Consider the following 72,089-nt stretch of genomic DNA (forward strand, 5'->3'; position numbering starts at 1 on the left):
TACTGGCGTGCTGCAGTCCATGGGGTCACAAAGAGTCGGGCACAACTGAGCGACTGAACAATAACAAACTCTTATACTCTATGTGTTGCTCTTAAGTTCTTGCCAAATAACTCTGATAATTATCTTTGTAAAAAAAAGAACAAACTATTTCCCAACTCTGGGGCCCCACCCCCTGCCTTGAGCATAGAGTTAAACGATAAATCGAGGCATATTTAAAATGATAGTTTTTTTGAGCAAAAAAAAATATTTGAAGCAGGCACTGACAAACCTGAAGAGGTTAGGAGCAGTCTATCATCAGGAGTTTAGGGAGAGGCTTTTATAGAGAAAATGCAGAAGCAAAGCAAGGCAATTACTGATTGGCTACAGCGTAAAGCCTAGTTCAGTTCAGTCACTTAGTCATGTCCAACTGTTTGTGACCCCATGGACTGCAGCATACCAGGCTTCCTGGTCCATTATCAATTCCCAGAGTTTGCTCAAACTAATGTCCATCGAATCGGTGATGCCATCCAACCATCTCATCCTCTGTTGTTCCCTTCTCCTCCTGCCTTCAATCTTTCCCAGCATCAGGGTCTTTTCTAATGAGTCAGGTGGCCAAAGTATTGGAGTTTCAGCTGTGTGTGATTGCTTGTCTCTAGGTTTTAGTTTAAGAATCTTTAAGCATTTACAAGCTTAGGTTTGGGTTTGTTTATGTAGGCCACACAGCACTAAAGCCACCTTGTTCCTAGTGGCCTCCTTCTGCTTTAGCCAAGTGACTTATCAACTTCTTGTATTCGCTACAGTATCAGAGGTGTTGATCCAGGTATAGCAGGAGGTGTTTGCCATGGCACAGACTCTTCCTGGTTTAGCCAACATGTAATTTAAAGCAATTCTACTGTCTCAAATCATCTTACCAAAAGCCTAGGGGCTTTTGTTGTATAGGTATGGCTTTAGCAAGATTCAGTGATAGTTGCCAGAGGAGCATTGTCTTCCCATGCATTAACAGAGAGAAAGAAAGTAGTGAAAAGGCAAAATGAATAATGGTTTCAAATAGGTGATGAAGATCTTGATCCATGATCTTGGGAGAGCTGTCTACCTCAAGATGCTATCTGCCTCTGGAGAGGAACTTTCGTAAGCCAATTTTAATTTTAGTCTCCAGTTAGTGCACAGTTCTTGGAGTCTGGAGGAGCCCTTTTTAATTGGGAGATATGGACCCAAGGTTTAAGGCTCTGAAGTTTTACTGCTGACTTGGTGTGGTCCCTTCTAAGGAGGTTCAAGGGCAATCTTTGTTCTTAGTGATTTCAAATCAGAAGGGTGGGAGAAAATTGGAAATCTTAGTCTGGAGAATAACTAGATATTTGAGAAAACTAGAACAATTCAGGATTCAGCTTAGTTTACAGGTATTTAACAAAAGCTCAAAAACAATAAATAGGACTAGAATGTGATACCCACATGATTCTATTATACTTTTCCATTGAAATTTAATTTTTTTGTAATCACCCCCATCATAGTAAGACTAACTTGTTTGCAAAATAATTCTAGTCTCATTAAACTTGGCCTGATTATTTACAGAGATGCAGTAAGAACAGTAATTGACCATACAGTTTCTATTAAAAATCTTTTATTCTAGAACTTTTTTTTTTTTTTTGCTAGAACTTTTAATAAGGAATCTTACATTGAACTTTTAAAGGCTCTCCAGATTAAGAAGCCAAATCAAGAGTTTGTCATTTCAGACTGTATCTGGAATACCTATAGATTTGTGTGAAATCCTCTCTTCTTGAGGTTCCCAAGATATCCTGAGGTTCCTGAGCCTGCCAGGAAGTGACCATTCTTACTTACCTGGTAAAGTTTCTAGGAACCCTGTAAACAAGATGCCAGGTCAGTTTTTCTTTAGGAACTTTATTGCATCCATAAAGTCAACCTCAGTTCCTTAAAACTGCCTGGTCATATCTGATTTTATGTATATTCTCAAATATGACATTCTAATCAAAGCCTTGGTAATATACAATGCTTTCAACTGTATCCTGTTATAAGAACATATTCTTATTACTGCTAAGTCACTTCAGTCGTGTACGACTCTGTGTGACCCCATAGACAGCAGCTCACCAGGCTCCCCCATCCCTGGGATTCTCCAGGCAAGAGTACTGGAGTGGGATGCCATTTCCTTCTCCAATTCATGAAAGTAAAAAGCAAAAGTGAAGTCGCTCAGTCGTGTCCAACGCTTAGCGACCCCGTGGACTGCAGCCTACCAGGCTCCTCTGTCCATGGGATTTTCCAGGCAAGAGTACTGGAGTGGGGTGCCATTGCCTTCTCCGCATATTCTTATTGGGCTTATGTAAATCACAGTATTGCCATGAAAATAAGACTATGTAACAAATTTCCAAATTCTGGAGGGATCAGATAGGGAAAAAAAGTGAATGTTTCACTTTTGTTTACCAAGGTACACTTTACTAAATTGCCTGAAGTCATAAGTAGTTTAAGAGAGAACAAGGTTTTGTTAAATCTGGAAAACAAAACATTAAGGAATTAGCAGTGTTTCAAAGAAAAAGTTGTTTAAAATTTTTCATCAGTTCATTTAATCATGTGTTATTAATTCTTATTGATCTTGAATCCTGTTTTTTTCCTTAGCTTTGAAAATTCTTACCCAGTTCACTTTTATGATCTTAAACTTATCAGAAACCTGTATTCTAGATCTTTCCATGAATCTCTCAAGACAAAGAGGGACTTCTGTGAAAGCATCAGTCAAGAAGTCTCTGTAAATGACAAAAAGACTTTTTAATAAAGTCCTTCCATACCTTTCCTTACCCTCCAGACACATTTTACCTTCCTTCTTACTTTATACACACAGTTGTTTCCTTTCACCCTTGTATTTCTAAGTGGTTTTTAATTACATATAATAATTAGCATTTATAACCCTTAGAATCCTTACTTTCTAGTAGAAATTAAAAAGAAGTAAGCAATTGTAGACTGACTGTTACACTAGCATTCCGTGGATTGGCACATTTATAAATACATTTCATAATTTCAAGAAATATATTTTTCCTCATAGTAAAATTTTCAACGTGGCATAAAACATGTTTACCAATAAACCCAAATATCTTTGAAATAAGGGTCTGGGGCTCAGTGGTAAAGAATCCACCTACCAATGCAGGAGACACCGGTAATCTTTAGTTCCTCTGTGATAAGAAGCCAAAGTAGATAAAAAATCAAAAGTAGGTAAAACTGTGTTCAATAATTAAGGTTTCAGTATTTTATCTTATTTGGAAATGATCTAGTCAACAAATATCCAAAATTTAACTTAGTATAACTTTTTCCTAGTTTCCAAATTGCCCTACACACACTTGTTTTTGTCCTTCTAATAAAAATCACCTTCCTGAGATCTACATTTCAAACAAATGTCTCTTGAGATCTAGAATACTTACATCTCCAAGCTCTAAGGCACAGAAAAAAGATATTAAGTTCCACCAAGAAGGACCCTGATTCCCTAAATCCAGATGTTTTATAACATCTGCAAGCCTTTTGAACTGAATGGGGAGCTTTCGAGATTGGTAAAAAGGATAGGTGAGCTTTTCATTATTTCTAGAGCTACATTTCTGTTCTTGTCAAGACTTGGTTTGTAAGAACGATTTGTAGTCATTCTTAATTCCTCAAAGAACTGGGTTGCAAGCTGAATGATATGAAGAGGCCTAAAGGACCCACCCATCCAACTATATTATCTTCAATTTGCTTCTTCATGTCAGGGAGATTCCCAACTAAAATAGAAATTAAAAGATTCCTCTGTTCCAGATTTAGGGCTGTGCCTCTTTTGAATGGTTTAGTAAATCCTTCCAGAGTGGCTTCATAATGTTTTTCTTTTTCTCTGGGTACACAGTTTCCCTTTAGCTTAGGGAAGAAGGCCTAAAAAATGTTCCTATCAGACTCTGAATATCAGCTTCCAAAGTGGCCAACTTCTAACCACAGAGCTCACTAAAAAATCCTTTGAAATATCTTACTAACACATTTTAGGTGGGGCAAACATTAAATACCAAACAAAACTTTCTTTTACTTTTAAACCAAAGGTATCCATATCAAATGAATCAAAACCAAAACCATGGCTTAATCATGGATGCAAGAGGCATTCCCAAAGAAGATGAAAAAGATATTACTCCCCCATCCACAATATCCAGAGCCACCCCCTAAGATGGCCAAAGAAAGACTTAGACAATATCCCTGAGAGTGGGTGACAGTGGATACTAGCAATAAACAGGGTGCCACCCACATTTCCGTCCAGCCATATTTTGGGGGCCCCCAACATGACAGCTGAGCTGCCTGCACAGATACAGAACTGCCAACCTGCATGCTCCGATGGGCAGAAAGCCAAGCCAAGGTCTTAACACAAAAGATAAATGAGAAAGAAATAGCAGTCTGTGGGTATAAGAAATAAAAACTAAATAAAAACTTAATAAAACTAATAAAACTTTAAAGTTAATAAAAACTTAAAAATGGACCATTTTCAAGAATAGCTAGCTTTGAGTGACAGCTTGCTGATATAATTAGACAAGAGCATCAGTCCTTCCAATAACTATTCAGGACTGATTTCCTTTAGGATTGACTGGTTTGTTCTCCTTGCAGTCCAAGGAACTCTGAAGAGTCTTCTCCAACACCACAGTTCAAAAGTGTCAATTCTTTGGTGCTCGGCTTTCCTTATTGTTCTGCTCTCACATCCATACATGTGAGAAGGAATAGGTGCTCAAGAAAGGAGGAAACAAGATGTCAAGGAGGGGCAGCCCATAAAGTGGAAGGAGATAAAGCTAGGTGATGTCTGGGAAGATTGTTTACTCCATAGTACTTAGCTAATGAGGAACTGGGGGAGGGACTTATGTGCTAGGGATAAATTGCTCATTGTAACGACTCTGGATGTGCCTACCCACCAGACACCCAATCTTGCAAGACCATCATTAAAGCTTTGCTTCCCACTCATCTTCTGTCTCCAAGTCTTTGAGTTTGGGTTGGTGAGTGTGTTTCTCACACTGGGGAAGGGAAGAATCCAATCATCAATGTGGATGTAAATGAAAATTCACAAGCCACCATTCAAAGATCTAATTTTTTTTATCCTGCCACTCTGAATCTAGAATGGAAGGAACTCTGTAAAACTGCACCATAGGTGGCAGTCCAGAACTGACTTTCATAAGAATTCTCACCCTTTTGGGGCTTCTGCCAGTTTTCCCAGGATCTCATCAGCAGGTTCTCAAGCAAGTGGGGTGTCCCAGCAGGTCTCATCCTGGCCACTAGAAACTTGGGGAACCACTGACTGAAACCGCCTGCCCTGTCCTGGCACCATAGTAATCACTTGCATGAGTTAGCTTAAATAGGAAATCTGGGTAAGGAACGTAGAACAAGCTACCAACAACCAGAAATATTTGAGAAAGGTCAAAAGGTGAGAGGAGACCCCAGTCCATATGTCCTACCAACCTCCCAGAATCCTTCTGGCTGGAATCCAGCTTGGCTGAACAATTCGAGTGCCACCAGGAAGGATCTTGAGTCAGAGGTGTTAGCCAGAGACAACCCAGGAACTAACCCCATCACCATAAAACCTGAGACTGTAAGCCATGTGGCAAAGCAACTCTCCTGGGTTTCCTTAACCTGCAGCTCTCTGCTCAAGTGCTCCTTCCCAATAAAGTCTCTTGCTTTGTCAGCATGTGTGTCTCCTTAGACAAATAATTTCTAAGTGTTAGACAAGAGTCCACTCTTGGGCCCTGGAAGGGGTACACTTCCAGCAACAAAATTGTAGGGGAGAAAAAATAATTTTCCTTCTACTCTTAAAGTGCTTGGCTGAGACCCCTTTTTCTCTAGAGCACCTCATAAGTGGATAAACTTATCCAGGTTAAAAGCTTTCCACTGTGGCCACTGTAATACAAGATTATCTTTGGTAAGTTTAGCCTATTTGTTCACCCTTAAAACAAAATTTTATTCACCTGAGGCCTCACACAGGACCAGCTCAATTTCAGTCCAACCCGACCCTGGACCCAGGGCAACTCCAGCCAGTTTCTGAATGCCATCTGGAAAAAGAAATGCTCAAATAAGGTCTGATGGTTCATAATGCAAAAGCTGCAGAGCTTGGATGGACGAAGGGCCAACCCCCACCTCCAGAGGCAATGAGAAAGCAGTGAGCCTAGTGGGCTCACTGGTATCGACCTTGGGCTCCTCAGGGTCTCCTTCCTTTGCTCCCTCTTCTGATACCAGAACTATTTATTTGAACAAAAATTGGTTCAAACTGGGCAGTAACAAACTAGATGTTAGGAGTGCACTGACTGGAGCTCAGGGAGAGGTTTTTACAGAGAGAAGGCAGAAGCAAAGTAAGGAAGTTATTGATGGGTCATAGCTTAATTCCGGAGAAGGCAATGGCACCCCACTCTAGTACTCTTGCCTGGAAAATCCCATGGATGGAGGAGCCTGGTAGGCTGCAGTCCACGGGGTCGCTAAGAGTCGGACACAACTGAGCGACTTCACTTTTACTTTTTCACTTTCATGTATTGGAGAAGGAAATGGCAACCCACTCCAGTGTTCTTGCCTGGAGAATCCCAGGGGCAGGAGAGCCTGGTGGGCTGACATCTAAGGGGTCACACAGAGTCAGACATGACTGAAGTGACTTAGCAGCAGTAGCAGCAGCTTAATTCCTGGCTGATTGTGACTGGTCATCTTTAGGTTTCTATTTTGTAGCCCTGTTTCAATTTCTGGTTTGTTTCCATAGGCTGGCTTGGCATTAGTACCACCTCAGTGTGGTGGCCTCCTAGTTTAACAATAGTTATCCAAAGGATTTTCTACTTGGTTTACTCTGGTGCTTGTTTTTGAGATCATGGTGTACAAGTCTATCTTCTGGGTCAGGGTGGGTGGAGGAAAGGGCCTAGTATAATGTCAAACCCCAGTCTCCCCTCCTCCCCTCAGGAAGTAAAGTCCATCAGCAGGAGTGCCTAAGTTGGCTCTAGCCCTGAGCTCTTACAATGCTTGCTTGTTTTCACAGGGCAGCTGAATGAAATGCTTTAGAAAAAGCACAACATTCTGGAAAACCGTATAACTTTTCTTCCCAGATTGCTTCAAGTCTGTGGAGGATTCCCTTGCTGAACGCCACATCAAAGGTAGGATGAAAATGGGGTTGTGTGTTGGGGTTTGTTCTTTATAATGTTTTGAATGACCAGCATCTCTCCCTGCACAGCCTGCTCACCAGACAGACTGTCGTGCCCCACACCCTGCCGGCAGATTCTCCTTTCCAGGAAGAAACAGACTGCCTGCCTATCTGCCAGTGGCAAATAAAGACTGCTACCCCCTCTCTCAGAATATTTACATTTTCCTTTTGCTATTTCTCTTTTTATGTATTTATTTTATTGAACCACTTGTGTGAAGGTAGAAGACATTTCACTCCTGAGCATTTTAGCACACATCTCCTAAGAATAAGCACATTCTCCGATAGAACCACGAGACCACAATCACCACCAAGAGATCTAACCTGGTCTACTATACAGTCCTCATTCAAATTTCCCCAACTCAGTTCCCAAAGTCCTTTCCAACGTTTTTCAGGCCTAGAATCCACTCAGGGAAGTCATTGCCCTTTGTTGTCATGTCTATTCAGTCCCTAAGAATATTTTCATTTCAGCAACTGCTGTAAAAGGGAATATCCAAACCTGAAGTTCCCCATTCCTTTTAAAATTTCTCTAATTTTAAGAGCTTATTACCCAGAGGACTAGAGGGTGGTACACAATTTGCCCTAGGATTTGACTTCAGACGTGGGGGGAGGACAGTGTGAGGAGTGACCACCCAGCAATCAATGAGGTCAGGCTTTGCAGTCAACTGCTTTGCAATTCCTGCCTGAAGTGAACTGGTCATCTTTTAGAGGCCATTCACACTGGTGTAAGAGAGATTTCTGTGGTGGCGTTTGATGTCCCTCATATCACAGCCTTTTGTTACCTTTTTCTATTTTCTCCCATGGTTCTGCCTGGATCGTGATTATGGAATAAACAAGGATTAAGGGGAGTCTAGTTGGGCAGACTTATGTTAAGTAAGGACATACTCCAGGAGAAGTCAGCACTGTGGAATTCCAGGGGAAGTCAGGCAGCAGACCTCCACAAATATTCCTCAAATGGTACAAAGCCTTGCTGTATTTTTGAGGTTGAGATCAGAGAGCCTATAAACAACTTTAGACATGAGAAGTGTCAACTAAAAAGATGTACAACTTGAGAGTTGCAAGTTTTATCTGGGGCAAAATGAGGACAGCAGCCTGGGAGACAGCACCTCAGCTAGCTCTGAGAGACTGATCCAAAGAGGCAGTCAGTGAAGGTCAATATATGATTTTGGTGAAGACGGGAGTTCAATGCAATCAAGTGATTACTTTATAAAAAGTCTTCTGCTAGTCACAAGAGGCTGAAGTCACCAAGATGGGATTCAGTGATTTTCTAGATCTGAAGAGATGTTAAGGATTGGGATCATGAAATCAGTTCCTAAAAATATCTATCTAAAGACCTGCTCCACCAGATTCTCTGGAGCACAGAGGCCTCATTCCACCTTGAATTCCTTCAGGGGGTGTTGAAGGCTAACAGCTGCAGTAGCACAGGGTTCAAGCTCCAGAGGCAGATGGCAAATGCCCTTGTTGCTGTTCAGTCGCTGGCAAAGGCTCTTGGAAAATGCCAATTTCTAGTTTACAGGCAAGTGCCAATTTGCTGACAAGAAATCATCTATTCTTAAAGGGGTGGGCTGAAAAAAATTACAAGTGGTTTAAAAATTTTTTTTATTTTTGGTGTGCTGGGTCTTCATTGCTGCATGCGGGCTTTCTCTAATTGCTCCAAGTGGGGCGTTACGCTCTAGTTGTGGCACATAAGCTTCTCTTTGCAGTGGCTTCTCCTGTTGTGGAGCATGGGCTCTAGGGTGGACAGGCTTCAGTAGTTGCAGGTTCCAGCTCTAGAGCACCAGCTCAGTAGTTGTGGTGCACGGACTTGGTTGCTCCATGGCATGCGGGATCCTCCCGAACCAGGAACCAAACCCATGTCTCCAGCATTGGCAGGCAGATTCTTTACCACTGAGCCACCAGGGAAGCCCGGCACAAGTAGTTTTATACCACAGAAATAAATAAAGTTTAAAGTTCAGATCAGTTTGTCAACTAAGCCAACGTCTGTCTTGGATTTGTCACAGGGATCTTCTGCATTTAAAACAAACGAATCATCATGCTGAAGAGGAAGGTTCAACCTTACAAGAAAACCCTGGATGGAGGTTGGGGATGGATGGTCATATTTCATTTCTTCCTGGTAATTTACTTTCTCCTTCCCCACTGCCTGAAAGAAAGTTTTCTGGGGAAAGGCTCAGAGCAGCCTAACAAGAAGATCATACATGAAACCCTTGACATTTGAATGGAAAGGGGATCCAAGTAAAGCCAGGAACTGCCAATGAACCTTCAAGTTGGAAATGTTCTCCTTGAGTGAAACCAGAAAGACTGCCATCCTGTCTCCTACTTCTCCTCAGCATTCCTTAAACCTACAGAATGCTCCAGCCACCATTAGCAGCTCTGCCCTGGCTGCATGGCAGTTAGGATTTGGGGACAATCACATTTAGCCATCCGAGAAATAGCGCAGGGAGGGGATTCCCCAACTCAGTCAAGCAAACATGTAACTGCTGCAAGCAACTTCCTTCTCTCCTAGGAGGCTGGGACTTTTCTTCTGTTCTGCCTGGTGTCCACTTCCCAACCCATCCCCACCAACCATAACTTATGCCAGAGTTAGGCCCAATGTATATTTCTGACATGTCTGGAAAGGAAGACAGGGTTGTGAATCCTGAAACTGGAGCCTGATTTTTTCCCTTCATTCATTAGCAAACCCAACTCCATTTTTTAATTAACTTCTTGCCCTCATCCTCCCAGAAGCTCTGGGGGTTGTTACGTGAGACTGTGGTGATCTGAATCGGCATGGTCATCCTGATGGGATTCATCAATCCCATCACTGCTGTACCTTAAACCCTGAGTGTGGCACCAGTTCCACGATTCCTCTTAAGTGTTCCCAAGTAAGTCAACTTTAAGATGTCCTCAACAGAGATATCCTTCCCTCCTGATCCTCCTCCTCAGCCCAGTCCTACAGTAAGAAGCTTCCAAGGAGGGGAGTGCAGGTCCTGGTGACTTCTAACTAACCTGCAGCCCATAGTATAGAAGGACCACACCTCCTCCATCATGACAGAGAATGGGAAAGGAGGGAGGCAGAGGCCCTCAGCCAGGATTTACATAATACAAAACTCACAACCTGAGGACTATTTGTTAAACATTAGCTTCATTACTAAAGAACATGGACTCTCTTTTCCTTCCTCCCAGAAGTGTTACTAAAAAGGACAACAAGGACACACTAAGTCTGAGAGCCTTCCTGTGGCTGGGCCACCTCCTCACATCACAGGCTTTGCAGAATCGGCATTATTGGCGAGGATCTTGAGTTCTCCCACTTTTTCCTGCATTAGGCTCTGAGGATAGGAAGTTATCTAATTTAGTGGCCGCTAAGAACAGTTGTCTAATAATGAGATTAGTAAACAATCTCTCACTTTTTATGGGCTTCTCAGGTGGCTCAGTGTATAAAGAATCTGCCTGCAATGCAGGAGACACAGGAGACGTGGGTTTGATCGCTGGGTTGGGAAGATCCCCGGAGGAGGGCATGACAATCCATTCCAGTGTTCTTGCCTGAAGAATCCCAGAGACAGAGCGTGGCAGGCTACAGTCCATAGGGTCACAAAGAGTTGGACATGACTGAAGTGACTGAGCATGCACACTTTTGGGGGTGTGGTGCTACTCTTAAGCACACACATAAAACATTTTGGGTCCTCAAAATGTTAATAATTAACTCAGGCCAATCAGCCACAGTAGTAATGTGGGTACCTGGATGATGATGATTTCATGTCTGTCTAAGTCTGCTTTTCTAGAATAGCTGATCTCCTGAAAAGGTGAGTGAAAAACCCAGGTAACAACATATCCTTCAGGAGCTCCTTACTTTTTTTTTTTAAAAAGGTCTCATTCTAACTTACCATACTTTATAACTGCATCATCTGCATGACTGTTTTCTGTATTCAGCCTGTCTCTCTGGACTGAACGTTCTACAAGCACAGGGCCATTTACTGGGTCTGTTTGCTCACCACTATAAGCGAAGTCCCCTAGTCAGCAACCAAAACACAGAACACACTCAATAAATACCTGCTGGCAGATGGGAGGATGGATGGACTGACGGATACATTTATGAATAAACAAGGTGATAAATATGAAGTTGGAGAGATGGGCAGGGACTTTGGAGGACTTAAAAAAAAAAAAAAAAAGCAGGGGAGTAATGGAATCAGTTTTGTATTTCAGGACAGTAGCTCAGGTAGTGGGCTGCTGATGGATAGGCCTGGAAGCAGGGAGGTCCACTGGAAGGATGCTGCAGTAATCCAGGTGAGAAAACAATATGACAGTAGCAAACGGGGTGGAGAAGAAATACAGATCTGAGCAATACTGAAGACATATTGTTAAGACTGTAGAGTAATTGAATGTCAGGGAGACAGGGAATCATGGGGTCCTAGGATGCTGGCTTGGACAACATGGAGGATAATATATGCCCTTCACTGAGTTGGACAACATGAGAAGGGGACAAAACCTAAAGAAGGCTTGAAGGGCTTATCTTTGGGCACTGAGTCTGGGGGACTTGTGACATAACCAGTCATGTATGTGTTCAGTAAAGTCTACATGTACCTGGAGCCCAGGATCTGCATACTGAGAATTGTGAGTTAGCAGCACACACAGGGGCTTGAACCATAAGTCAGTGTATTCAAGTCACCAGGGAGTTCAGTTCAGTTCAGTCGCTCAGTCGTGTCCGACTCATTGCGACCCCATGAACTGCAGCACGCCAGGCCTCCCTGTCCATCACCAACTCTGGAGTTCACTCAAACTCACGTCCATCGAGTTGGTGATACCATCCAGCCATCTCATCCTCTGTCATGCCCTTTTCCTTCTGCCCCCAATCCTTCGCAGCATCAGAGTCTTTTCCAATGAGTCAACTCTTTGCATCAGGTGGCCAAAGTATTGAAGTTTGAGCTTTAGCATCAGCCCTTCCAAAGAACATGCAGGACTGATCTCCTTTAGAATGGACTGGTTGGATCTCCTTGCAGTCCAAGGGACTCTCAACAGTCTTCTCCAATACCCCCCAGTTCAAAAGCATCAATTGTTCAGCACTCAGCTTTCTTCACACTCCAACTCTCACATCCATACATGACCACTGGAAAAACCATAGCCTTGACTAGACAGACCTTTGTTGGCAAAAGTAATGTCTCTGCTTTTGAATATGCTATATAGGTTGGTCAAAACTTTCCTTCCAAGGAGTAAGCATCTTTTAACTTCATGGCTGCAATCACAATCTGCAGTGGTTTTGGAGCCCCCCAAAATAAAAGTCTGACACTATTTCCACTGTTTCCCCATCTACTTGCCATGAAGTGATGAGATCAGATGCCATGATCTTAGTTTTCTGAATGTTGAGCTTTAAGCCAACTTTTTCACTCTTTCACTTTCATCAAGAAGCTTTTTAGTTTTTCACTTTCTGCCCTAAGAGTGGTGTCATCTGCATATCTGAGGTTATTGATATGTCTCCTGGCAATCTTGATTCCAGCTTGTGCTTCTTCCAGCCCAGCGTTTCTCATGATGTACTCTGCATATAAGTTAAATGAGCAGGGTGACAATATACAGCCTTGACGTACTCCTTTTCCTATTTGGAACCAGTCTGTTGTTCCATGTCCAGTTCTAACTGTTGCTTCCTGACCTGCACATAGGTTTCTCAAGAGGCAGGTCAGGTGGTCTGGTATTCCCATCTCTTTCAGAATTTTCCACAGTTTATTGTGACCCACACAGTCAAAAGCTTTGGCATAGTCAATAAAGCAAAAATAGATGTTTTTCTGGAACTCTCTTGCTTTTTCGATGATCCAGTGGATGTTGGCAATTTGATCTCTGGTTCCTCTGCCTTTTCTAAAACCAACTTGAACAGCTGGAAGTTCATGGTTCACATATTGCTGAAGCCTGGCTTGGAGAATTTTGAGCATTACTTTACTAGCGTGTGAGATGAGTGCAATTGTGCGGTAGTTTGAGCATTCTTTGGCATTGCCTTTCTTTGGGATTGGAATGAAAACTGACCTTTTCCAGTCCTGTGGCCACTGCTGAGTTTTCCAAATTTGCTGACATATTGAGTGCAGCACTTCAACAGCATCATCTTTCAGGATTTGAAATAGCTCCACTGGAATTCAACCACCTCCACTAGCTTTGTAGTGATGTTTTCTAAAGCCCACTTGACTTCACATTCCAGGATGTCTGGCTCTAGATGAGTGATCACACCATCGTGATTATCTGGGTCGTGAAGATATTTTCTGTACAGTTGTTCTGTGTATTCTTACCACCTCTTCTTAATATCTTCTCATACCATTTCTGTCCCTTATCGAGCCCATCTTTGCATGAAATGTTCCCTTGGTATCTCTCATTTTCTTGAAGAGATCTCTAGTTTTTCCCATTCTGTTGTTTTCCTCTATTCTTGCATTGATCTCTGAGGAAGGCTTTCTTATCTCTCCTTGCTATTCTTTGGAACTCTGTATTCAGATGCTTATATCTTTCCTTTTCTCTTTTGCTTTTCGCTTCTCTTCTTTTCACAGCTATTTGTAAGGCCTCCCAGACAGCCATTTTGTTTTTTCGTATTTCTTTTCCATGGGGATGGTCTTGGTCCTGGTCTCCTGTACAATGTCACGAACCTCTGTCCATAGTTCATCAGGCACTCTATCAGATCTAGTCCCTTAAATCAATTTCTCACTTCCACTGTATAGTCATAAGGGATTTGATTTAGGTCATACCTGAATGGTCTAGTGGTTTTCCCTACTTTCTTCAATTTCAGTCTGAATTTGGCAATAAGGAGTTCATGATCTGAGCCACAGTCAGCTCCCAGTCTTGTTTTTGCTGACTGTATAGAGCTTCTCCATCTTTGGCTGCAGAGAATATAATCAATCTGATTTCGGTGTTGACCATCTGGTGATGTCCATGTGTAGTCTTCTCTTGTGTTGTTGGAAGAGGGTGTTTGCTATGACCAGTGCGTTCTCTTGGCAGAACTCTATTAGCCTTTGCCCTGCTTCATTCCATATTCCAAGGCCAAATTTGCCTGTTACTCCAGGTGTTTATTGACTTCCTACTTTTGCATTCCAGTCCCCTATAATGAAAAGGACATTTTTTGGGGGGTATTAGTTCTAAAAGGTCTTGTAGGTCTTCATAGAACCCTTCAACTTCAGCTTATTCAGCGTTACTGGTTGGGGCATAGACTTGGATTACTGTGATATTGAATGGTTTGCCTTGATCATTCTGTCGTTTTTGAGACTGCATCCAAGTACTGCATTTCAGACTCTTTTGTTGACTATGATGGCTACTCCATTTCTTCTAAGGGATTCCTGCCCACAATAGTAGATACAATGGTCATCTGAGTTAAATTCACCCATTCCAGTCCATTTTAGTTCCCTGATTCCTAGAATGTCGACGTTCACTCTTGCCATCTCCTGTTTGACCAATTCCAATTTGCCTGGATTCATGGACCTAACATTCCAAGTTCCTATGCAATATTGCTCTTTACAGCATCGGACCTTGCTTCTATCACCAGTCACATCCACAACTGGGTATTATTTTTGCTTTGGCTCCATCCCTTCATTCTTTCTGAAGTTATTTCTCCACTGATCTCCAGTAGCATATTGGGCATTTACTGACCTGGGGAGTCCCTCGTTCAGTATCCTATCATTTTGCAGTTTCATACTGTTCATGGGGTTCTCAAGGCAAGAATACTGAAGTGGTTTGCCATTCCCTTCTCCAGTGGACCACATTCTGTGCGACCTCTCCACCATGACCCGCCTGTCTTGGGTGGCCCCACATGGCATGGCTTAGTTTCATTGAGTTAGACAAGGCTGTGGTCCATGTGATTAGATTGACTAGTTTTCTGTGATTATGGTTTCAGTGTGTCTGCCCTCTGATGCCCTCTCACAACACCTACCGTCTTACTTGGGTTTCTCTTACCTTGGACGTGGGGTATCTTTTCACGGCTGCTCCAGCAAAGCGCAGCCGCTGCTCCTTACCTTGGACAAGGGCTATCTCCTCATGGCCGCCCCTCCTGACCTGGAACGTGGAGTAGCTCCTGGCCCTCCTGCGCCTGCGCAGCTGGGAAAGAACCTTGAAGAAAGTGATGCCTAGGGATGGGCGGAGGGTGGCTCAGAGGAAACTGAGAAGCAGTTAGCGGTTAGCATCACAAAAGCTAAGGCAGAAATGTGCAGAAGCAGATGGTGCAGAGACCAGATATGATAAAAATGATATGAGCTATTGGTTTAGCAACAATGAAGTCTCTAATAACGTTGATAAGAGGCATGCATTGGAGTGAGATGAGAGGAAGCAGAGATAACCTAACAGACTACTCATTGATGAAAGAAGTTTGTGAAGGTCAAGAGCTAGGGTGATACTAGAGAGGAACCTGGAGTAGAATAACATAGTTTTGTTCAGTTCAGTTGTGTCCAACTCTTTGAGACCCCATGGACTGCACCACGCAAGACTTTCCTGTCCATCACCAACTCCCAGAGCTTACTCAAACTCATGTCCATCGAGTCGGTGATGCCATCAATCATCTCATCCTCTGTCATCTCCTCCTCTCGCCCTCAATCTTTCCCAGCATCAGGGTCTTTTCACATGAGTCAGTTCTTCTCATCAGGTGGCCAAAGTACTGGAGCTTCAGCTTCAACATCAGTCCTTTCAATGAATATTCAGGACTGATTTCCTTTAGGATTAACTGGTTCCATCTTCTTGCAGTCCAAAGGACTCTAAAGAGTCTTTTCCAACACCATAGTTCAAAAGCCTATCAATTCTTTGGTGCTCAGCTTTCTTTATAATCCAACTCTCACATCCATACATGACTACTGGAAAAACCACAGCTTTGACTAGTCGGACCTTTGTTGGCAAAGCAATGTCTCTGCTTTTAATATGCTGTCTAGGTTAGTCATAGTCTTTCTTCCAAGGAGCAAATGTCTTTTAATTTCATGGCTGCAGTCACCATCTGCAGTTATTTTTGAGCCCCCCAAAATAAAGTCTCTCACTGTTTCCATTGTTTCCCCATCTGTTTGCCATGAAGTGATGGGACCAGATCTTGGTTTTCTGAATGTTGAGTTTTAAGGCAGCTTTTATGCTTTTACTTTCATCAAGAGGCTCTTTAGTTTTTCTTCACTTTCTGCCATAAATGGGTGGTGTCATCTGCATATCTGAGGTTAATGATATTTCTCCTGGCAATCTTGATTCCAGCCTGTGCTTCATCCAGCCCAGCGTATCTCATGATGCACCCTGCATATAAGCTAAATAAGCATGGTGACAATATACAGCCTTGACACACTCCTTCCCCAATTTGTAACCAGTCTGATGTTCCACATCCATTTCTAACTGTTGCTTCTTGAACTGCATACAGATTTCTCAGGAGGCAGGTCAGGTGGTCTGGTATTCCCATCTCGTGAAGAATTTTCCAGATTGTTGTGATCCACACAAAGGCTTTGGCGTAGTCAATAAAGTAGGAGTAGATGGTTTCTGGAACTCTTGTTTTTTAGATGCCAGCAGATGTTGGCAATTTGATCTCTGGTTCCTTTTCGAAATCCAGCTTGAACATCTGAAAGTTCATGGTTCATGTACTATTGAAGCTTGACTTGGAGAATTTTGAGTATTGCTTTGCTAGCCTGTGAGATGAGTGCAATTGTGTGATAGTTTGAACATTCTTTGGCATTGCCTTTCCTTGGGATTGGAATGAAAACTGACCTTTTCCAGTCCTGTGGCCATTGCTGAGTTTTCCAGATTTGCTGGCATATTGAGTACAACACTTTCACAGCATCATCTTTTGGATTTGAAATAGCTCACTTGGAGGAATTCCATCACCTCCAATAGCTTTGTTCGTAGTGATGCTTCCTAAAGTCCACTTGACTTTGCATTCCAGGATGTCTGGCTCTAGGTGAGTGATCACACCATTGTGTTTATCTGGGTCATGAAGATCCTTTTTATATAGTTCTTCTGTGTATTCTTGCCACCTCTTCTTAATTTCTTCTATTTATGTTTGGTCCATACCATTTCTCTCCTTTATTGTGCCCATGAAACATTTCTTTGCATGAAATGTTCCCCCTTGGTATCTCTAATTTTCTTGAAGCAATCTCTGGTCTTTCCCATTCTATTGTTTTCCTCTATTTCTTTGCACTGATCACTGAGGAAGACTTTCTTATCTCTCCTTGCTAGTCTTTGGAATTCTGCATTCAAATAGGTATATCTTTCCTTTTCTCCTTTGCCTTTGGCTTCTCTTCTGAGCTATTTTTAAGGCCTCCTCAGACAGCCGTTTTGCCTTTTTGTTTCTTCTTCTTGGGGATGGTCTCGATTACTCTCTCTTGTACAATGTCACGAACCTCTGTCCATAGTTCTTCAGGCACTCTATCAGATCTAATCCCTTGAGTCTATTTCTCACTTCTACTGTATAATCGTAAGGGATTTGATTTAGGTCACACCTGAATGGTCTAGTGATTTTCCCTACTTTCTTCAATTTAAGTCCAAATTTGGCAGTAAGGAGTTCATGATCTGAACCACAGTCAGCTCTCAGTCTTGTTTTTGCTGACTGTATAGAGCTTCTCCATCATTGGCTGCCAAGAATATATCAAAATGATTTCAGTACTGACCATCTGGTGATGTCCATGTGTAGAGTCTTCTCTTGTGTTGCTGGCAGAGGGTGTTTGCTATGACCAGTGCGTTCTCTGGGCAAAACTCTATTGTTATTAAACAATAATCTCTGACAAAGCCTTATGTTCTGCGTTAAAAAGGAGCCACTGTGATCCAGCCTCCTTTCCCAAGACAATTCTTAGAATGGTCTGGTGAGGGAGTTCTTACTATGGGAGGAAGGTGGTAGGAGGAAGGCATGCTCTTAAAGATAAAAAGGAAATGAGAGGGCTGCAGAATTTCTAAGGGCTTTTATTTTGGGGGAAGACCATTTATAATGTCTGATGTGGACTCTGGAACAGGACTGAAACCCATCAACCTTAGTCCAAAACATGAGATGAAATAGTAGACTACAGACTTCAGTTAACTAACGGAATATCTAGACCTTGGGATCTAGACTAAAAATCTAGATAGACTTTTACTATCTAAGTCAAATAGGAACAAAGTTGGAAGGTTACAAGTTAAGGGAGGGAGGCAGAGTAGATACAAAGGCTGTGTCCTTGGTCTTTTTGATATACACAGTGGAAGGTACAGTCCCAGTTAGTAGAGACAAGTCACATCTACTTACTGCTGCTATGCCCAGACATCAAGGAAAGACCAGAGACAAAAGGTTCTTTTTTGGGGACCAGTAGTTCGCCAAATTCAGGTGGCTAAGAACCTAGAAGCCAGCATCCTGCAGATGCCAGCATGGAGTCCATGACCACAGAAGAGGAGGAAGGGTAATTTTATAGAATGAGGACCCATTGTATTGCTCCTTGCTCATTAGAGGACGCAATCACCACTTTGTATTCTGAACCAGAAGAAACAAGTCTGTGTCATTTAAAGTTTGTGTATATTCTCTAACCTCATTTCCTGATAAAGGCACCTTTGAGGAACATCATGATTACAAAGTGCTTGATAAAATAAAATGACTTTTCATTTTTTAATATATAGCCCTGGTACCCATAGCATTGTTCACTCTAAATAAGTAAAGTCTTATAGTTTCTATCAAGTCAGAATGGGAAGAATACATTAAAGGACTTCCTCCTCCCTATCCCATCTTTTGAAGCCTTTGAGCCACCACTGATTCCTAGTCCCTCACTCCAGGCAAGAAATAATACTTATCTGAAGAGTCTATTGGTGAGGATGGAGCAGAACGTCTTGATTACTTTATTTAGCAGGTAGAAGCTGAGGAAAGGAAGTTTCTAAATGGAGGCAGGTCTCTGATTTGGATGAGTCAGTAGATGGTACCAATCAAGAGAAATGAAAAGGAAACACAGGCATGGGGTAAGAGAAAGATGAATTTAGTTCTGGGTAAGTTAACCTGAGTTAGAAAGATATCACAGACAGTAATATGAGTCTCGAGCTCTTAGAAAAGCAGAATGGTTACACAAAATGATAAAAACATAGTTAATAGGTTATTATTTACCAGAATTTTGTCTTCACAGTCCCATGAACTAGGTGGAACTATGAACTATGAACTAGTCCTTTATCTCCACTTTACAAAAGACGAAGTGTAACTTTTGTAGTTCACCCAAGTTCACACCCCTAGTACAAAGCAGAGCCAAGATTCCAGCAGAGGCAGGCTGACTGCAGGCAGAACACAGTATTCACAACTACACCGTGAGTTCCCTCATAGCTCAGTCAGTAAAGGATCAGCCTTCAATGCAGGAATCTGCCTGCAATGCAGAACACCAAGTTTTGATTCCTGGGTCCGAAAATCCCCTGGAGAAAGAAATAGCAACCCACTCCAGTATTCTTGCCTGGAAAATCCCATGGACAGTCAATTATAGTGAATGACTGTCTATGTCTATCTCACTATAAATTGAGATGAGTGCAGAACCAGAGAGAAAGAATCAGTGATAAGGAACCCAGGACCTGTGGTCCTTCCACAAAGCATAGGAAGTGAAGTCGCTCAGTTGTGCCTGACTCTTCGCGACCCCATGGACTGTAGCCTACCAGTTTCCTCCATCCATGTGATTTTCCAGGCAAGAATACTAGAGTGGGTTGCCATTTCCTACTCCAGATCTTCCTGACCCAGGGATTGAACCCGGGTCTCCCACATTGTAGGCAGACACTTTACCATCTGAGCCACCAGGGAATCTCTCCACCATGGCCAACTTCAAAGCAGAGAGAGTAGCCTTCAAACAAGGCCACTGAACAAAGGAAAAGAAAGGGGCCACTAGGAAGCCCCTGGAGACAGAGTGAGTAGGAGTGGTTTCTGGGCTTTTTGACTACAGGGACTGGCTAGGTCTCCCTTCCAGTTCCCCTCAGAACCTTGCTCCTCACTGTCCCCCTTCTAATCAGAATTCCAAAATGTGAGTACTGCACTGAAAGAAAACCTGACCTCAAAGAGGGTGCTCCCCCTAGTGGAGAGGAGAAGGATGGTGCGGGCAAGGAGGGTAAGGTGGGACCAAAGAGTTGGGGCACATGACCCAAACATAAGGTGACCATACATCCTCATTACCCTTGCTGTCCAGGCATATTCAGCTCAAAAACAGAGTTAAAGCAAACTCTTAGGTTAGTCTAGCTAACCTAAAGTCTCCCAGAACAATTCTTTTGGACCAACACATCTCTCTCACAGAGGTACCTAGAATTAGCTATTTTGAACAGATGCTGTTGTTAACAGAATGGTACAGTGGTTGGTCAATATATGACCTTTAAGCTCTCTAAACCTTAACTTCCTGTATTTCTTCCTATCTATCAGGCTGTGCTGGATCTTTCTTGCGACACATAGGATCTTCATTGCAGCACAGAGAATCTTTAGTTGCAGCATGCTAACTCTTAACTGTGGCATGTGAAATCTAGTTTTCTGACCAGGGATCAAATCTGGACCCCCCTGCACTGGGAGCGTGGAAGGAAGTTCCCTGAATTTCTAATACAATATTGACATACCTATTCCATGCTCCGTAATGAGGATTAAATGAGATCCTTTCATGTAATGTGATTAGACACTCTAATGGGACAACCGCCCCATAAAATATAACATGGTACAAAAAGGAACTGACAAACAAACTGGTAAAATACAGGTGAGCCAGAGAATCACAGCTGCCAGCAGTTCTAACCTCCCCTGTAATGGCTTACTCACCACCTGACTTGGACTCTGTTCCGCTTTGATTTAGGTAAATGTATTTGTGATGGGGATGACCAAGACTTTTGCAATTTTCTTTGTGGTTTTTCAAGAAGAGTTTGAAGGCACCTCAGAGCAAACCGGTTGGATTGGATCTATCATGTCATCACTTCGTTTTTTTGCAGGTATAAAGTCGACAATAAGCTTGTTGTCCAAGGAGAAGGAACACAAAGGGCAATTTCAAGAAGACTCATCTGTCAGTCATTCAAGACAGAAGCATTACTAAAACTCAGGTTCATTTATCAATATGTAAAGCTGAGAAAAGGACTTTACCTCCACTTGATTTGGCAAAACTGGAAAAATTAGGGTTCAAACAAATGACATTGAAGAATCTATTTAACATCATAGGTTCAGTGAGTCAGTCTCTCAACTGGGAAGTCAGACCATAAAGCTCTGACCTGATCATCTAAGTATACTCATCACAGTGTAGATAAATAACTGAGCTTTGTTCTAGTTATAGGTCACTAGACACAACCTTTTCTTGCAGAAGTTTTATAATACCTTTTCAGTAAGCTTCCATTCCAAATCTTATTTATATCATCTTTTCTTCAAAACAAACAAAAAACAACAAAAACTCTTCTTCTAAAAAAGCAAAATACTGTGGAACTAGGAATATTAAGAAACCCAATACAGACACCCTTTTGAAGGATACACAAAAGTAAAGTCCTTTTATTTTTCTTCAGTTGCCCATTTAAACTGTACACCAGAAGAGAAGGGATGCCGGGGCATATGTAACTCGTATTTGTTTCTTTTCCCAAGGTCCTCTAGTTGCTGTTATTTGTGACATAACTGGAGAGAAAACTGCCTCCAGTCTTGGGGCTTTCCTTGTTGCTGGTGGATATCTGATCAGCAGCTGGGCTACAAGCATTCCCTTTCTTTGTGTGACTATGGGATTTTTACCTGGTGAGTCCACTGTGAAAATAAGACTTTAAAAAAAAAAAAAAAGGAACCAGGAAACTTTCCTTTTACTGTGAGTTCAAAGGCCTACTTATATTATCTCAGGTTCGGGAGAATATCTCATCCAGTACCAAGCCACTTAATGTGAAAGTGACTCCTAGCTATTAACATTATATTTTTCTTTTAGGTTTGGGCTCTGCTTTCTTGTACCAAGTTGCTGCTGTGGTCACTACCAAATACTTCAAAAAACGATTAGCTCTTTCTACAGCTATTGCCCGTTCAGGGATGGGACTGACATTTCTGTTAGCACCCTTTACCAAAGTCCTAATAGATCTGTATGACTGGACAGGTGAGTCCTGAACCTGCAGAATCAATTCTGCAAGATTTAATGTTGAGCCCTCTCCCTTTGATGACTAGAGAGGAGGTGAGCATGATTCTTCCCTGGAGAACAGATAGCAAAAGAGACTCTGAATTCCTTCAAGGCCTTGCCAGCCTACACAGGCAACTCAGAATTCAAGTCTGAGGGGATGGAAAGCAATTTGTATGGCTAAGGGAGCACACCTTTGCAGGGATAGCAGTACTCCTGGGAAGCAAGAATCCCTTCCTCAAAGCCTTCTCTTTTCACATTTTTTCTTTAAGAAAAACATCTGCATTAAAAAAGATAAAAATAAAAGACTCCTCCATTAGATTCACTAAAAAGGATGGAATTGGGCAAAAAGAGGATTATGTTCCTTAATAATATTTATATACTGTCATATATAAAATTTTCATGAGTAAAAATCTTTCACTCTATACTTTTTCTCATACCTGAAACAATTGGTTTAAAATAACCTCAAGTTATTGGCGAAAAAAACTATGTATATGTAAATATACATGACTATTCCTACCTACAGAGCAGTTTTGTTGAACTTTCCCTTTTCCATTCCTCATTTAAAAAATCACTAATAGGGTGAACAAGACCAGTTGACAAATCCCTAAGACAAGATAGCCAGATGGTAGAACCTACAGCCAATTCTATCTCTAGAAGCAATACACACGAGTCACAGCTTTGGTCAGGACATGCTGAAGTCAAGCAACTACTCAGTTTCAAGGGCAACAATGGCATCTGTCTTCTTTCAAGGAATTTAAAACATCATGAGATGAAATGGCTATCTCCTCTTCTAAAGCAGTTTCCAAATAATTCCCATTGCCCAATTCTGTATTTTCTGTACCTAAATCTAAAGCCTCAAATCAGGATTTAAAACACATTGTAATTTTCTATCATTTGAAATATGACTCCCCCTCTCTACCCCCACACCCCAAAACATTTTTTTCCTTTAGTACAAATAACTCCTCCCATGCCACCTTTGGTATGGCTTTCTGGCTATCTCCAAAGGTCTCCCTGTTTTCACAAGGATACATCAGTGTATACAGCTAACAGTTAAGTCAATGGATTTAAATACTTTCAGCTAAATTCAAAGACAAAGCAGTGCTTCCAGAAATTATTGTACTATGACTGAATATTTCGTGGTGGGGCCTCTTCTGAGTCTAAGGATACAGAGTATTGTGAAATCAAAGAGGTAATTTTAGTTTAACTTCTCAAGTTTTCTCTCCTGTTTAGGTGCTCTTATATTACTTGGAGCTATCATATTGCATCTGGTTCCTTCTAGTATGCTCTTGCGACCCATTCATATCAAAAGCACGAGCGATTCTGATATTAAAGATGAAAGTAGTTTGTCTCCAACTGGTCCAGAGGCAGCATGTGGAACAGAAACATCATGCTGCAATGAGATACAAGAGTTGGCCATCGGGGACAGTATTATGCAGAAGGAACAACGACCAGGTTTAAGTTTAACTGTCTCACAAAATCAAAGCAAAGAGTTCAACAATGAATATAACAGAAATGGACTTTTCCGAAAAACTAATGAAGAAACTTATTGGAAAAAAACTACTTCACGGAGCTGTAAACAAAAACTCTTTGACTTTTCTCTCTTTAAGAATCCTTTTTTCTACATATTTACGTGGTCTTTTGTTCTCAGTCAGCTGGCATATTTCATCCCTACCTTTCACCTGGTAGCCAGAGCCAAAACATTGGGGATAAACATCATGGATGCCTCCTACCTTGTTTCTGTAGCTGGTAAGAAAGCCTACTTCTACCTCACCCTCAAAAGGAAAAATATATTCTACAAAAATTGGTTACATTTTATTAAAAAGTTGAAGAAAAATAATATTTTTAAAAAGGAGTTTTGGGAGGGCCAGAAAAGCAAGTTTTTTGAAGCTGATGGGAGCAGCAAGCCTTCCCTTTCACAGATCTGTCACTGCATCTTGCACACAGGCTCTCCCTACAAGACAGTGGACCCCAAACCAAGTCTTATTTTCATATCAGTAGCTAAGTATTTGCTAGATACTGAACCTTACTGGATCGTAGTGGAAACAGTCATTTTAGGAAGCAAAAAAAATCTGACGTAGACAGGACTGTGCAGTGGTTGAAAGAACTGATTCTAGAGCTAGATTTTCCAGGTTCAAGTTTTTGCAGGGTATGACCATTATGACCTTGGGCAAGTCACTTGCCACCTCTGTCTCTTGATTTCCTTATCTGCAATATATGAATAATAGTATCTACTCTCGTAAGGTTATTAGGATTAAACAGGTAATGCATGTAGAGTTTAAAATAGTACCTGAACTATCGTTAGCATTCAATAATGTTTTAGTAATATTTGTAGCTAACAAATTTCCCCTTTTAACTCATAGTAAAGGGATAAGATAAATATGTGTACTTAGGCTAGTCATTAATGGATTGGCTAACATTTAAATTGAACTAGAATGAAAAATAAAACCAATCATTTTAGTTGAGTATTTATAAAAATAAATGGAAACAGAATGCTTGATCCAGAAAATATGGATTCTGTCAGCTGACAAAACAGGGAATCTAAAAAAGTGAAAATGAAGGAAACAGAATTGCTTTGCGCTACCTGGAAATTCTCAGTAGCACAACATTAACTTCTCTTTCGCCAATTTCTGGAAAAGACTTTTACTAAGTCCTTGCAAAACTTACAGCACCCCATTTCCAACTGCTTCGGTCATAAAACTTGTGTGCCCAAGAAAAAGATACATAGCTATATTGATGTTTTCTACTGAAATGTCTGGTGGTATCAATTTAGATCAGATTAGGGCCTTACAGCGGAGAAGGCGATGGCACCCCACTCCAGTACTCTTGCCTGGAAACTCCTATGGATGAAGGAGCCTGGTGGGCTGCAGTCCATGGGGTCTCGAAGAGTTGGACACGACTGAGTGACTTCACTTTCACTTTCATGCACTGGAGAAGGAAATGGCAACCCACTCCAGTGTTCTTGCCTGGAGAATCCCAGGGACGGGGGAGCCTGGTGGGCTACTGTCTCCGGGGTTGCACAGAGTCGGACATGACTGAAGCGACTTAGCAGCAGCAGCAGCAGGGTCTTACAGGGCTTCCCAGGTGGTGCTAATGGTAGTAAAGAACCTGTCTGCAAATGCAGGAGACATAGAAGACTCAGGTTTGATCCTTGGGTTGGGAAGATCCCCTGGAGGAAGGCATGGCAACCCAGTCCAATATTCTTGCCTGGAGAAACCCATGGACAGCTGAGTGTGGCAGGGTATGGTGCACAGGGTCACAAAGAGCTGGACAAGACTGAAGAAACTTAGACACACACACACACACAGGGCTTTACAACAAGGCCAGAATATAATAGTTTCAATATGCATTCTAGGAAAAAAACTGTAAAAACAGATATGGAGATGGTAGTATGCATTTTAAATACCTTTTTGTGGAGCAATCTGCATTTGAACCATAGGAAGAATTTTAAGTAAAAAACAACCGCAGTTCAAGCTTCTCTTCGTGAAAATCTCTTTCAGTATTTAACTGGTACATTACATATAATAGGATAAAAGATAAGAAGGTTCTATTACCATGAAACTCAGTAAAAAATGTTAATCTTAAATTTTATTCAAATTACACCACAGCGTCACCATTCAAAACATGATTTCCCATTTCCAGACTTCCTACATATTTTCAAGTTAACCATAATAACCTTTGGAGGACTTAACTACCAAAACCTCATATGCAATACCTCATATGCAATTTTAAGAAAGTGTCTCAACATCTATTGTTTTTTCCAGTGTAAGACTTTATTATTTATACTCCAGTCATTCACCATTTGACTTCCCTAAGACACTAACCTGTGGGTCTACTAATCCTCAAGAAATCTCAATTCCTCACCCGTAGGACCTCTTCAAGGGAGGCCTACTGAGCCCAGGGTCTTCTATAACCTAGTATTCCCAGTTTGGTGGTATAAGGTTTCCAAACACAATCAGAATAAACACTTGATGACGACTCCACCCAAATCTGGAGGAGTTTTTTCAGTATTTCATTAAATGTTTAGAATAGGTACAAAAATAATACAATCTACTGATACAAAGGAAATCAGCCCTGAATATTCACTGGAAGGACTGAGGCTGAAACTGCAGTACTTTGGCCGCCTGATATAAAGAACTGACTCATGGAAAAGACCCTGATGCTGGGAAAGACTGAAGGCAGGAGAAGGGGACAACAGAGGAGGAGATGGTTGGATGGCATCACCAACTCAATGGACATGAGTTTTAGTAAACTCTAGGAGTTGGTGATGGACAGGGAGGCCTGGCCTGCTGCAGTACATGGGGTCGCAAAGAGTCAGACATGACTGAGCTGAGCAACAGAACTGAACTGATACAAATTAAACCATTTTTTCCCTCATATGTCCTAGCCACAGGGTGAATGAAGTCTTATGACATAGGAAAAGATGCCTTATCCATTTACATTTTTCAAAAGGGCTAGAAAAATGCAATTGGGATTTCATAAGACCTTTTCAATACTGTTCCAGGTATCATTGAAACAGTCAGTCAGATTATCTCTGGATGGGTTGCTGATCAAAACTGGATCAAGAAGTATCATTACCACAAGTCTTACCTCATCCTCTGTGGCATCACTAACCTGCTTGCTCCTTTAGCCACCACATTTCCATTACTTATGACCTATACCATCTCCTTTGCTGTCTTTTCCGGTGGTTACCTGGCATTGATACTTCCTGTACTGGTGAGTAGACACACTCGTTAATGTTCTTACACCATTTAGTAAAAGTATGAATCATCATCGCCCCCAAAGAGAAAACATACTTTGTATTACTTTTATAATAACAAAAACAACATACCCAAGGCCTCAGAAACCTTGTGGCTACATCCTATCCAGCTATTCATCTTATCTTGTAAGGAGGGATGATGAGAGGACTGCTATTGCTAAGTCACTTCAGTCGTGTCCGACTCTGTGCGACCCCACAGACAGCAGCCCACCAGGCTCCCCCGTCCCTGGGATTCTCCAGGCAAGAACACTGGAGTGGGTTGCCATTTCCTTCTCCAATGCATGAAAGTGAAAAGTGAGAGGGAAGTCGCTCAGTCGTGTCCAACTCTTAGGGACCCCATGGACTGCAGCCTACCAGCCTCCTCTGCCCATGGGATTTTCCAGGCAAGAGTACTGGAGTGGGGTGCCAAGGACTAGCCATGTGGAACAGGAAAGAAAGAAAAGCAAAGTAGGGAACAGAAGGATTCTACTTTATCAGTCTCCCAGGTTAGGCTTCTATTCTTTACTTCAGCTCCAGAAATTTCTTTGGTTCTAGGATACATCTGGGAAGAGTTCCTTAAAAGAAAGAGGAGCTTCCTGACAAGTGATGACCTCTCTCTTGTTGAGAGAAGTTCTGTATACTTTAACAGGGATATTGTGCTTTTAACTCCTCTCCATCTTTATCCCAAACCGACATAAAATCCTAGAGCTGAATGGAATGGAGTTGTAGAAATACTGAGTTTGTCTTGGAACCCCATGGGTCCTTAGAACTAGGTCCCCAGTGCGCTGGAACATAATCCCCAGGAATCTTTGGGCCTGGTATCAATATTAGCATAAGTGGTGAAGAGTATTACGAGGCTTAAGCAAAAATTAAAAGTTTCTAACCCTTAAATCAACTTCCTGTGATATCTGATTTCTTATAAACCAGTTGGTACTCAACCATAGGTGGACTGAAGAATACTACTATCAGCTCCAACTGTTTATCATTTCCTAACAGAAAAGAGTAGTGAGACTCAAGTGGAAAAATATCCCCGAACCAACTAACTACAAGATTTTTCAAAAGAAATAAAAACCAATGGTTCATATCAGATAGAATGCCATCCAAACCACCTCAGAAGCCAACTGTTCATAGCTTGAGACAACATACACAGTATTTTATCCCTCTGTAGGTAAAAGTCTCTGTAGAATACCACCCTCAGTATGGTTAACACTGGATTCTAATCCCTACAGGTTGATCTGTCTGGGAATTCTACAGTTCAAAGCTTTCTGGGACTTGCAAGTTTCTTTGCTGGGATGGCTGTCCTTTCTGGACCACCTTTAGCAGGTAACAGCTTAGCCTTAGTAAACTTCAATCACAATGAACCAAAATGTTGATCCATGATGAATGGTAACATGGAATGACAATATTAGATAGTTACAAGAAACTGATGATCGTCTCTGCTGTTCCTGTACCAACTCGCACAACTCCAGTACGAAACCAGGAGAATCTGAGGGTTAATTCACCAGATGTGCACTAAGCAGATGAGTATTGTAGCAGGGGCTGTGTATCTATCTATTTCTCTGGAGAGAAAATCTAGAGTTTTATCAGATGCCCAAAGATATATGATGCTTAAAAACAAAAAAATAAAAACTACCAACACCTTTTATCCAAACAGCAGTCATTACAGAGCTTGAAAACCGCAGGCCTGATCCCTTTGCTCTTCAGACGTGCTGTAAGACTAAATGCCAGAATCTGTGCAGAGGACATGTGGGGCCACTAAAGACTCATTAAGTATAAGTATAGTAAAACTTTGGAAGTTCTGTTTTTAAATAAACTTTAAGACTGAAGCATTGTTTTACATTCACTTTTTACCTACTGGAACATAAGACTATTAAAAGACTAACCACTACACACAAATATTTTTAGGAAACAGACTTAAGCCTTAGTATCTTATACTATAACTACTGAGTATCTTATATACAACTACTGAGAGTCTATAAGAATTACAGTATATAGAATATACTATGTAAGACATTAGTAAAAATTATAGTATGCAGAATTATAAATTACTACAGCATTTCTAATCATCCACAATAAGGAATCTAATCTAAAAATTACTTTTGCTTCCCTCAGTCCTGAAGTAAGACAGAAAAAGGGTCTGATTTTGCCCCACATTTTTTTAAACTAAGTTTTATAATAAGATTTGCACCTCTAAAAACTTGAGACTGAGAAAGGCAAATATCAAAAGAAAAAATATAAAAACTTAAGAAATTATTACTGAAGGTAAAAAAAAAAAAAAAAGTACCACTAATCTGAGGTTCAATTTCAGTATATCTAAAGAAAAAATGTACACAAATATACAACTAAATCCTGATTTGAATTTATGAACACACCTCTTTCCATGAGGTCTAACTTGGCCAATACTTCATAACTGGAAAACAGGCGAGAATTTTATAGCCCAGAATTATCATATAACAGGGAGTGGTAAAAAAAGACCAAACACTAGAGGCTCCAAGCAGAGTTACTCTATGTCTTGTATCCAGGTCAGTGAAATAGAGGAAAACAGAGTTCAAATACAGTTTGCTGATGAATTTTTTCAATCTTAACCTTTCTTCACTCACTGTGCCAAAGACACTTTGGAACTTTCTAAGCCTGTTAAGCCAAAAACATCAGAGGTAACAAATACCAGGGCACAGAATATATTATTCAAATGATAAAAGCAAGTAATAAAACTACATGTTTAGAGATACACGTTTTTGTATACACTTAAAATGTTTAAACAGTTCAATGTATGGGAAGACAACACAAGCTTTGTGAGGAGTATTACTTAAAAGGAAAAAGCTATAGATGTACGTGTGGGTTTCAAAACTAATTTGTTGGTCTTTAAAAAAAAATTTTTTTTAAATAAAAAAGGACCACAGAGCAGATCAGAAAACAGAGTGCATCACTTTATTGTGAAATTTATTTACACCTATGTAATAGAAAATATATATATATGATATAAATACATTTCTTATTGTGAGTCAAAAGAAAAGTTACAAGCCTTTTGTTACCCAATATCCACAATATTCTAGCACCATATGTAAGGATAAAGATAGAGCTCATGGTAGAATTTTTACCTGCTAACTCTCAGAATACTATGTAGGCAATCATAAATTTTATAAGTTCTACAAAAAAAGTTAAAGGAATTGATAAGGCTGTTGCTAAAAGCTTAAGTATAGATTCTTAGTATGGGAGTTTCTTAGAGTTTCTTAAACAAGACTATGATAATTGATATATAATTCAGTTAAGTTTCCTTCTCTGTATAATGATCTCTCATTGACTACAATGTTGCGCTACGCATCCTGTTGAAGGGAGATTTCAGGATAGTCCTTGCTCCTGTAAGTCACTGTTCTGTGAAATGACAAAGAGGATTTTACAAAGGCTGTTATATTTGTCCCTAACTTCCAGCAGCAACTACTTAAGAACATCAGAAATAGTGATCTGCAGATCCACTTATCTCTCAACTGGTATGGACAGTTACATTTTTGTCTTTAGCTTTAAATAAATTGAAAGGCTTACTGGTTACAAAATATTTTTCTAAACCAAACTCAGATCTTCTGAAATGTATGAGATCCTCATTTTATACTTACCTAGATTTGTTACTATCAAATTAGAAAAGTTGAAATTCCTATAAAAATTACAGGTATTACAAACGAGCAATCGAGCAAAGAGTAAAATGTTTCACAATAATCCTCAGTCAAAAGACTAGTTACAAATGGTACATGAACAATAATTTTCTCCTTCCTGTATGGAAATGAAAAAGAAAAACAAGTTAGTCCTATACAGCATATTTTAATAACTCAAGGGAAGGGGGTGGGGGGGAGGAAAGCATAGGATACCCAAGGAACCTATTTTCTTTAAAAAAATGTTTTAAGAAAAAAGGATGTTTAAAGAAGTAAGAAAATTATATATACACTTTTTGTAACAGGTAATTGTTAAGAACTACGGTAGCAACAAAATTCTTTATCAGATCTTGGCTAAAACTGACAGGGATTGAAATAAATTAGTTCAAAAATTAATCCCCTCACACACACACACAAACACATTCCCCACAAGGGACCACTCTGCCCTCTCCACCTCACAGCCCTCCCTATTCTTGTCACTACTCAGCAACAAATTCAATTTTAGTTAACAACATGACCAGCTTCAGAATGGGCCAGCTGACCCAAGTGTAGGTCAAACGTCACTGTTCATCCAAACCCAAATTCTATGTTTTTGCTGGTAGATGGCATCCAGAACTATACACTAACACCAAGACAGAAGTTTGAAAGGTTGTGAAAAAATTAAAAATATTAATATTTTTAAAACATAATATACATTTCTAATCGACCCCTGTTAGTGATATAAGTAGAAAAATAGTGCTTTGGCAAAAAGCAAGTATATAATCATATTCTCCAATATATCAATACAAGACAGATATACATTACTTATGTGAAATTACTAATCTTGTACCCTACGCATTTGACATGTGAGCTTAAAATGCTATGGACTGTTCAGTTTCATTTAAAAATAAAAACACCAATAGCCCATATTAGCTGCCTATAAGACAAACTGAGTATAGTTCCCTTCTTCCACATATCCCTCCATTTCCCAAATGATAAATGCATATATTAAGCTAAAATATATTTTAATATATATTTGAATCAATAATAAATGTCTGAAAACTCACTTAAAATGTCATAGATAACTGTTTTTTGTTTTCACCACCAACAATTTATTTTCCATCCATACAGTTGAGATCTCTCTTATCCATTTAGCCCTCCCCTCTTGCACCTTCCCCTATGATAACCACTACTCTGATCTCTGCATCTACATGTTTGTTTGGTTTGTTCATTTATTTTTGTTTGTTTCATAAATCACAGCTAGGACTTAACACTAGGACTTAGTCTAGAATGTCTCTCTCTCTGTTGCCATCATTTTTCAACCTCAAAATTCATCAGAAATACCATGGAGCAAAACTGGTTAATTTTGTATTAACATTTTATCTGTGTTTTACAAGAGAAGACAATGACTAAAATGGAAATTCATCCATCTAAGCCTGTCTCTCTCCTATTAATGCAAAAAAGTGCATCTCTTCATGAAATGAGAGATCATTTCCTACCTCTATTCCATCCTTATTTCAGATACAATGTTAAACAAATATTCTACCCAGTCCTCACTCAAACTTTTATCAACCACGCCTCTACAGTTTTACCAGTCATCTTAGCCTATCAGTTGAGAATTTCTCTATGGCCTAAAATTTTATTTGGAAAACAAACACACAAACAACCTTTTGGTCTGCTATAAATCCCTTTTGGATATTAGGGGTATGGGGAACAAGTAAGAAGGCAGAACAAAGCTCCTTGTCCCTTAAATCCTGAAGAATATATTATACTCTGAAGAGGTAAAAGAAAACAAATCATTTATTTATGATTTATGATTTAAATCATTTGTTTATCCAGTGGTTATTTTCCCCATAAACAACACACCTCACAGAATTTTACTTTGATTAAGTATCCCTAAGATTAATGAATCCCTACAAAAACATCAAAAACAAATTCCAAACAGCTCTCTACTGTGGTTTAAAAAAAGAGGAGGTAGTCCTTCCCTTGCAAGGCTAAGAAATCAAGTTTCAACAACCCAACACAGACCAAAATCCTCTTAATAAAATTTACAACACAGAACCAATAATTAAAGCACTACCAGTAAATCTTTCAGCAAACTTATATCACAGGGTCTTTAGGGAGTTCCTATCTTAAAAGACACTAAGGTTTATATCTGCTAAACCATGTTTCCCAAGACTGTATACCCTCATGGCATATATAGGAAATATTTGTACAGCACACCCAAAGTAAACTGACAAGGCTGCTAATAGCCAGGACCCCAGGAATGTGAAAAGATCATTATCTCTGTACCTCAGAAGTCTGGCACTATGCTACAGCCCAATAGCTAAGTAGGAGCTCTAGTTCAACAACAGCAAATCACTTACAGAATTCTCAACTAGTTTGAACTACTATCAAGAAACTTTGGAATTAAGGGCCTTTTAGGAGTATTTTAAATCTTAACAAAATGACCAATAATAAACTTACAGTAGTAATCCTACTGTACAGGATTTATAAACCCAGCTAAAAAAATCACCTTCTGAGCTATCACAGACATGAATACTTTTTAGGCAAGATGTCATAGTCATTTTTAAACGTGTATGGTTTAACCCATAAAATGATACAGAGTAGTTTTAAAATGATGACATTTTAAAAAATGAATTTAGAATACTATATTAAACACCAAACTTCAAAGACTCTAATCCTTTTTGCCTATAAGAAAACTGGTTTTCACAAAACTGTTTAAGGAAGCTGAGTCCTATCTCCCCAGTTGTTTTAAATTATCACAGGAAACATTATTTGACATTTCTGTCCAGAACAAAGGTTACACAGTTATAGATAAAAGGAAGTAATTTGGACCCCAATGTCATTGTACGTAAGAATCAATTGGGTGCCACCTAGGAGGAAGATGCTTAGGAGCCAATGAATTTGCACAATTAACATGCATCTTAAGTGTATCTGGCACAGGTAGTCTGGAGACATTAAGAAAATGCTTAGAGGGCACTTCAGCTTAGGAAATCTGCACCAGTAGCCAGTGTACTTCTCAGAATGTTGACTACATAGAGTATTCCCTAGTGTGGAGTGGAGGCTCAGATCCATGCATGCTTTCCTAGACTGTAGCTGATATTCTCTGCCATTCACAATGTTTTTGCTATGACCACAGAGGAACCCAGTCTTAAATGTCAATTTATGTGTGTATTTCCTTTTAAAAATGATTAGAGCGCAGAGGTTTCCAAACTACCAACAGTAATCCTGAAACTCATTAGGGTTGAAAGTACATTTGTATATAGCTATTTCATGCTATTATTTAAAAAGTACAAAGATCTAATAAAATCAAACCAAATATACCATCTTTTTGTTTGTTTTTAGCTGTGCCTGGCAGCATGCAAGATCTTATTTCCCTTGCACTTTATAGGGGAAGCACGGAATCCAACCACTGAACTACCAGGGAATTCCCTATACAGTCTTTTTTTACTTTCAGTGGTGGGGAAAAGCTAATCATTCCAACAAAAGATAGATGTTGGTTAGAACAATGAAGCTATAAATTTAACTCAGCTAGTTGTTGTTTAGCCGCTAACTCACATCTGACTCTGCAAACCCATGGATGATAGCCCATCAGGCCCTCCTGTCCATGGAATCACCCAAGCAAGAATACTGAAGTGGGTTGCCATTTCCTTCTCCAGGGGATCAAACCTGCATCTCCTGTGTTGGCAGGCAGATTTTTTACCCCCAAGTCAGCAGGGAAGCCCCACATTTAGCTTGATTATGAAGCTAATACTTTCACAGGACAACTAATTAATAATAATACCATTTAGTCGTCTATCTCACTTTTCACCTATTTGCTATTATAAACAGCATCATAAAACTAACTACTCAACTGCACATTAATATCCTAGTGAATGGCAATTAGATCTTAGATAAAGAATTTTAAAATATGCAAATCTCTCAATTCTCAAGCATGAACGGGAGAAATAGATTTAAAACAATCTGTTTCATTAAACTGCACTGGAATTCCCAGGCAGTCCAGTGGTTAGGACTTGATGCTCTCACTGCCAAGGACCTGGGTTCAATCCTTGGTTGGGGAACTAAGATCCTATAAGCCACATAATACAGCAAAAAAATAGTAATAATAATTAAAAAAAAAAAATCTTTGAATGGAAATACAACTTTTGCATGGAAGCAGTTCTATAGGATGCTAAATAATTCCCTGCCCTGCTAAGAAAATATACTAAATATATCTTAATCTTTAATGTTTCAGAAGCAAGATTCTGACTTTAAATGTGTGTGAAATGAATGGCCTTATAAGCAGTTTTCTCTCAAACTGTTTAAGTCCCTCTAGGATTTATAAAACAACTCATTTTCACTGTTTTTAGCTTTATCCTCCTGACCCTTCAGCAGCACTAGCTACCTCCTTGTCCAAGAACTTCTAGTGTTTTCCCAGAGTATAACTTCTAATACCCCTGTTATGTACATATACTCTAGTAGAGCAATTGCTCTACTAAAGGACTAAGGGAGGAGTGACAAAGGATAAAAGAGGGTGCTGCTGATATCCAGCTTCTCCTTTATAGGCATTTCTAGAAAAGTTAATAGAATGGTCACCTGTTTCTTAGATATCTAAAGGTCAATCAACATAATACAAAAACGTGTGAGTAGGTTTCACTATTATGCTTATCTCCAAGAAACATTTAATTGAGGTCACTGATCAAGCAAGGAGTTAGTAAGTAAAAGCAACTTAAAGTTAGCTGAATTTAAATAAAACATTCCATTTATTCATTACATTAAGAAAAGGAAACAAAAAGCTAATAAAGCAAAGAAACAAAAATTAAAAGTATTTATCAGAGCCAACTAAGAGAATAGAGAATAGAGGATAGGAGATAAAGACATACACAATCAGATAAAAATTTTATTTTAATCAGACCCATCCAGTGAGAAATCATGTTCCAAGACATAAGTGAAAATCAAAAGACATGACGTCAGCTTCATGCAGCCAGGTTTTTTCATCCATTTTTATCCACAGATATAGTCTTAGTACCCAGAACTGTGCTTGTATACGGTACCAAAATTTTTTGAATAAATGATCAGAATAATAGCCTTGTCTTAAGGTTTTTTTAGGATTTTAAATATAAATACTTATAAAACTCATATTATTATAAGTTTGCATCTACAAACATAATATGCATACAATAATCTAGAAAAGATTGTGAACCCCTAGAGGTCCTGAGCCCTTTTTAGGGAATCTCAGGTCAAAATTATTTTCCTAACAATGTGCTAAGTCACTTCAGTCATGTCCGACTCTTTGCAACCCTATGGACTGTAGCCCACCAGGATCCTCTGTCCATGGGATTCTCCAGGCAAGAATACTGGAATGTGTTGCCACTGTCTTCTCCAGGGGATCTTCCTGATCCTCAGGGATTGAACCTGCATCTCTTGTGTCTCTAGCACTGGCAGGCAGGGACTTTACCACTAGCACCATCTGGGAAGCCCTTTCAATAATTTTGATACTTTTGCCTTTTTCATAGGAATGACTTTTGCAGTAATGTATAAATGTTGGTGCCTTGTACTAATATTCCTTGCCACCAAACTCACTTAAAAAAAAAAAGGCATTTCACTTAAGAAGTTCTAGTATGTCAAAGTCTGTTTCGCTCAGTCGTTTCTGACTCTGTGATCCAATGGACTGTAGCCTGCCAGACCTCTCTGTCCATGGAATTCTCCTGGCAAGAATACTGGAGTGGGTTGCCATGCCCTTCTCCAGATCTTCCTAACCCAAGGATCAAACCTGGGTCTCCTGCATTGCAGGTGGATTCTTTATCATCTGAGCTACCAGGGTGATTCAAGTATGTGCCATCAACCAAATGATTCTGAGAACCTTTCAATTCTTGTTTTAAAAGAACACTTTTATTTCAGGGAGAAATACTGTCATTGTTTAACCCATTTGGCCAAGTCAGTTCCTTTTCACTTGTTCTCACCTAAACCATCCCTGCATAGCCCTTATTACAGGTGTAATACCTAAAGCCCCGCTAAACTATGAGTGCAGGGGCCATGTCTAGTTTGGCTCATTATGGTATCAACACCTAGCACATCGCTGGGAACATAGTAAGAACTCAAATGTTTGTTCAGTGAAGGAAAAAAGATAATAATCAGTTTTCACTTTTTTCCTTTTCCTTGGAAAATAGTTGTTTTTTTTTTCTTTGTAAGAATAATTGTAAAATGAAATGGTATGTGTTCCCAATTTTCTCCAACTTCCATTATAACACTGGAGATGGGCTCTGGGTCCAAAATTACTTTTTTGCCAAGGTTTAAACCACTAACTCAGATGGAATTGATTCAGCTTCAACAGAAAATAAGACAGGTAAGCAGCTTGACTAACTTTCTAATGGGTCACAATACAGACTAATTACAGGAGGCTCCTTCCTTCAATGGTTCATGGCTGAGAACTACTAATGGCACGATTTACATCATTAATAGAAATCTTTCCTTCCTTATAGGCTGGTTATACGATTATACCCAGACATACACCGGCTCCTACTACTTCTCGGGCACATGCTATCTCCTCTCTTCGGTTTCCCTTTTCTTCATACCATTAGCTGAAAGATGGAAAAACAGTCTGACAACAAAGAGAGAAGACTGCAGTCAAGTGAGAGCTTAAAAGAAAATCTAAACTAAAAGTCACTGGAAGAAAAAGCATGGAAGAGAAGTACCCTCATTTATAAAATGAGAAGGTGAATCACATAGTTTTTTAAGGTTCTTTTTTGCCTTAGCATTCTGAAGAATGTCTAACTGGTGTTAAATAAAGAGTAATAGCAACTGAACAGTTTGCTTCTTAACTAATCTTTGTTTTCTTTTCATTATTTTGTTTCTTAAATTTTCTATAATAAACATGTTTTGCTGTGCAATAAAACATAAATAAGAACTGCTAAAAACCCAAACAAGAAACCTTTATTTCAAGATCATTTCTGAATACTATTTCTATCCATCCAATGTTATTTTTTCACTATATTTAATTATCTGAAATGGTCAAGCTCATTATGTAGACATAACTTTAGAACAAGTTTTATATGAAAGTTGAATAGGTGGCTCTTAATGGGAGACAAACTAAGATGTTTTCTTAAAAACCATCCTAGTGTTCTCTGCAATACCAGTCTCTCTAGAATCTCCTTTGGCTTCTGTTATTACTATTATTATTCCATCTTTCCATTCCTCTCTGCTTTAAAATATCTATTAATTCCCTACAGAGAAAAATCCCAAAATGAAAGCCTGGTTTTAGCTCCAAAATGTGGCATTCTCTCACTCTCTACATGTACCTTTGTGCCACCAGTTAAATCCCAATGGTTTGCCATTGTCCACCAGACAGTCTCGCTTATCCTTCACAATCTGACTCACCAAAGGCTTCTGGAAAACCTCTCGCAGCATGAAGTCATTCTCTCCTCTGGAATCTCATCTGACTTTTAACAGAGCACTATATGAGCTGATATGTCAATCTTTAGCATCAATCTACAAGATCAACAGGCCCAGCACCAATTTTGGAACCAAATTTATCTGAGTTCAAGTCTAGGTTATCTTAAAAACTGTAGTTGGTCATGTTTAAAATGTATAGGTTTTACACACAGACGTTAATGTCTAATATTCTTTTTACATTTTAGATGTAAGACAATATGAATAGTCAGCAACAGTACCCCCTCACACAAACAGCAATAATAATAAATCCAAGCTCTGCTACTTGTTACTATGTAACTTCATGAAAGTTACTCAACTGCTCTTGAGTCCCAATTTCCTCCTCTGTAATATGAGGATACCACCAACCTACTTCACTATGGGGATTAAATAAAAATATACTTGTACCAAGCAAAAAACTCTTCAGAGAGAGTAGCCACTAATTTCCTTTCTGTCTACATCAAAACACAAGATTTAAAAAATCAGTGACTTACTAGGAGCCACTCTAATCTGTCCCAGCTTCCCTATTGAGCAATAATAGTTCTCAAAAGACTGACTGCCTAGGACAACTAGATTCTTTTCTCCAATGAAAGCAAACTATACATTGTAAGTAGAACCAACTAAACAGAGTTCCCTGGTGGACTAGTGGTTAGGATTCTGGGCTTTCATCACCATGGCCTGGGTTTAATCCCAGGTTGGAGAACTGAGATCCTGCACACCGTGCAGCCAAAAACAAAAAACATAACAAAACAGTAAAAATAGAACCAACTAATGAACTCCAAGTTGAACTCTAATTTACCCAGGCTTCGTGACTCATACACAACTGAGTAGTTCTTCATGCTACTCAGTGGTAATAGGCCCCTGGGTGGTGTGGATCAAGAAAGGGTGAATCCCCAGACCACAGGAAGCTAAAGACTTCATAACTAATGTACTCATTGTACTGACAATTAACTTAAAATGTCCTATTTACTTCTGCCCTTGAACACAATATTATACGATGTCAACACATTTTTAAGTAACCATAATCTAGAAATATTATCTCAGACACATATAGGGTTTCAAGAAAAGCAAAAGAGTACACCTTTCTCAAGATATCCCAAGTGGGAGGAGGGGTGGGGGTAGGGTCCCTAGTGGTCCAATGGTTACAACTCTGCCTTCCAATGCAGTAGGCACAGATTTGATCTCTGATCTGGGAACTAAGATCCCACATGCTATGGGGTATAGCCAAAAAAAAAAAAGATATCCCATGGGACAAAGAGGAAACAAACAGTAGACTTCACATGTGTGTGCAGAAGTAGGCTGGTGAATAACCTTGTATCAACATCTAATACATACCAGTCACTGAGGCAGACGTATTTTATATTTAATCTTCAGAACCCTTAGAAGAAAATACTATGATGACCATTTTACAAATAAATAAAACTAAGGTCAAAGATATTAAACATCCAGTATGTAGAGGAGTCCTAACTCAAACACAAACTAACAGAAAACCCTACACTTTCCCCTTTAGACAATCCTGGCTTCTTGGCAGTATACAAGATTATGGAGTTAATTTAATTGCAAGCAGTCATCTTATAATAAATTTGTTCTAACTCAAATTGGCATCATTTTACTATCTAGGTTGAAATGAAAAAGAGGATGCAAAATACCTAAGAATCAAAACAAACAAAGTCACAAAACATGTTATAATACAGTAAGAATGTAGTTATTAAAAAATAATGAACATTTTAAAGTCTTCCAATAAAGTCACAAAACATGTTATAATACAGTAAGAATGTAGTTATTAAAAAATAATGAACATTTTAAAGTCTTCCAATATTCACCAACCCTGACCAAAGAAGGTAATGCTTAAGTATGGGCCACTTATAATTCCTTAATACAAAATGTTAGTTGAAATATTTATAAAGTATAAGAATTACCTATAAATAGATATATATTTAGTAGAGCCATGATAATCTGAACATAAAAGTTCAGTTGGAACTTTTCAACACAAAAGTTTGATCATTGTTTTGGATGAAACAATGATCAAACAATGATCACAAAACAATACTTTCTTCACACTTACTGAGTTATTTAAAATTATTAAGATAACCATTTCCAGCGGTTCTAACTCTAAGAAATGCCATACCATTAATGTAAAAGGAATTTCTATATATGCTGTTCATGAAATACTGTTTCTGGTACTAAAACTCTACCTTATAGTACTTTTAAGTTTTAAACATTCTTTCCCACCTATTACTTCCTCAGCATCATGTCAATCCTGTGAGGAAGATGGATAATTATTAATATTCCTATCTTATACCTAGGAACAAAAGCAAATTAAGACCAAGTTATTTGTCTAAAGTTACAAAGCTAATCCTAAGGGAGCTAATTGTGAATACTAATTAACAATGCTGATTAGATCATAGTCCCTGGCTTTTCTTCTTTGATGATGAGTTTAAAATTTAATAAAAGCAACAATTATATTTAAATGGACTGAAATAATCTGTGATATTTTTCAAATAATCTAGGGACATTAACATATGTGATGCTATCTGTTTATCTGCAAAAAATCAGCTCCTTTAGTACATAAACTTGCCTAGTTGTAAAATTAGCTTTTTCCATGAGAGTGGAAAAAAAAAAAAAAAAAAAAGCAGTGTATTAATATTTGAATTTAGATGTAATTTTTAAAAGAAAGAGAATCCAAACCTGAGGACCCAAATTTAAAACCAAAGCCCAATACTTTTTAAAAGCCTTGAGTCATTAAGACAGAAAAAGCTTGTATGAGGCTTTATGTCCATATATTTGCCTCATTTGGCTACTCATGCACCACAAGCATCTACCTAAATGTCTCAAATTTATTACCCATAGTCTTCATATATACAAACAAATGAAAAACAACAAAAAAAAGGCCTTGAAATCATCTTTTAAATAAATCAGTTTAAAATTCATGTTTTATTTCTATGAGAGGGAAGCTGGCATTACCTAGGATCACTGAGACAAATAAAAACAATCATTTCCTAAAAAGAACTTACTCTCTTGTACATTCTGACTAACACATCATAAAAATCTACTTTCATCCAAAACAATGATCAGTAACAACCTAGTGAGGCTGCTTCAGAGATGCAGAGGATAAGACGGGGCTCCAGACAGAGCCAACTGTCTGGCTTGCCTGGAAATCAGGGAGTTCCTGGGACCTAGGACTCTGTTTTAAAACTAGGACAAGTTGGTCACTCTTACCAAGGAGTAATAAATAACACATGTGGATGTCTGGATACTTCTAGCCACATTTACCAAGAATCACAAATTCAATTTCTTTTATACCATTCAAGGGAAACAAATAGGATACACGGCAATACTTAAGGAATAGAGGCATACACTTCTTAATGAAAATCCACTTGCAGGCATTAACTGATCAATGACTTGTGAAGTGAAATTTCAAAAACTGAATTAACTTTCCTGGTGGTTCAGATGGTAAAGCGTCTGCCTGCAATGCAGGAGACCTGGGTTCAATCCCTAGGTTTGGAAGATCTCCTGGAGTAGTGAATGGCAACCCACCCCAGTATTCTTGCTTGGAGAATCCCATGGACAGAGAAGCCCGGCAGGCTATAGTCCATGGGGTCGCAAGAATCAGACATGACTTAAACAAACACACACACCCAAAAAAGTTCCAATTTTCACTTTTACACTATTTTTACAAAACTGACAAACTGAGCCAAAAGAAAGCCAAGATGTCCCTTTCTTTGGTTGGTGTTAACACATCAACATTCTTTTAGCAAGGAAAAGAGAAATCCATCCTTTAAGAGTAGTATTTCAGGACCACGGAAATGACAGATAAGTTTTAAAGAGTTAGAGCTAACATAACCTTCCTTCAATATCTCAAAGCTAGTCAGAGTTCAGTATAAATTATTTACATATACCAACCTCTAGAACAGAGGACTTTACCACACTTGATTAAGCCATTTCAAGCCTAAATGCCCAGCTATGCAGCACAGTCCTCTGAAGCCACAGTAATAAGATGACTCACCAAGTGGCAGGTGTCTTAGGTTCTACGATTAATGGGTGTCTGCCTGGATGAGAACATATGTATGTGCCCAACAGACGATCTCATCCTGTTTGGCTAAGAGAAGAGAGAGGCTAAAAAAACTGGTCAGTAGTACAGCACCTGCTTTATAATGGAAAGAATCAGACTTTGTCCCAGAGACTTGTAATTCATGCAGACTTTTAAAATGTCCTCTGTATGCATTATACCCCAATTTTCACTTACCAGAAAAGTACAACAGAGTGATCTAAGAGGATAAAAACCAACTTTATCACCCCGAAATTAGATATAGCTGAAAAGTGAGAATTATCATACTGAGTTCATTGCTTCAAGATATGTGAAGTCAGAGTCATGAGAATATTAAATCCATATTTAAACCCTCCTATTACATTTAATGACTTGATGTCAGTTTCCACTCAAGTAAAAATCAGTAGTTCATATTTGAGTTCTAGTTCACGAACATATATATATCCTTATGTGAAAACTGATACCATGCCACAGTTAATAAGATATGGGTTTATAAATATGGAGTTTAAAAGAAACTTACCCTTTCCCTTTGTGCAGCTCTGACTTCCAACCCAGTTTCTATAGAAACAGAAGGACAAGTGCCAATGCCAGAAGTCTGCCAATTAGAACTCATCTTTTAGTTGCTGAATAATAAAGCCATATCCCAAAGTCGGCTATAGGTTTTTGATTGTCAGTAGTTCCTAAAAAGAAACCCAGGAGGAAAAAAAGACATTTAACCAATTACTATACTTAGAAATGCTCCCTCCTTTAAACTTGGCTATTAAAAGAAAATAGAAGAGGGTAGATCTAACACCATGTGTTAAATTTTTTTTTAAATTAGGGCTTCAGACACTTCTACACTTAAAAAGCAGCAAATAGAAGAAAAGCGGTCTTTGAAGGTTCACAATACCTCTAAGCCAATGTATTAAAGAACACTCGTGTATCACAGACATAAAGTTTTTTCAACCACCAAACCTTAAAGTTCAGATGAATTTCATCCTTTTTGTGGAATTTGCAGTAAGATTTTTAACACTGCAGAGGGTAAACTTCATAAGTAAAATTTGTTGGGAGAAATAAATGATACAGGTAAATTTCCACTGAAAAATAAAAAAACACTTCTCATGTCTCAGGAGGCATCTATAAATCATAAATGAACCCTAAAGAAGTTTTCTAAAGATGCTGACATTGCTGTGCTTGATGAAAAATCCCTCTAAAACATACATGCCAATTGAAAAACCGTGAGACATGAGAATAATCTGGCTGCAATTTCTCATTTGGTATCAACAAGGCTGCTTGGTTAATGTACTTTAGAATCTTTTACCTTAAAAAACTTAGGCATTAAAAAAGAGCATTTCTTTAATAAATTGATACCATGCAATTCACAGTATTTTTATTCACATTAGTCCATTCTCTTCGATATATATAAATCTTTACTACTTGTCACTGTGAGCTTTAACATAATTAGATTCTTATTGCTATGTGAGGAAAATCAGTTTCTTAATGAAGTTACTTATGTACTATGATTAAACAACAAAAGCAATCAGGAACCACTCCTCAATCCTGTCCATACCTATGCTCTCCATAGAAAGCTCTGAATCCATCTCTACCAAATTTTCTAAATTATGGGGCACCTATCAGTACAGTCTCAAATATCCTCACCTGTATCTATAAAAAAAGAACATGCTCTTACAATGAAAAGAGTGGACTAGAACAGAATAGGAGGGAGAGAAAAAATATATTTAAATGTAACAAAATAAGCAAGACCCAACTAAGTAGGATGGGCTTCCCAGGTGGTACTACTGGTAAAGAACCCCACCTGCCAATGCAAGAGACATGGGTTCGATTCCTGGGTCAGGAAGATCCCCTGGAGGAGGGCAGGGCAATCCACTCCAGTATTCTTGCCTGGAGGAGGGCAGGGCAATCCACCCCAGTATTCTTGCCTGGAGAATCCCAGGGACAGAGGAGCCTGGCAGGCAGCAGTCCAAAGGGTCACAGAGAGTCGGACACAACTGAAGTGACTCAGCAAGTAAACCAACTAGGACAGACAACAGATAGCCCTCCCCTGTCTTGGTGGCAGAGACCTCTGGTAATTTTCTGGTCACTAGAGTTCACTACCTATGAACTCTTGTACCAACTTTTCTTAATGAAAATATGTATTTTTTTAATCCTTAAAGTAAATGTCCTTGACTAATGCACAAAAATGAGAATCTTATGCATGAGGGACTAATACAATATTGTAAAGTTTAAAAATAAAATAAAATTAAAACAAACAAAAAAAAAAGATGCCAATCACAAAATTTTACTACCCTAAACATTTATATATCTACATATTAGTAAGTACTTATCAAACTTTCCAGTAGAGGAATAACTTGGTTTATCTGAGTTCATTCAATAGGTTTGTGTGAGGGCTTCCAGTTCTACATTTCTTAACAAGCTTCTATGTGATGCTATTACTGCTGGTCTGAGGATTGTGCTTTCAACAGCAGAAATTCTACAAGGCTAAACAATATACACACTGCAGTGAATCCAAATTCACTCTGAAAGTTTTTGGTTTTGATGTCTGAACAATTTTTAAGAGGCTGATTGTGCATGTGTTGGTCAGTATGTTTACGATTTGACTCTCAAGCAGTGATTCTCAACCTTGGCTACACACTAGAATCAGGTGAGCACTTAACACTAGGACCTTGGCAGAACCCCACTGGACCTAGATGAGTCTCCCGGCTACTGGTATTAAAATTCCTCACATGATTTTAATGCATAGCCAGGTTTGAGACCTCTGGTACAAAAGAATTCTAAAGAATGCAGTTTATTGAAGTGTTTCTCTATAAGAGAATATACATAAACTATACACTTATCTTGGGAGCAAGGCAAAACTGAGTCAGTTTCTATATGCTAAAATAAAAATTTTATGAAACAATTTCCCCAAAATTCCTTAAAAACATGAAATAAAATATATATGTACATGTGCCTCAAAGTGTTCATTTTACCTGTAATAATAGTTCTACTCTGAACATTAATGCAATAAAAGGATATGTATGGAAGTTTTTCATTTAGCCTCTTGTTTGGAGTTACAGCAGAAACTATATGTGACTACAGTGTAAACTGTTGTGACAACTTGCTGAAAGCAGAGAAAACTGACATGCTGAGAAAATGAGGCTATATGAGGAAGACCTCAGGATGGCCAACAATTGTGAGAATGAACAAGAAATAAAATCTCTATTATAATATTTAAATAAAAGGACAATACTTATCTCTAAGCAAGAACATATTCACAGTCTTGCAGAGAATTTGAAATGCTAATCTATCTTTGAAGGAAATATTATCTTTGATGTGTTAATGGTTGAAAGATTTCCCATTTTGAACTACTTATACTGCCTTTGTCTTCAATTTGTATAGCTAATTAACTAATTCTTCGAATATTTTGGTATCTACTATATACCAGGCACTGTTCTAGATCTTGGGAATAACAAAGAAATCTGAAAGACATTTGTTCCTTTCCTGAGATACGTAGCCAAATCTTGATCAAATCACTTGACCCCCTTGCTTAAAACCTCTGCATTCAGCTTCAGAACACAATCTAAACCCTTGGTCCTTGGCAACAAGGCTCCCTTAGTTTATGACCTCCCTTCCTTGATAGCTCAGTTGGTAAAGAATCCGCCTGCAACGCAGGAGACCCCGGTTGGATTCCTGGGTCAGGAAGATCAGCTGGAGAAGGAATAGGGTACCCACTCCTATATTCTTGGGCTTCCCTTGTGGCTCAGCTGGTAAAGAATCTGCCTGTAATGCGGGAGACCTGGGTTGGATCCCTGGGTTGGGAAGATCCCTTGGAGAAGGGAAAGGCTACACACTCCAGTATTCTGGCCTGGAGAATTCCACGAACTGTACAGTCCATGGGGTCACAAAGAGTCTAACAGGACTGAGTGACTTTCACTTCACTTTCTTTGATTATAAGCTCCATGAGATATAAGGAACTTGTCTGTTTTCCTCACCAATATAATCTTAAGACCTAGAATACTGCTTGATACATAAGAAGTACCTAAATATTTGAAGTATTAAATAATTAGCTACACCAATCGAAGATAAACCCAGTAACAATTCCAAATGGGAAATCTTTCAACAATTTACAAGCCAAAGATACACTCAATTTTACCTATTACTCCATTGTACCCCACTCAAGCCTATTAGTAACCTAGTTAGAAGTTAGTAGACAGAAGTAATAAATGGTTCATTCACAGAAATTACTTACATGTATACATACACACTCAATCCCAAAATCACTTTCAATTTTAAGACTACAATTATATTATTTTTTAGATTAACTGAAAACTCAAGGATATCTCAATCAATTCCTGACAATATACCCCTTAGCTAAGCCATAAAATTTTTCTGGTATCCCTTTAGCATTTCATAAACTAAACAGCAGCCCTTCTTCACAGACAGTTATAAGGTAAAATTAAACACTAAGTTAGACTGAATTTCTGGGGGAAATAATTACATGACTACTACTTTGACAATGTTAAGTGCTAAATTCCATGGCATTTGCCGCTTCATTCTGCTTGTCCTTTCAATAGCTCTGAATTTATCTTCTGGAAGCTCCTCTCAGCTTCACAATCTGAATACCATTCTGGTTCTCCAACCTGAGACTCTTTTCTGGCATCATTTTCTCTTCCCATGCCTTAATATGATACTACCCCAAGTTTGCACTTCAACACTCTTACTCTCTAACCAATGCTGCTCAACCCACGACCGCTGAACACAGACTACTACATCAGAATTACCTGGAGAGCTTGTAAAAGAACAAAAACTCCTGGGCCACGCATGCTGGTCCTAACAAATCCCACAATTTCTGGGGTTGGAGCCAAGGGCCTGTATGTTTCCCAAGAACTTCAAATGCTGACACACTATAGTTTAAAATCTACCACCCAGACATTTTCTCAGGTTTGCAGCTTTAATCCCATCCCAGCCTCCTGAAAACAGTGAGTTATGACAGTGACCACAAGCCCTAGCAAGAACAAAAGCCTGGCTAGAACCCTGGCTGTATCACTTACTGTCAGAGTATGGTCTATGCTGAAAAGGAGATCAGACAACGTTTGTTGAGGACTTGGCAGAATGCTTGGCCTCAAGTATCTAATAAAAATGACTGCTATTAGTACTGTTGCTTTACATCCATATCCCTCAACTAACTATCCATCCTCACTCCCCACCTGCCTAAAATTAGCCTTTCAGGACTCCCTATTGTTGCTGACCCAACCATATTACTAGTTTTCTAGACTTAGCCTGCATCTTTCCCATGTATCAACAAGCTGCTCTATTATTATTAATCATGCTTGATGGACTGACATCTCAATTCCAACCTCCCTCCACCATTCTAGGTTCTAACAAATTATTTTTTAAACCCTTTCATAATCAGCTCAGCTTAAAGTTCACATAATCATATACCCATATCGCCAGTAAGAAGTCAATTAATCAAATATTGGCCTGTGACATTTTTCCCATGGTTGTCTTGAACAATGAACTTGCCCCAGTATTTAACTATTTCCCTGTTTCTATCTAGTTTCTCCAATCAGAGTCCAAGTTGCTGATAGGAGTAGAGACTATTGGATACATTCTTCTTTATGCTCAATCTTACTTAATGTACAGCCAGAATTTAATTTATACAGGAATCCTACCTGAATGCTTAATAACATAGTATTTGGGAACAGAGGCATGTTAAATAATTTTACCTCAAGATTAAAATCTTGGTTGCTTCTCAGCAACAAGCTTGTCTGAGGTTTGAAGAAATTTTGTTTACTCTTCTTAAATTTATAAAATTAATCAACTCTGTTTAAAACTTGTAACTAGGTTATAATTGAAGTTTTTAAGTAAAAGGCTCTTTTATCCAGGAAAGCTTAAAAACAGCAAAGTGAAATGGGAGACAGACGTGATGGTCAGATAAGCCATTATCATATATCCTACTGCAAGAAAAATAAATGCTGTACAAACCATAAGTATTAAATTTATTGCCTCAGATAAACAACTTGTAAACAATAATGTGACTTAAGCTACTGAAGTGGCTGTTTTACTAGTCAGGGTAATCCCCATTTTCAATTTTAATACAACTAGATCTTTCAAAATGAACTCAGAGATGTTCTTGGAACTATTTCCTTTACAGCAGAACCCTAAATCAAGATCCTACAAAAGACACTGGGAAACCACACATATAATTCAAAAGGGCAGTTTCCAATTTATAAAACCAGGACTCTAGATTTAACACTCAACCCAATTAATATTTTTTTCTTCATGGTGTAAGTAGAAATAAAATGATTTCATTGAGTGGTTTCAAAAAACAGTGTACTTTTCCATTTTGTATGACATATGCAATAAACAAATGCCAAACAAATGCCCTGTCTGCAATATTTTTTCTTCTTGAGATAAAGCCTGAGATCTTAAGAGATACCAAACATGTAGAAATATGTTGAGAGTATAATAAAATTTTCCTCAAATTGCCAGGGATTTTCATTTTTTTTAACTAATTAGAAAACTACTTAATGAGCTTTCAGTATGGACTAGTCAGAGACAGAAAATACACCGGAAATTAACATTTCCAACAGGAATAAACAGCTTAAAGAAATGTACATGACAGATCATTTAGCAAAGCTTTAAATGGCAGTCAATTCATAAGCAGATGTTTTACAAATTCTTGAAAACAACATACTGAGAACCTGAAAACTGCTGTACTTCACTTTCCCCATTTGGAAAGAGATGAAAAACAAAAATCTAATGAAAAAGAAAAATCCTCTTCAAAATTTTTGATCCCATTTAAAATACAGCAAAGAAAACCTAAATTGTATTATGCATTTAAAAAGCTGTACTTGTATTCAGCTGCCAAAGCCTCACATCTGATTAATAACAGAGGAAGGGGCTGGAAGAACTCAGAAGGCTAGCAGCACTAAATGGACAATGAAAATGGTTAAGAGATTTTACTCAACACTGCCCATTCACTTCCCTAAGATTATTGCAGCTACCTAATGTTACAATTAAATCTCCCTGAGGAAAAAGAAAAAAATTAACCATTTTGGCTAAATTATCTATCACTCAAAGTCCAGTAATACACCTTCTTGCTACATATAGTAAAATATTCTTAACCTGGAGGTTTAGAGATCAGTGTTTATAATAAGCAACATTTTTACACCAGTTGAGTTCTTCCAGCACCACTGAATCACCAATAACAGTGAATGCTACAGTTAAGAGAAAACATCAAATTTTTACAGGTCCAAATTCATCACCAGAATTTTAACACTTTGGCTCCCACATTTAAAAGACTTTTTTCAAATGTTAAGATAAACTTTAAAACTTAAAAACATCAAAACACCAAGAACAAAAGTTCTGGTCTGCAACTTTGTTAATATATAACACTTTGGTGAGGGGAAGAAGCTAGTAACAGCAGCAGAGTGCCTAAATCAGAGAAATATATCCCCAAACATTAAAAGCCCTCACCCTGTTAATTATAATGCTTTTGACCTCTAAAAACCCTCTTACCTGTTTATAAGAGTTTATACAGCTGTTTGCCACTGGAACACCACCTTGCAGAGTATAAGCGTGGCATCCTTTGTTGATAATCACCTGTTGCCTAAGTAATCATCATCCCGCATGGAGACAGACAGCACTAGGGCTCTTCCATCCGAGGTTAAAATTCAAAACAAGCCCAACAAGCCTGCATTTCAAGGTGGTCTTCGTCTGCAACTATTAAGTTTAAAACTGGCAAACAACAGTGGTGTCTGAAGCCAATGGTGCAGCACTGCTGGCTTCCTCTTGAACTCCAGCGTTGTCACTGTGCACCGAAGTCTCCTGCGGCCAACAGGGGAGTTGTTCTCCTGTACTGGAAACAGCTTCCAAACATCAGGAGCCCCTGTACAGGATAATGCAGGAACTAAAGGCAAACACTTTTTCCTCCTTAAGGATGCCTCCATTTTTTCCTCACAATCTGTACTACCAACCGAAGTGACTGGGCCTGAGTGTGCGTTCGTACCTATGAAACCGTCACGGTGCATGCACATCCAAGGCATGTGGAACCACAGGTCAAATAAGGCACAGATACCAAGTAATGGTTCTAATTACAAACGCTAGCTCTCAGGAACTCTTCATCCATTCAGAACTAAACCCATCACTGCATAACTCTGGTAAGAAGCCCCTGAAGATGGAGGAGCTCCTCAAGTGTGTCAGGAAAGGCTTTATTAACATCATCATTAACATTTAAAAAGCAAGCGGAGCATTTCTCCTTCTTTTGGCAATTTGGTGCAAATGTTAAGTGCAAGATAAAGCAATTTCAAACTTTTCTTCAAATTAAAAATGAAACTAAGGCCAAACGTGATGGGTGGACAAAATAAATCAAAACTTAAAATTCAGCAACTCCGGCTCTTCAAACCAGCAAAGCCCCCGACTTGTGCACTGTGGTGAGGCTTACGGTGCTTGCCCCGGCTTCTTGCGTGCCAGCAAACAGCACCATTTCCTCATCAAGTTGAGGACTGAGAAGCAAATGATCCCCTTCACTGCAAACAAAGGGGGTCACAGTAACACTAGTGATCCTTCAGAATTGACACACTGTGATAGTCAAAATGATGGTCTCCCTGCTTCTTGCTCAAGACATACAAGATCTGAGCAGCAGCAAGTACCTCCTCAGCTGCAAACAAAGGGGTCAAAGGTTTGCCGTCAATTCACTTCCAGGCAGAAAAACATTTTCCTCAAAAGAAACAATTTATTTAGAATAAAACAAAAGCAGCTCAACTGTGAGCGCACGTTTGAGTGACAGCTACTTTTAAGCTGTGTGAGCCATAAAAAGGGTTTTTCTTTTCCAGAAATCTTGTGTACACAGCACAAAGCAAGGTCATTTTTTTTCCACTTAAAACACCGGCATTGGCATCACAATAGCAGATACACAACTTTAAGCTGCCATTTTAGTAAAATGCACAAATACTAAACAGATTAGCTTTCTTCCATCAAGAGGCCCATGTAAACTTCACATAAGCCACAACTTCTCTTCAAAAAGGTCCATTAGAGCTTTGAATTCCATGTCTTCATCCGTTGTTCACCAGTTTTGCTTGCAGGGGGGGAAAAAAAGGTTATTCAGTACAAATGTTTACAATATTAAAAATATATATATTTCCCCTATGCCATTATAGATGAACATAACATTAACAAGACCTTCCTGGACAATCCACCTTGACTTCAAAAAGCACCAATAATACCCACTGGCACAAACCTTGAAATGAACTTACTGTGAACAGACAACAAGTAGAACAATAGGGTGAATTTTTTTTTTTAAAGACTGCAATTAACGATTATAGGACTGAAAATATCCTTTGTACTCATGTAACTGAGTAAAACATGTCAAAAAAATTCAGAAAAAATCAAATTTATAATCAATATATTCTATATAAGTTAAAAAAATGAAACTATAAAAAGGTGGAATTTAGTCAAACTTATACCCCCTCTATTTTCATTCTGTAATTTATATGGAGCAATACAGACCTACTCCATCATTGTAGAAAGGGGTCAAGATACAAAACCTTTTAAAAATCCACCTTCATTTGTGTTACCAAAGACAGCAGCTGTTATTTTCTTTAAAACACTCATACAAACAATTGCTAAACAGCCAAAGAACACTGTGGGACTTTAAATTTCCAACTGTTTAAATCATACATATAAAACTCCTCATTAAGCTAGACAGTTCACTGTGGTCACCTGAAATCATTTTCTCCCTTTAGGCATATCACTATAACCAGAATGTTAACAGGGTCAGCTCCATTTCTCTTCCTGTTCTCATACCTAACTCCTATCTCCAAAGCAAATATTGTGGCAGAGACAGAAAAAAAAGTCCAGAAATTCTCTCCAAAAACTTTTTCACAAAAAGGTCATTAAGGCCCTCTTCTCAAGAGGATTTCCTAGTTCTGTTACCACAGAGTTTTTGGTGAATGGTTCCTATATGGACCCAAACTGCAGTTTAAGTTGTACCTTCGTAATGAGCAATTTCACTGTCTGAAGAAACTATTAAAAGAAATTAAAAAGACAAAACAACAACAACAAAAACTGTCAGTGAAAATCTGCTCATGAAATAGTTTTTAAATAAACTAAACAAGTGTTAGACTCTGAAAGCAACACACCCCTTACTTTTACTGTTGTACCTCAAGTGGTCTAACTGAGCTAAGGGCCAGAACATATTACCTTCAAAATGTGACAAAAGCTTATATCAGCCAAAGGACGGACTGTTTTAAGACGTAATCCTTAAGGGGAAAACTCTGCTTACTCTTGAGTGAGAGTCAAAACAGACATCTCAAACCAGGAATTTAAATTTTTTCGTGGAAAACTCTTTATAGAAATCCCAGTAACAACCAACAAAATAACACTAAAAATAAATTGACTAGGAGCTGAATGATTAATTTTTCATAAACTTTGAAATTGTGATTAAAAATCTAAATTAGCTTGATGCTTCTTTTTTTCACCAGTAACACTTAATGAGTCATTTAATGATATACTTAAGAAATTCCATTCATTTGAACTTGAGTTCCAGAAAAATCAATCAAACAAATACATTTTTAAAAAAATAAAAGCAAAAGAAATAACTGGCTGTCACAAAGAACATCCAATGTTGAGATTACAAATTCTGGCTAGTGAGAATTAGAACCAGATTGTTTTAGACAAATGCTTTCATTCTACTCTTAAGTTTAGGTAGATAGTTTACCAATGTTATAAACCTGAACAACAGAATGAACAATACAAATAAGAGATTCATCTGAATGATGGCACTCTGTAGGTAAGCACCAAACTAAACATAATTTTGTTATAATACATACATTTAGAAATGGTATCAAGCCATTGTTTCAAAAGCACTGAAGTGCAAATTGCCCAGATCTAACAAAAGCCACGATGTCAGATAAAGAATCAAACAAACATGGAGCAAACCCATAGTACTCTACTCTTCGATAAGCTGGCATATCAACTTAAAAAAAAAAAGCCACACACACTTTGGATTAGAGTAAAATTAGATATCAAGGACTTTACTCTCTAAAAGAGTAAAATCATTTGTTCAGCCATCTTATCAAAAGGTATTCAAAAGTTAATGGTTAGTGAGACTATTTAAACTGGAAAAAAATGTATCTAGCCACAAATTGTACTTTGACCCCATTTATTTATGCATAGACTGCACACTGACATAAGTTTCTGAACAGGTGTCTATTCCATATTAGCGTGTCAAGCAGTTTTTTAAAAGCAAAAGGACCAAAAGTGTTCATTGTAGGACTTCCAGGTGTTTTCCCTACAGGCACACCAAGGACCTCTGTGCTCATACCCTATTATCTTCCTTCTCTCAAAATGGCTAGTTTTTCCAGTTTAAAAACAAAAAAAAAAACAAAAGTCTCCAAACTTACAAAGAAAACTTATAAATGCATAGTGAAAACTAAAAAGGATGACACAGCAGTGATGAGGCTTTCATGCTAACATGCATTAGACACCTGTCATAATGGACAATTAAAAATTACATGACGTTTCCCTGGGTTATTATTGGTGCTATTTCAAAACTATCAGCTTTGATAACAGAAAGAAAACAGTTGAGTTCTGCCAGGCTTTCAGTAAGTCACTTACATAGCATAGAAACATGACCATGATCCAAAGGTCCTCAAGTTTCTAATCATAATTAAATATCAAGGGCTTTAGCTAAAGTCCTCAACATTTAAACCACAGGGGAAAATACACTTACAAATGACCTGAGAAACTAGGGATTGGGGGTGGAGGAGGAAAATAAAAGACAAGGAAACCATGAATTGTTGTTAAGCAGCAAAAGCTCTTGTTAAGAACCAGAAATTGATAATCTTCAGTCTGGGAAAAAACTGTGGAGGTGGGCTAAATTATTTTATACTAATTCCAGGTGTCTGAGAAAATAAACCACTAAAAAACGGTTTTCCTAAACTGATTATTTCAATTCTCTGTGGCTGGACACCAATGAAAATATAAACACAAAATTTCAAAGATACTCAAAATACTTTCAATAATGTGAAGTCATCGCTGTTTAAATATGAAAATAAAAATCCAAGCAATATTTTGAGAGTATGTCAAAAGTATTTCAAAATGACTTAAAAAAAATTCTGCAATCCAGATATGGGTGATTAATGCCCACTGAAATAAAAGGATGACTTATGAGCCTGCAGACAACTCTTCTTTCTATTACTGAAGTCAGAAATTTGGGTGAATACAATATAAAAACTCACCTCTGCTGAAAAACACAAGTTTTGAAATTTTCAACAATTAGAACTGTACCTGCTATACCCCTCAGAAAGTCAGTGAAAACACCACCACACACCAATAACTGACCAAAGAACTCTGATTTTAAAAGCACCTACTCACTTCCTGCATACTAGTGTAAGCAAAAGACAACGTGGTTTGTAACACACTCCTCTATTTTTACTGAACAGCTACAGCTACAAACCAAAAGTGCATATATGGGATACAGAACTCAAAAACTAATGGTAAAAGCATATATGTTAAAGCAAGCTCTTGGGAACACACCACGTATTTTAAGAAAAATACTCAAATACCTGATTAAAGTAATTGCCAACGTTTTATGTATGCTTTACCAGCTTATACTCCTGAGATCCCTGCTCAAATTTCAGCCACACAAATAACATTTCTGGTACAGGAATTATTTACCTACATACCAATCAAAGCCATTTTTAGGGGTGTATTATCTTTTTACAGCTAGTGGGCTCTTTGTTTTTCAAATTCTAACTTTTCAAATTTCTGGTTTTGTAACTTTGAGGATTTTTTTAAGTTCAAGATTAAAAAAGAAAAAAAATCCGCAGAAAAAGAGGAAAACAGTTATACATAAGAGTGGAAACTCCTGATTAAAGTAAATCCACTTGCCTGCTACCTTTAGGGGAGTCCTTTCACTTAAAATAATAGCTAAACTCTCCTGACTTCTATTTTAAAGAGGTTTATAAAAATATAAAAAAGAAAATACCTAAAACTAAACAACTAATTAAAAAGAAAATTTCATCTGACGCTGTATCCCATTACACATCACAAAACAGGAACCATGTCAAAGTACTAAATACAAGTTACACATGGACTTTAAGACGCACCACGGACAATGATCATGACCAGGTAATCTTCTTCAGATTTGGCCAGTGCCTTGGCAGGGGAATCCAGGAACTGCTGGGAGAACTCACAGGGTGGAAAGGCATGAAGGACTCCGGTGTTTTCCTTGTCTTTGTTGCCCCCCACAGGGAGGCTGATCACCCCAGCGGCCTGCTTTTGCTTTAAGTAGGACACAAGGTTCCTAAGTGGCCTCTGAGTAGAGGTGGCAGTGTCTGATGTGGCTGAGGAAGAAGAGGACCTGCTATCAGAACTTCCAGGCACAGCCAGAAGAATAGCATAACCATTGGGCCCTGCCACTTTGATGCGTCGCGTTACTTCATCCAACTTGGGCTGGTCCAAACGAAGACGCTGAGTGATCTTGAGCTGGGCCACTTTGCCCCCAGTTGAGCCCTCCACAAGAAGACTACTAGCCACCTGGAGGTCACCCTGCAACAGATGCATGTTGGAAGGAAAGTTGCTGTTCTTCAACAGAAGCATGCCCTGCCAGGCCAAACAGAGTTTGGGAGATGCTGCTGCTGCAGGGGCGGTCCCCCCATCCTGTTTCTGGGAAGGGGACTTCAGCTTTGATGAAGCAGTGCTGGTGCTGGATGCACTCCCATCAGGCCGATCTTCTTTTTTCAGAGGGCTTTTACCCTCCGTGGTAGCAGTTGTCCGGTGCTTCTTATCCCGTTCAGCTGATGCAGAGTTTTTACGGTCTCGCTTGTCACCCTGGCTCTTCTCCAAACTACCTCGTCGGTCTCTGATTGGAGAGGGCCTTTCCAAGAGAAGACGGGAAGATCGATCGTTGTCGCTGTTGTAGCGATCCCGGCTACTGCCCAATTCTGGACTGCGGTCAGGAGAAGGCGCGCAATGACGTTTTCGTGGACGGTCACTCTCTGGGGACCTATCCAGATGCCGACCCCCACTCTCCTCAGGCAGCCTTCGCTTCCTAGGTTGGTCTCTGCTGCTGGGCAGATCTCGATCACCTCTGTCCCGGTCCAACGACCAGCCATCCCGCCTACGATCCAGGCTATCCAGTGGCTCATAAGCAGGCACAGCAGTAGCTGCAGTCCGAGTGCTGCGTTCACGGACTGGGGGTGGGGGCGGAACCCAATCAGAGTCAGGATAAAGGTCCCTATCACGATCTCTGTACAGTATGGGTGGTGTCCTATCCCGAGCACCCCTCAAAGGGTCGGGTGCCCGGTGTCCAAAAGCATCTGTCACCAGTTCATAATGAGTTAACGGCAGAGGCTGCAGATATTGCTGCTGGTAACGATGTTCTGTGTCTGCAAAGTCTACTCTAAGGCGACGATCTGGGCCACCAAGTGGGAAGCCCCTCATATGGGTCCAAGCAGCATGAGCTGCATCCAGGCTTTCGTACTGGATATACGCCCAACTATCACCTTTGCGGTAGTCAATGGTGCGTATGGTGCCAAACCGGTCAAACTCCCGTGCCAGGGCAGCAAGAGGCACCCAAGGACCCAGGCCACCTACCCAAAGGCGGGTGGTGGGTGTAGCTTTGCCATAGCCAATTTTGATAGGATTCCGAATGATAATTTTGCCAGACATCGCTAGTTTGGCCCGGTGAGACATATCTAGGTTTTCAAATTTGAGAAAGCCATAGGTACTGGTCTGGCCCCGAGAAGGCCTCTTGATGTCTACCTCTGTGATGACTCCGAAACGGTCAAAAGCCCTTCTTAGATCACTCTCTGTCACAGTGATGTCTAGGTTGCCCAAGAAAAGCGTCCGGTTAGCTCGCTGATCATCCTCGGGTGAGATCTCATCTACTTCTCTGAAAGGAGCAGCACCTGCTCCAGTTCCCACCCTTGGCTCAAGACTGTAGGCTGGGCGCACTCTCTCATAGAACGAGTAGTCTCGCTCTCTCTCCAGGTCTCGGGGCAGTGGTGGCGGAGGTGGAGGGGGCAGGCGGCCGAGGGCCAACTGCTGCAAGCGGTAGTCTCTGTATCCCAAGGCTGCACCACCAGGGGAAAGTGATCTCTGGCCTCCACCACCTCCTCCAGGGGGGTGCCGGTGACCACTTACAGAGGACCCGACCACACTGGCTGAAGGAGGATAGGAATCTTTGTCTAAAGGGGAGCGGCTGCGGCGCCGGCTCACATACACGGCTTCTATCTTCAGCGGCCGGTCATAGAGCACTAGGCGGCCTCTGGCATGCTTGGCCGCCCGCGCGTCCTCTGGCCGCCGGAAGTTCACAAAGGCTACTCGCTCATCCCCGCTGCCAGAACCCGAGAGATGACTGATTTTGACACTTACATCACCGAAGCGTTTAAACTCGTGAAACAATCCGTCCTCCACTGCTTCGTCACTCAGCTGGGACCCCAACTCGCTTATCTTCAGTGTCTTGTATTCCCCGCCATCTCCGCCGCCAGGAGCTGAAGAGGCGGCCCCAGAGGAACGTGACTCCCCGCCTCCACCCCGGGAGCTGCTGCGCGACTCGCCCCCGCCCGAGGAATTTTTGGTGCTTGGGGAGCTGTAACTATGCAAGCGGCTACTGGAGCTGCCCCCTCCGGTGTCGTACTCGCGGCTACCACCTCGGCTGCTAGACTTGTCCAGATGAAGGCTGCGCCGCGACCCGCCGCCGCCGTCTGTCTTTCCGCTGCTGCTCCCATTGCTGCCACCAGAGCCCCCTAACTTCTTGCTCCGCTCCCCGCGGGAAGTCGAATCCTCACCACCACGGGAGCGTTTCGGCTTGACCGGAGAGCGCTCTTTTCCCTTCATGGTAGCGGGGCGTCGGAGATCTTCTCCGCGGAACTGACTAACCCGCCGCCCCGCGCTCGTTTCACACAGCGGAACCGCACGCCGCCATCTTGGACTCTGCCGCGGCAGAGGGTCCCGCCCCGCAGTCTTCATTGGTCAATTAGTTCCGCTCTTCTACAGTCTCATTGGGAAAACTATTTGTCTGTCTTTACATCTCCCCGCGCTCCGGGAAGGCGCCCGCCCAACCACTGTTATTGGGCTCCCAACGCCCTAGTCAGAGTACCTCATTGGTTATATTCGTTGTCCATCTTAACGGTTCCTCGCGCCAGACTGTAGCTCCGCCCCGCGTACTCGACGGTCACCTGACCCAAAGTCTTGAGGCGTTGATTGGACAAAAAGTCTGCCCTCTAACGGTACTTCTTGCGGGGCGAAAGCAGTGATCCCGCCTCCTCATAACTTTCATTGGTTTATGACCCCGTCCTTTAACCTACTATTTGGGAAGTCAGGCCATATGTTCTAGCATTTTTTTTTTTTCTGAGAGGGCGGCTCACAGCGATCTCGCGAGAGAGAGAAAGCTCTCTCTTTCAACGCCTTTCTTCCAACTCCTCCGGCGGCTGAAAGAAGTTTAAATCTGATTGGATGTTGACGATGAAGTTGATAGGCCGAAATAACTGTCCATCACTCGCTTAAAGGCGTAGGCTCTTACAATGAGGAGGCTGCCTGAAGGTGAAAGAGTAGAATACGCGCTTGCTGTGCGACGTCACTTAGACGTCGCGAAATGGTGACCATAAAACAGTTCCTCCTCCCCGCGTTCGGCGTTTTCCTTTCCAACATTTGTTCGCTCCCACGGCGTACTTGGTTGGGGTTTGGCCCTCGGACCTCAGAACTTCTAGGCGCCCTACCTCCTACCTGTGTGGGACAAGGAGCTGGGCTTCTGTCTCTCCCCTCTCACTGTTGGGCCCACGAATCCCTCAGGAAACCGTCCAGGGGCGCCCAGCCGACACCATCTTAGCCCCGTTGGCCTTTGCGTGAAAGGCCTTTAAAAGCCCCACCCACCGTACGCAAGAAAGCGCTCTGGGGCCCGCGGAGCAGGCGGGGCCGGGTTCACAGTTCACGAAGCGCGGGGTCACACTAACTCCCGGGTCCGGGCGGGTCGTAAGCCGACCGCAGGCCCTTGGGGCCCCGCAGCGCTGGAGCCGGTGCTTAGCCCAGGCTGGAAGCCGGCACTGCTCGGTGCGTTTCATTCTCGCCCGAGTGTCCTGGGGTAACCTAGGACAGAGAGACTGAAGCTTCCAGTTTCGACTCCTGTAGTCGGGGTGGGGACTCTCGGGCCACGGCGGACGAGTCTAGGCTTCATGATTTATGTTGCAAATTCACGTAGATTTGGGGTTTTGTCGTCCGATAATATAGCTGCGTTTGATTTTTATATGTTAATAACCTTCTCTGGTAAATAATCGAGTGAAATGAATGTACTTTGCTCTCTGCAGATGTGTCGCGTTTTTTCCTGTGGCTTCTTGTACGTGCCCCCACCTTCAGTTAGTTTATGCTAGAACCGGGTAGAACAGCCACCTTGCCATCTAAGTCCATCTCTTTTGACTCTTACAATTATTCGCCGCTTTAAAACCCAACTTTCTTTCCATAGACCTTCATTGTGTCAGACAGTAAAGCACTTGTGTGGGGTGCTGGTGATACCGAGGTGAAAACAGGTACAGTTTCTATCCGATGAAGGGAGCTAGTGCTGAGTTCATCACAGGGCTAAGCTTTTTTTTTTTTTTTTTTTTTATTTTATTTTTTTAAACTTTACATAATTGTATTAGTTTTGCCAAATATCAAAATGAATCCGCCACAGGTATACATGTGTTCCCCATCCTGAACCCTCCTCCTTCCTCCCTCCCCATACCATCCCTCTGGGTCGTTCCAGTGCACTAGCCCCAAGCATCCAGTATCGTGCATCGAACCTGGACTGGCATCTCGTTTCATACATGATATTTTACATGTTTCAATGCCATTCTCCCAAATCTTCCCACCCTCTCCCTCTCCCTCAGAGTCCATAAGACTGTTCTATACATCAGTGTCTCTTTTGCTGTCTCGTACACAGGGTTATTGTTACCATCTTTCTAAATTCCATATATATGCGTTAGTATACTGTATTGGTGTTTTTCCTTCTGGCTTACTTCACTCTGTATAATAGGCTCCAGTTTCATCCACCTCATTAGAATGGATTCAAATGTTTTCTTTTTAATGGCTGAGTAATACTCCATTGTGTATATGTACCATAGCTTTCTTATCCATTCATCTGCTGATGGACATCTAGGTTGCTTCCATGCCCTGGCTATTATAAACAGTGCTGCGATGAACATTGGGGTACACGTGTCTCTTTCCCTTCTGGTTTCCTCAGTATGCCCAGCAGTGGGATTGCTGGATCATAAGGCAGTTCTATTTCCAGTTTTTTAAGGAATCTCCACACTGTTCTCCATAGTGGCTGTACTAGTTTGCATTCCCAGCAACAGTGTAAGAGGGTTCCCTTTTCTCCACACCCATAAAATTCTCCAGCATTTATTATTTGTAGACTTTTGGATGGCAGCCATTCTGACTGGTGTGAGATGGTACCTCATAGTGGTTTTGATTTGCATTTCTCTGATAATGAGTGATGTTGAGCATCTTTTCATGTGTTTGTTAGCCATCTGTATGTCTTCTTTGGAGAAATGTCTATTTAGTTCTTGGGCCCATTTTTTGATTGGGTCATTTATTTTTCTGGAGTTGAGCTGTAGGAGTTGCTTGTATATTTTTGAGATTAGTTGTTTGTCAGTTGCTTCATTTGCTATTATTTTCTCCCATTCTGAAGGCTGTCTTTTCACCGTGCTAATAGTTTCCTTTGATGTGCAGAAGCTTTTAAGGTTAATTAGGTCCCATTTGTTTATTTTTGCTTTTATTTCCAATATTCTGGGAGGTGGGTCATAAAAATAAAAACCATATGATTATCTCAATAGATGCAGAGAAAGCCTTTGACAAAATTCAACACCCATTTATGATAAAAACTCTCCAGAAAGCAGGAATAGAAGGAACATACCTCAACATAATAAAAGCTATATATGACAACCCACAGCAAACATTATCCTCAATGGTGAAAAATTGAAAGCATTTCCTCTAAAGTCAGGAACAAGACAAGGGTGCCCACTTTCACCATTACTGTTCAACATAGTTTTGGAAGTTTTGGCCACAGCAATCAGAGCAGAAAAAGAAATAAAAGGAATCCAAATTGGAAAACAAGAAGTAAAACTCTCACTATTTGCAGATGACATGATCCTCTACATAGAAAACCCTAGAGACTCCACCAGAAAATTACTAGAACTAATCAATGACTATAGTAAAGTTGCAGGATATAAAATCAACACACAGAAATCCCTTGCATTCCTATACACGAATAATGAGAAAACAGAAAGAGAAATTAAGGAAACAATTCCATTCACCATTGCAACGGAAAGAATAAAATACTTAGGAATATATCTACCTAAAGAAACTAAAGACCTATATATAGAAAACTATAAAACACTGGTGAAAGAAATCAAAGAGGACACTAATAGATGGAGGAATATACCATGTTCATGGATTGGAAGAATCAATATAGTGAAAATGAGTATACTACCCAAAGCAATTTATAGATTCAATGCAATCCCTATCAAGCTACCAACAGTATTCTTCACAGAGCTAGAACAAATAATTTCACAATTTGTAGGGCTAAGCTTTTATACATTCCTCCTCATGTCCTCTGGGCAGAGGAAAGGGAATTCTTGTATTGATACATCTCTCAAGATTCTATCTGTAGGAGACAATGTGAGATGTTTTTAAACATGACAACTTTTGAGGTAACTATGTCCCCCAAACTGAAACCTAAACTTTGAAACTTTTAGAAACTCAAAACTGTTTGCTGCTGCTGCTAAGTCGCGTCAGTCGTGTCTGTCTCTGTGCGACCCCATAGATGGCAGCCCAACAGGCTCCTCTATCCCTGGGATTCTCCAGACAAGAATACTGGAGTGGGTTGCCATTTCCTTCTCCAATGCATGAAAGTGAAAAGTGAAAGTGAAGTCGCTCAGTCGTGTCCGACTCTTAGCGACCCTATGGTCTGTAGCCTACAGGCTCCTCCGTCCATGGGATTCTCCAGGCAAGAGTACTGGAGTGGGTTGCCGTTGCCTTCTCCAGAAAACTGTTTAGCCCTGGCTTTTTAAGAAATTTGGAGGTGAAGATGTGAGCCTTTCATCTGGAGTAGACTATAAAAGCTTAAAAGAAACCAAATATGCAAAAGCATTTCTATGATACTGTAATGTGTGGACATAGTCATTGTATTAAAACTGTTAAAATAACTTCATAAGGCATAGTATGGTGTGTATAATATGCTACCATTTGTAGTCTTAAAAAATGATACGCCTGTTTATGTGTTTGCACATTTTGTGTGTGTGTATATATATATATATATTCATAGAAACAGTTGAGACTACTTAGGTTATTGAGATGCTGAGGAGAGGGGAGCTGAGGGTCTGGGTGGGAGAACGACTCAAATTTTCATTATATAGCTTTATGCGTTATTAATACTTGTTTTACCATGTGCATGATATTGCTATTTGTGTTTTTCAAAATAGCAATTATTTTTAGCTTTCCTTAAAAAACTTTTTATGGAAAAACTAAAAAATGTACAAAAGTACAAAGCTTTAAAGAACTCTCTTGTACCCAACATTTCAGCCATTTTCAGATCATGTCAGTCTTGTTTCATCTACATTGTCCTCTTATTCTTCCCCCTCTTGATTATTTTGTTCCAAGCTTATTGGCTCCGGAAATGAAATAAACCATTTCTCCAAGTAATTCTGGTTCCTTTAGTGGGAAATGATCCTTAAAGATAGAATTTCTTTTTTTTTAATTTAGGCCAATTAAAAAAAAATTATTCAAAAGAAAAATGACTTTACATAGGGGATTTTCATAGAACACAACACAAAATTGAAGTTAAGCCATTACCTGATTAAGCATTATCTGTTACAGCTAACCTAGAAAAGATTAAAGGCAGGAGGGGAAGGGGACCACAGGATGAGATAGTTGAAGGGCATCATCGACTCAATGGACATGAGTTTGAGCAAACTCCGGGAGTTGGTGAAGGACAGGGAAGACTGGTGTGCTGCAGTCCATGGGTTCACATGTGGGACACAACTGAGCAACCGACTGAACAACAACAGCAATAGCTAACCTAAATAAATCGGTCTCCAGGGCGACTGTTTTTGGCCTAAATTGACCTGCTTAGGTGACTCACTGATTTTTTTTAAAAAAGTAAAAATAATGACCAAATAAGTATAGTATCCCAAATCTCGTAGGGTCTGAAGGAGCACAAGAATTGAGGGAGAGAATACGGAGAATGATACTGCCGTGCCTGAGGCTCTGTGAGGCTTAGTGGCTTGCTGTTTGAAACACCAAGGAACTTGATGTAAGATATTGCCTACAAGTGGCTATGGTAGGAAGGCTCATCTGGGGTGGGGGTGGGGGGCACCAGAGGGGAGGTGATAGCCTGTCTGATATAAAGAGGACTGGTAAGTTTAATGGATAGGTATGAAAAGGCCTGGATTCCATTATCAGTAACAGAGCCAAAATACCACCTGTGTGTGTGTGTGTATGTGTGTGTGTATGACAGAACTGAATAATGAATGACATGACATGTTGATCCAAGCTGTAGTTAAGTGATTTATTTTGGTTTCATTTCCTTTGTGTTCTTTAAAGTATGAAGTGGCTTATTGAAGTTATACCAGCCTGTGTTCACACATGTGCTTTTGAGAGGGCTGAGAGGATAAAAGTGACCCACGGTTTAGAGGGGCAAGACTTTGAACACTTTTTCTACTGTTGGTGATGGAGTTGTTGAGGTCCAGTCCAGGCTTTCATCTGCTCTCCTTGTGGTCTATGGCCAGATTTGTGAGGATAACTGACCTGGGTGAGGAGGATCTTTCAGCAGTCATGGAAACAGAGTTAAGCTACCAACAGATTCCCTGAGCATCATAGCAGCAGGATGATCTCTCCTTTTAGTGCCTTGTCAAAAACCAAAAAATAGTGTTGAGGGAAAGCTGCCATTGCCCATTGTGGCTTCAGTGTTGACCCCTTGCAGCTGTACAACTCAAAGCCCCTAGCTGTCTAAATAAAGTGCTTTCTCCATCTCCTTTAGAATCAGTTTTGGATTAAAAAGGAAAAGCAAAAATGAAAGTTACATTCAAGGAAGAAAGCTGGGCAATTAAAAGATATCAGTATGTTTCCTGTCAAATGTGTTCTTTCCACCCTCTTCCTTCCTAGGTTTTATTGTTTGTGTATCCTTAATACACACAGAGACAATTATGACTGCAATATGAAATTTACCTTGGGAGCTGAGAGCCCTTTGATTTCCTGGCAGATGCAAAGAGGCCTGAAGCTGGAAATTTTTTTTAAAATTTCCCACTCACAGTTGTGAATTAAATTTCTCTGTTTCATTTTCTTTTATGAAATGAGTGGCCTGACAGTAAGATTTGTTTTGTTTGCTCTGCAGAAAAAGTGTGTGTTTTACCCATAGACATATATGAAATCCCTAAAATAGCAAATAATCATTTAGGACACAGTTTGCACTATAAAGTCACTTGTTTGTGGTTTGTATGGTTTTTTAAAAACAGCTTTATTAAGATATAATTTACATACCATAAAGTTCACCCACTTAAAGCATACAATTCAGTGGGTTTTAGCATACATAAGCTATGCATGTGGTTCACCCTTTAACACTGTTACAGAAAGACTCTGCTATAATTTTTTTCTACATGACTAAGCCCTAATATAATTATCTCTTTCATTTATTTAGACATTTTATAGGGCAGTGGCTAAGAGCATGAACTTTGGAACCAGCCAGCCTGGATTAAATGCCAGCTTTGCTGTAGGTCTCAAAAGAATTACTATTAATTTCTCTGGGCCTTTATTTTCTCATCTATAAGATGAGAATAATCATAAAACCTCTTTACCAGGAGGATTAAATGGGTTAAAACATACAGTTTGACCCTCAGTATCCACGGGTTCTGTGTCCTTGGATTCAACCAACCATGGCTCATCTGATTGTATAAAGAGCTTAGAAGAGTGCGTGGCACACAGTAAGCATGCATTGCTGTTAACTAGTATATTTTCTCTTTGAACTTTAGTATATAGAATTGGATTTATCATAATCCTCAGTTCCTGAGACATAATCATTAATGGTCCATTCATGGGTCTTTAAACTTTTAATTTACTTATCAAAACATAGTACATACCCATGAACCTATCACTCAATCCAAGAAATAGAGAGTTACCAGTATTTTATGTCTACTCTTTATATAGACATAAGGAGTCTACTTATGTAGACTACTTATGTAGACATATGTCTACTCCTTATATACTCCTTATATAGACATACTCCTTATATAAATGTTCCTCCCTTATCCATTGCCTACCCTCATAGATAGCTACTATCCTGAATCTGGTATTTAGCTATCACTTGTTTTGAGAACTTAAAAAAAATTTTTAAGGAATTTTAAAGTCCCTATCATGAAGTTTGGGGAAAATATATATAAAAGTGGATTTTTAAAAATTCCTTAATATATGTGCATGTGCATGCACTCATGCACATGCACATATATCACCTTAAAAGTATATTATTTTAGTTTGCCTTGTTTTGTAACTTTATACTAATTTGTATCTGTAATCTTCCTGAGGCTTGCATTTTTCATTCATAATGTTACTATGACTCTTCCATGTTATCAGAAAACTTTTGAGGAATGGATTATTTTCTTCTATTTTGATGTCCTGCAATCCTTATGCTACCACAGGATGTATTATATTAATAATATGGCTTTGCAAATTCCAGCCATCAAATAAGCATTGCAGGCACCCAGAAGGGCAGATGATGGGAGGAACAACTCCATGTCCTCCTCTTAAGACCACCTGGAAGTAACTCACTAAAATTCTGCTTCTATCTCATTTGCCAAAACATAAACCTTTGGCCACACTTAGAAAAGAAGACTGGGAAGTATACTCTGTATACTTTAGGCCAGATAAGAATCAGGGGTCTTATTTCTAAGGAGAAAGAGGGAGAACAGGCATTGGGGCCACCAACAGTCTCTTCCACAACTATGTACTGGGTGAATTACATGACACAATGCATGGAAAGCTCAAGGTACTTAGCAAGCTTCAATGAAAACTGTCATTTCATGATTTCACTTATATTATCCAATTTGATCCTCATAGTAATTATATGAGTTAGGGTAAATGTGATTATCTTAATTGCAGGTTGGGAGACAGGTTCGAGAGGCTAATTGCAGTTGCTGGTGGTGGTGGTAGTGTTTGTTTATTTCATTTTAAAGAAAGAGTCCAAGGGAAAGGAACCATAGGCCAATTCTGGAGTCCTGGCTTCTCTGGAAAAACTCTACCTTTCATAAAAACCTTGTAATTCTATGTTCTCTGATTTACTGAACTTGGCATGTAAATCTGCAAGGTGTGGGATGGAACTTAAATCTACTAAGTCCCCGCTGTGGGACACTTTCCACTGAATCCCGTATGAACCAGGTTGTTGGAAATGAAATGGCTCTCCAGCAGGGTGAAGCCTGAACAAACAAATCAGATTACATAATTGACAAATAGATAATAAAAATCAAAGCCAGACTTTTTTGAGCACATACTACATACCAGGTATTCTGCTCAAACTTTTCTCCCATTGGCTTGCTTCACTCTCACAACAACCCAAGGAGATAGGCAGGCTTATAATCCTCCCTTTTATTTTAATGCCTTTTTAAAACAACTTTTGGTGGCAAGTGGACTTATTGCAATGGCTTCTCTTGCTGTGAATCACAGGCTCTAGGGCACAGGCTCAGTAGCTGTGGCCCACAAGTTTAGTTGCCCCACAGCATGTGGGATCTTCCTGGACCAGGGATTAAGCCCATGTCCCCTGCACTGGCGGGTGGCTTTTCAACCACTGGGCCACCAGGGAAGTACACCGCCCACCCCCCCACCCCAGCTTCTTTATCAGGTAAAGGAAACTGAGGCTTAGAGATCCAATTTATTTTACAAATATTTAATAAGAATAATATGTGTAGGTTTGGTTTTTTTCCCAAGTCTGTGAAAGCATTTGATTTGAAGTCATTCTTATGTATTAGGGGTGACACTGCAGATTGCCCCCCATATCTATTCTCCCTTTCTGTGTTATGAACAGATACAATACTCTGACAGGGAACATTTTATAACAAAAAATTATAACAAATGATATAAACAATTCTTTTAGTCACTAACATAGAATATATATAGTAACTGTGTTAGTATCTGCCTACTTGAAGAATGGTACTTTAACCTCAGTCGTTTATAACAACAGGAAGAAAGTATTTCATGTGATTGTAGGCAGGTTAGAGGTGAAAATTAGCTGTCTTGCAATGGAGATGGGAATTCACAGATTCTCAGTTATTGGACGAAACTTCTAAAGTCAGAGGCAATAAAAGCTTTATTTGCTGCTCCTTTTTGAGTATTAGGCAAAATCCTCTTGCTGCTCCTATGTCAGGTGGAGATTCCAGTTTAAAGAGCTCTGGATGGTGTATCCTGTGTGTCTTCCTATATCTTTCATGTCAAATTCCATCCACCTATAAACACTGAGGTTATAAAGTTGATAGAGTGTGAGTGCTTCTGTCACCAACTGTGTTTCAATTGGACAAAAAGTTGTAGATTCTATATTTCCTGGGGTGTTTAGTACATAAATTTTCTCACAGAAATGCAATAAAGTTCTGAGATCTCATGAGCCATCTCTGTGAGCCCACTATTAGCAAGAAGAAACCAGCTTTGGGGAAACCCAGCCCCTCGACACAGCCATAAATAACCTACTGGAAACAAAAGAAGACTTCTACAAATGTTTGCATATGTTTGTCCATGACCATGGACAGTATTTCTGTGACATTTTAAAAATTATGCGTGCCTTTAACTAATCAATCTTTTTCAAACTATGTTCTATGTACCCAGCATAGTAAAGTACAGAGAGAAATTGTATGACATGAACCTTACCAAGAATTAGCTTGGATGAGAACAAAAATCAGGTACATTTAAAATTTGTCACTGAATTATTAAAATGAAAAAAAAATTTAATTAAGTCAAGTAGAGAAGTTTAGTGATAAGAGAACTCAGTGTGGGCTGGGGTAGTCAGGGGAGTTATGTAGATTCCAGACCATAAAGAATGCACAGGGTAGAATTCTAAGTCCAAGCAATGTTTTATAACAGTTCCGACCCTAAATTTCCTTACTGAATTTCCTGAACGATCTTTCCAAAATACAAATCTGAGAGTTTCCATTGCTCCGCAGATAAAGATAAGAATTCTTAATACGCCCTACAAGGCCCTATATGGTTTGGCCTTTCTACCATTCTTGCCTCTTCTTGCTCTGCATTTCCCCTGGCCTTCTTTCTGTCCCACACACTCATTGAACTCCCTCCCTTCCCAGGGCGTATGCTCTTCTCTACCCTCATCACCATGTGAACTATTCATACTTCAGGGATCATTTCCAGGTTACCTCCTCAGGGCAGCCTTCCCTGACTAGACTGAAGTCCCCTATTACAGGCTCTCATTTACCATGTGACATGCCTCTCCTTCATTGCACCTGTCACAGTTGCAATTTTACATTTGTTGTAATTATTTTATTTACAATTTAGTGCATTTGATTTATGTCTTTCTTCCCCCAAGTTTTCATAAGGACAGCACTGTGTGTGTCTGGTTACTTACCATTTTATCCGCAGTTGTTAGCATACCATCAGGCACACAATTGACACAAGTTTTTGTTTGATGAATGAATGAATGAACATAATCTATATCAGTATTTCCCAATATCCTATAAAATGGTCCCGAGATAAAGAGTCAAATGAGTTTAGAAAACACTTTATACTGTATCGTCCAAGGCTCCACCCCTGCCCCCATGTATCTTTGCATATAAAATACTCTAGCAAACAAGAAAAAAAAAAAAAAAAGACTGTAGCAAATCCTACAGTAAAGAAGGATTCATCTTAATTCGACCACAGAATGTAAACCAGAGTTCCCTAGTGTTTTCACTCAAGGGAGGTAAACTAGCTGCCCGTGCTGATGTTTTTGGTTCAGCAAATGGTAAGAAGTGTTTTGTTTCCTGAGAGGAATTTCCCAGTAGTTAAATTGCTCTGGGAATCCAGGCAGATGTAGGATTTAGAATTTGAAAAATGGAGCCACAAGTACAAACAAGCTCTATGAATACAATCTGCTTCATGAGCTGAAGGATGGACTCTCCTCAGCACAGTTTGTAGCAGAATAAATATGTGTTCAAAGAATGAATGGAGAGAGAAAATAACTGTGGTGATAATCCTGCAGCTAGTGAGTGGTCCCATCTTAGGAAAGATAACTATAGTTAAGTTCAAGTGTCAGCTTCCACCACTGAACCACTATGATGGTTTTGAACCACTATGATGGTTCAAAAGCTGTGAAAGCTTTTGAAGCTATGATGGTTAATGTATGGGCATTTTAACTAGGTACTTACTTTAACACAGGAACTTACCCAGTCACAGGATTTAAAGAGGCAACGCTGACACTCTGAAGGCAAGTAAATACTGATTTTTGCTTCTTGGTTTTGTGATAAACATTTTGTCGATTGTTATTTTTTCCTAGGATTTAACATTAACTTCCTTTTTTGTCAAATCCAATGTTTTATTTTTCCCCTCAGTGTTCATCCTCCTTGGTCATTTGGTATCTTTTTGACTGTTTTCAAGAAACCTTTCTTGAAATTCTTCCTGCACTTGTTTTGTGACCTGCACTTTCAATTCAATAGCATTTCAACCAATATTTATTGATCACCTGTGATGTACCAGACACTGGACTATCATCATTCATTTATGAACTCATTCATCAACATTCATTGAGTTCCTACTGGATATCAGGCACTGTGCCAGTGATTGAGATACAAAGATGAACAAGATACAATCCTGGATCTGAGAAGCTTCACAGCCTAGGAAAGTAGACAACTAGCACATCATGGCAGGAGGCTATGATACAAATACAGACTCAGGGGCTGTGGCCCTCAGAGAAAGAATCAATTGCTTTTCTCTGGGAGGGAGGGATACGTTGCATAGCACAGTGCCTGGCACAGGCTGAATCATCAATAAATACACGTTAAAAGAACAAAAAGCCTTCCAGGCAGAGAGACTAGCATGATTAGGGCATCTTCAGGGAGCCCAGCCTGGGACAGAGGACCAGCTTCTCTGGAAGCATGGCAGGGGTGGTGATGGGGATGTTGATCTGAAAGAAATGTTTTTTCCTACTGTTGCTATTTAATTTATAAATTTTATGCACATGCATATTAAAAGCACATTACATAAATTATTAATTTACAGATTTTTAATATATTTCATATCAAGAATAAGAATACAATTATTGTTTTCACAATACAAATGACAGAAATTAAAGCTCAAACTATAAAAGCTGGTATATAAATAGAGAATACAGAGGTTCTACAGCAAAGCCATTGTCTTCTTGAGGGTAGTGGTGAGATATTTAACAAAAGTGGGAGCAGAATATTGGGCTGAAAGGACTGTATCCTGTAAGTGAGGGTTTGTCAAATGGTGTCAGAATCAAAATCACCTGGGAGATCTCCTTTTATAAAGCAAATTTCCAGGTTCCACCTGTATTAGGGTTCTCCAGAGAAACTGGAGAAGGCAATGGCAACCCACTCCAGTACCCTTGCCTGGAAAATCCCATGGGCGGAGGAGCCTGGTAGGCTGAAGTCCATGGGGGTCGCTAAGAGTCGGACACGACTGAGTGACTTCACTTTCACTTTTCACTTTCATGCGTTGGAGAAGGAAATGGCAACACACTCCAGTGTTCTTGCCTAGAGAATCCCAGGGATGGGGGAGCCTGGTGGGCTACCGTCTATGGGGTTGCACAGAGTCGGACACGACTGAATCGACTTAGCAGCAACAGCAGCAGCTCCAGAGAAACAGATCCAGGAGGATGTAAAGATAGATATAAATACAGATAGATACAGCTATGTCCTACGACATGCAGGTGGCAAGCTGGGGACCCAGAAGAGGTTACAGTATAAATTTCAGTTCGAATCCAAATGTCTGAGAACCGGGAGAGCCAATGGTGTAAGTTCTAGTCCAAAAGCCAACAGGCTTTCAAGACCGAAGAAGAGAATTTTTCAGTTTTGAGTCCAAAGGCAGGAAAAGACCATCTCCTTAGTGAAAGTTGCTCAATTGTGTCTGACTCTTGCAACCCCATGGACTGTAGCTTGCCAGGCTCCTCTGTCCATGGAATTCTCCAGGCAAGAATACTGGAGTAGGTTGCCATGCCCTTCTCCAGGGGATCTTCCCAACCCAGGGATCGAACCCAGTTCTCCCTCATTACAGGTGGATTCTTTACCATCTGAGCAACCAGGGAAGCCCATAGTCCCAGTTCAATCAGGCAGCAGGAGTTGCTTTTTACACAGCCTTTTTATTCTGTTTAGATCTTGGATTGGATGAGGCTGACCCCCAAATGAGGGGCCAGTAAAGTCGATTGACTTTATTCAGTCTGCCAATTCAAATGTTAATCTCATCCAGAAACACCCTCACAGACACATCCAGAATACATTTGACCAAATGTCTGTCACCCCCATGGTCATTACAGTTGATCATCCTACCACTTTAAGTGCATGCTGAATTTTGAGGACCTTTGCAGGCCATTCGAAACAGTGGAAGGTTTTCAAGAAGAGAGGCAATTTGATCAGATTATCTGGGAACCACTTAAGAAGGAACCCTGGCAGTTCCATGGACGGTGAATGCTTGTGGGGTAGGGAAGATGAGGCAGGATGCAGTGTCATGTAACAGATAGGGAGCTTATTACACAGGACACAGTGATGAGGTCCTGCTCTCCCCTATGCTAATGACCCCTGTTTCATTGCTATGTAACAAATTAACCCATAGCTTGGGCTTGCCTTGTGGCTCAGCTGGTAATGAATCCACCTGCAATTTGGGAGACCTGGATTTGATCCCTGGGTTGGGAGGATCCCCTGGAGAAGGGAACAGCTCTGCCCACTCCAGTATTCTGGCCTGGAGAATTCCACGGACTGTATAGTCCCTGGGGTTGCAAAGTGTCCGACACGCCTGAGTGACTTTCACTTCATTTAGCAGCTAAAAAGAGTCTTGGATCAGGAATTTGAGAAGGGCTCCACTGGACAGTTCAAGCTTGAGATGTCCCATGTTGTTGCAGTCAGATGCTGGCTGGGGCTTTAGTCATCTCATCTGGGCTGGATGTCCAAGATGAGTCATTCACTTGGTTGGTGGTTGACATTGGCCGTCATCTGCTACACACGACCTCCTTGGCAGAGTAGTC

The 72,089-nt window shown here is 39.9% G+C and overlaps 2 protein-coding genes across 3 annotated transcripts; one reads left to right on the plus strand and one right to left on the minus strand.

Moving 5' to 3' along the window:
* The first annotated feature begins 8,787 nt into the window (after positions 1–8,787).
* Positions 8,788–37,084, plus strand: SLC16A4 (solute carrier family 16 member 4). Its single transcript, XM_005891279.3, has 8 exons — positions 8,788–9,248; positions 20,827–20,959; positions 21,594–21,737; positions 21,919–22,080; positions 23,332–23,847; positions 26,603–26,814; positions 28,066–28,159; positions 36,924–37,084. The coding sequence occupies exons 1-8, from the start codon at positions 9,168–9,170 to the stop codon at positions 37,082–37,084; spliced, it is 1,503 nt and encodes a 500-aa protein (XP_005891341.1). The 5' UTR covers positions 8,788–9,167.
* RBM15 (RNA binding motif protein 15) lies at positions 29,734–58,713 on the minus strand. 2 transcript variants are annotated; one of them, XM_070367523.1, is made up of 4 exons: positions 55,006–58,713; positions 49,415–50,972; positions 42,438–42,597; positions 29,752–30,601 (listed from the first exon to the last, which is right to left on the minus strand). In XM_070367523.1, the coding sequence occupies exons 1-2, from the start codon at positions 57,869–57,871 to the stop codon at positions 50,950–50,952; spliced, it is 2,889 nt and encodes a 962-aa protein (XP_070223624.1). In that variant the 5' UTR covers positions 57,872–58,713; the 3' UTR covers positions 29,752–30,601; positions 42,438–42,597; positions 49,415–50,949. The 2 variants fall into 2 exon arrangements, with proteins under 2 accessions (XP_005891343.1, XP_070223624.1); XM_005891281.2 differs by having other exon boundaries at positions 29,734–42,597.
* Between the last annotated feature and the right edge of the window lie 13,376 nt (positions 58,714–72,089).

Source organism: Bos mutus, chromosome 3 (assembly GCF_027580195.1).
Source record: "Bos mutus isolate GX-2022 chromosome 3, NWIPB_WYAK_1.1, whole genome shotgun sequence".
NCBI classification, from domain to species: domain Eukaryota; kingdom Metazoa; phylum Chordata; class Mammalia; order Artiodactyla; family Bovidae; genus Bos; species Bos mutus.

What these genes read in the sequence shown, in the direction of transcription:
- RBM15 (XM_005891281.2), bottom strand. Translation starts at nt 57,871, where the DNA reads ATGAAGACTGCGGGGCGGGACCCTCTGCCGCGGCAGAGTCCAAGATGG. An exon ending in GGTCATGATCATTGTCCGTG is followed by an intron (nt 50,973 to 55,005) that starts GTGCGTCTTAAA and finishes CCCCCCTGCAAG; the next exon opens with CAAAACTGGTGAACAACGGA.
- SLC16A4 (XM_005891279.3), top strand. Translation starts at nt 9,168, where the DNA reads ATGCTGAAGAGGAAGGTTCAACCTTACAAGAAAACCCTGGATGGAGGT. An exon ending in TCATATTTCATTTCTTCCTG is followed by an intron (nt 9,249 to 20,826) that starts GTAATTTACTTT and finishes GCTTTGATTTAG; the next exon opens with GTAAATGTATTTGTGATGGG. An exon ending in CATTGATACTTCCTGTACTG is followed by an intron (nt 26,815 to 28,065) that starts GTGAGTAGACAC and finishes TAATCCCTACAG; the next exon opens with GTTGATCTGTCTGGGAATTC.